The following is a 56,767-nucleotide window of genomic DNA, read 5'->3' on the forward strand; positions in this document are numbered from 1 at the left end:
TGCTGTATCATGCCTTGATTGGATCTTTTAACCATGCATAATTTTGTAACATCATGCATTGGTCATTTGGAAAGTGTTGATTCACTGAGCTATGCAGATCTTTCAAATGTTGACACATTTCATTATTATTATTTTAAAAACTACATTCCTTAATATCACCATCAGTTTCAACAGGAAAGTCTTTTAAATTTCAAATTTTGGGACGCTTTGAAGCACATGGTGGCAAATAACGTGTTTTACAAAATTCAAATTTTCACTGTTTGCCAATGATACGAAGCTCAAGTTGAATCATTCGCAACAAACACTGTCAGAGTTTTTTCTGAAGTGACATACTCATTTTGTTCCTTTTTGAGAGAAAGTCTGACAGATACCCAGGTCTGATAACCAGTTTGTTGGTCATGCTTTCTAGTAAACGTGGTGTACCATGAAAGAGCAGCTAGTTCAGCTCACGACTCAAAGAATGGCTTAATTTCTTTCCTCAAGAAAACCATCATACTTTGGTATGCAGCAGAAGTGCTTTATGCATACTTCCCAGTTTATCAGACAAGTACTGGAAAGACAATTTACTCATGGATTAAGATTTAATAGAATTAGTAAGTTTTTACTACTTCATCAAGGACATTCTTAATGTAACTTTGGCATTTATTTCTTAAATTGCTAACGCATGGCAGTGAAGAATATAATGACTATTTGTACAGTTTGGGGCCACTGCCTTGACTTGTGCTAAGGCAGTTTTATCCTCTAATATTTTTGTGCTGTTAGTACAAATGTTGACATTGTGAAAAAAGAAAATAATGTCTTGGTATTATTATGAAAATAATTTTGGGCCAGGCACGGTGGCTCACGCCTGTAATCCTAGAACTCTGGGAGGCCGAGGTGGGAAGATCGCTTGAGCTCAGGAGTTCAAGTCCAGTTTGAGCAAGAGCGAGACACTCTACCAAAAAATAATAATAACTTTGACCTATGGACCCCTGAAAGGGTCTTGGGGATCCCTAGGGGTCTGAGGACTATATTTGAAGAAGTTGGTCTAATGGGTGTTAGAGCCTGTCCCCAGAAGGCTCCCAAAGCATCACTAGTGAGAGGTACGTGATTGGTCACAGTTCCTGAGGACATGACAGGGAAATGGTAGCAGGACTGAGCAGCTGTCCTGGACTCCTACTTGGAGGAGTTCAGAGTCTGGACTACCACTTATCAGGGAGGTTGTAGAAGGGATCCAAAGTCCTCAACTCACGATGCTGTGACATTGAATCTGGGATTAGGGGGCCACAGCAGCATGTACTGGAGTTGCCAGTCTCTGCGTCAGAGAAGTGATAATACATCTTGATTTTCCAGTGCTTAGCACAGGCATGGCTTAGTAAATTTGAATGAATGCATCACAGGTGACAGGAGTGATGGTAGGAAGTTGGCACTATCCCCAGTCGGCTGTCCTGGGGAGGACAAAGTAATTCCGTCAACTTTAAACTTACTCTAATGGGGAGGAGTAGGTGTTAGGTGCCCAGAGTAAGTAGCAGATGGGTAATATTTGTGTTCTTGTTGGAGGGAGAAGTATTGAGCAGCAGGGCTGGCTAAAGAATCATGCATGAAAATAGTGGCCAACCTAAGAGGATGCCAGAGAATCCATGCAGTGTGGGCAGAGGGGGGTGAATGTGGAAGGAAGTGGAATCACACAGCACTCACCTCCCTGGCAGCCTCCCTCCACTGACCCTCCAGATTAGCTGGGCTGCTGGAATGGGACGACTAGCACCTGCCTGGCCACTAGGGGAGTTCTGCCCTCTAATATAAAGCCTCACAGCTGGGTCAAGCTTTTCTTATTCCTTTCCTCCCAGTGCTGTCCTATACAGGAGGCAGCCTCAGGTTGGATTTTTTGCTTGCTAAAGGCTTCAACCAATTCTGTGGCCATGGTTCTCTTAGGTTCAGACACGTATTTTACGGGCTTATTATTTTTAGTAAAGCTGCTTTTGAAAATTTGAATTTGGCCAGGGACTGGATTTGTTCACCTACTCTCAGTAGTTATGAAGAACAGAGTGTCCTGGTAGCCACAAAGAGTTGTGGCAGCTGCTGTCCCAGCAGCAGAAAATGACACTTGGTGAGGCTTAGGTGCTGGCCAGAGAGGTGGGGGACACCAGGAATACAACTTCTCAGGCACAGCTTCCCAACTAGGGTGACTTTAGGGATCTGGGTACAAGGAGAAGGAAGGGACCTCAGGGGGCAGACTGCTAGTCTCCCCCTCTCCCATTTCAAGCCAGATTAAGCTGGGTGACAGGACTCAATCCCACTCTCTCCCCCACTGCCCTGGGAGGATTCTCCCATCTTCTCATGAAGCCAGGCAGAGGTTGTAGGCAGAATCACCTTTATTGGAGGATGACCTGTTTGGGGCTTACAACCCTGCAGCCCCCATAAGTAGCTGGGGATGGGGGTAAATAGTATCAAAAAAGGATGCATAGAGCTGTTGAGGCTGTGGGGACTGGCTGGAAGCTGCTGGCAGGGTGGAGTGGGCTGGGCCCTGGCAGGTTCAGATTGAGGTACAGCAGCGTTAATAATACTCTTGGAGCGTTAATACTCTGGGGATGGGCAGGCACTTAGGGGGCCCTAGGGCATGAAGGCACTTGGAGGGAGCTGGGGAGCGGATGGGGGATGTGCAGTGGGACTGGGCAGGGCCAGGCCCGGGGTTTGGCAGGCACTTTGGGGAGTGCTGGGGTTGGGCAGGTTGGGCTCTGACAGCCCAGAAGGCTTTGGTAGTGGCAGGCACAGTCTCTGGGTTGGGTCTGTGTTAAACAGAAGCGGTTTCCCTAGTGCTCATCTCGCAGCTCTGAAGGCAGGAACTTGTACTGTTGCTGCCGGATCTGGGCCAGCTTCTTCCGTGCCTCTTCCAGCTCTCGCTCCTTCCGAAGCATCTCCTCCTGTGCTGCGATGATCTGAGGGACGCAGATCAGGGACTCAGTTCAGTATGTTCATTAGGGGCAGAGGGTGGTTGGGGCCAGCACAGGCGAGACAGCCCTCCTGACAGTGTCCCTCAGAGTGTGTGGGCAGAAGCTCACCTGGGCAATGCCCCCGACCATCTTCTCCTTCACCACCACCGTCTCATTCTCCTGGTCTTCAAAGGCTGCTGCCTTCTGTGCCGCTTTCACCAGGTTATCTGAGGCTCGCTTCACTGCATTGCCAGCAGCCTGGGCGAGAAAAAGCAGCGTGAGTTGAGAACTCAGGTGGGATCCCAGTGGAGGGGGAGAGTCCCTCCACTCCTTCATAGAAACGTTTTATTTTGGGGGTGACAGTTTAAAGCAGTGCAGCCCAAAGGACAATGGGATGGGTCAGGGTTCCTCACCTGAAGCCGTTTCATTGCCTCAGAGTCCTGGTCAGCCTTGACCTTGCAGGCCACAAGGAGCTGGGCTGTGGAGGCGGCTACCTGCTTGGCTGATGAGATGAGCTTCTCCTGGCTGGCATGGCCTTGTACAGCTGCATTGGCTGCCTCACACAGATTGTTGGTGGCTGCAGCCACCATCCGGGCCTGAAACAAGGAGAGTTAGATTAAAATATACCTCCTGCCCTGGTCTATCCCCGCTCTAGCCTTCTCAGGTCTCTCAAACTCAGAGAGACCTATTGGGTCTTGTACACTCACAGCAGAAATGAGGCCCTGGGACCACTGCCCGTCGTCCAGTGCATTGGCTGGAATGGCGCCCACCTGTGGAGGAAGGCGGAGAGCCTGCTGAGATCTGTGCTCTCCTCACTTCAAAGCCTCTCAGGCCACCAATGTGGGCATGCACAACAAAGCTGCCACCCTGTCCCCATTCTTTTAGGTATTTAAGTACTTACCTTCCCTTGGGCCACCAGTTCTCTCTGGGCAGCTGATGCAGCCTTTACCAGCGCACTGGTGGCCGCTGCAATGGACTTGGCAGCTTCCAGTATCTGCTCCTCAAAGTTCAAGGACTCATCTGCCTCCTGTAATAAAGAAACAAATGCAGCAGAGAGAGATGCAAAGTCAGAGAGGGGGCTGAAGGCAGAGACATCCTGCCATTATGAGGGTGGAGGAAGGGAGCGGGCAGGACTGACCTTGGGCTTGGCCCGGGGCTTCAGCTGCTCTAGCTTTTTGGCTGCAGCCTCAATGGCAGCTGCAGCTCCCAGGAGCTCATTCTCAGCAATGACTGTGGGGTCCTCCGGGTCCACCCATTCTGTTCCTGATGGGTTGAAGGGGGAAGAAAGAGGCTAAGGCAGAGCAAGGAGGTACTGTCACCAGGCCTCAGTACCTGTGGGGGACTACGGGCAGAGGCTAGCTCAGAGCTGTCCAACAGGAAGCAGAGATCGTACCATGACAGGGGTTTTCCTGCCCTCCCTGCCCCTGGTCACTCCTCACCCTTCATGGCCTCAGCGGCCTGGATGAGCTCAGTGACTGAACCAGCCACACGCTTTGAGTGTCCTGTCAATTGCTGCTTCAGTTCTGGGCTTGGCTTCTGCAGGGTCTGGGGAAGAGGGGGTCAGGGGACAAAGAGCATCACATCTTAGGGTCTACCCTGATCTATAAACAGGGCAAACCATGGCCCCCCGCCCCCCATCCCTGGAGCATTCCACACTACAGCCCGCAAACACCACGCTGCCTATCCAAATACACTCCATGCATCACACTGCACACACGAAGATGGTGGGGCTGCATCACTCACCGGCTGACAAGGAGCAAGGAGGATGATGAAATGAGAAGAAAGAAGAGATGACAAAGGCAGAGAAGGGGGTGGTCAGGTGGGAAGAGAGGAGAAGAGAAAAAGAGGAAGAAGAGTAGTTGAGTGGGAGTACCAAAGACAGTAAGAATGGTGGGGCCCCAGAGAAAGGGAGACTTGGAAGCAAGAACAGATTTGGGCAATAGATGGTGGGTAGGGAGGATATTGGAGCAAAAAATGAGAGAGCAGGGTCTGAGGCTTGTGGGAAGAGGCCCGTGTATTCAGGGAGGCTGGTATGAGGAGCTGGCAACTCCCTCCCTTACCAGCAGCACATGGTCCAGAAGTTCCAGGTAGCCATTGGCACATTCCCGGCCATAGTGCAGGGCTCGAAGCCGCACCTCAGGGGCCACTTCCGGGTGGTAAGCTGCTTCCTGTCCCCCAGAGTAATATGTTAGCTTTAGGATCCCAAAGAGCTCCAGGACCTCCAAATCCCTACAGTTTCTCCCATACCAGGTTCTTCCCCAAAGCTGCTTCACTACCAGGATTTCTACCTTGCAAGCTCGAAGCATATCTGCGATAGCACGACGGCTCAGATTGGCTGTGGCAATGACATCTTCCTGGCGACAGGAATTGCCAGCAGCAACAGCCTTGGCTGTTGCCATGGTGATACCCTTGGTCATTCGGATGAAATCTTCTGGGGTAGAGGTCTTGGCAGGTGGCTCTGGGGAACAGAAGACCTGTGGGGGCAGGACAAGAAGAAAGATTCGACAGTGACTGAGACTGTAAGGCAGTGTAGTACCCTGCACCTGTGTGGTCTGGTTCATTCGTCCACATGTTCATTCAACGAGCATTCCCGGAGTACTTATTGTAGGTCAAGTCCTTGCAGAGGTTCATGCCTCACAGCTAATATAACAAAAGGCAGCTGGTCATCATTTCTGACTAAAATGATTGGGGAGAGTTTGTTTGTTTGAAATTAAAGAAGTAGCTTTTGGCTGGGTTTTCATTCCTGAAATAGAAGACTTGCAGGGGTGAGTGGCAAAGGTGGGTCTCAAGAGATGTAGAAAACAGGAGGGCATTTTTAGGTAAATGGCAGGACATGAATAACCAAGATGTCAGTGGGAGAATATCAAGGAATGTTCCAGAATATAAGAATGGTGGAGAAAAGGTTGTTGGGGCTGTGACTATCAAACTGAGGAACTTGGAATTTTACGTAATATATAGAAGTCATAAAAATATTTTGATGTATGTGTTTAATCCACACATGGTCATTAAAGATCAGCTAGGTGGTGGATTCTGTGCGAGGTGCTAGGGATGCGAAGGGGAACACGGTAGGTAACGTTCTTGTTCTCATGGAGCTTACATTCTAATTTTGGAAACAGGCGATAAATCAGTAAACAAGTAGCAAAGCTAACGACTATGTTTTGTGTTACAGGGAAATAAAGAAAGTGCTGTGATGAGGAATAAAGGAGTGCCTATTTCAGATAGCTGGTCAGGGAAGGCCTCTCTGAGGAGGTGACAATTTAAGCTGAAGCCTGGAGAACTAGAGGAAGGAGCAAGATGTTCAAAAAGCTGGAGAAAAGCAAGTGGAAGCGCCTGCAGCAGGCAAGAGCTTGGCATGTCCTCAGCACTGGCAGAGTCCAGTGGGACGGGGCACAGCAAGAAGAGTGGGATAAGATGAGACTGGAGGAGTTGGCAGGGGCCATCACTGACAGGCTTTAAGCAGTGAAGTAACATAATCTAATTCATATTTTCAAAAGATAATTCTGGCTTACTGTGTAGAAAGGATGGATTAGAGGGGGCAAGTGTTGAAGCACAGAGATCAGAGAGAGACTGTTGCATAAATCCACATAAGGACTGGTGACGCATTGGACAAGGCAGTGGTGACGGGAGAAGGGGAGGAGAGAATGAAATCTAGTTGAAGGGAGCGCTAACAAGACTTGCTGATGGGCTTAGATGTGGGGAGTAAGAGAAAGAGAGAAGTCTAAGACAGTGAAGCTGGGTTTCTGGCTTTAGGACCTGAGTTACTAAAGGTGCCATTTACTGAGCTGAGGAAGACCAGGAAGGACCAGGTTTGGGAGGCAGAAAGTCAAACTGGAGAGTTTCAGTTTGGACATCTCCAAGTAGAGGTGAAAACAGAACATCAGAAATATGAATTTAGAAATTAGAAAGATGAGTAGGAGAGAGGAGAGCAGTATAGACTGAAAGCAGTGACACCCGTCAGGAAACTGGTACAGGGGCCAGAGTGTGGGAGAGCCCCTGGGAGTGTGACCCAGAGTGCTGACGGTGGGACTGCGGAGGGAGCAGGAGAGGAAGAGAGGAGGGGGAAGGGGAGCTGAAAGGACTTGGCAGCAGCCTGGACATGGTGAAGAAGACAGCGAAGTCAGAGATGACTGAGGGGGGCTCTTCGTGACCGGCAGGTTGTTACCCCCATTAACAGGAAGTACCATGTCACCTGCATCTAGGTGGTGATGTCAACCAGGCAGTTGAAAAGAACTAACCTCGGAACTGGAAGTCAACTTTTGGAGAATAATAATGAAAGTGGTTAAACTTGCCAGAGAAGAGAACAGTTTAGAAAGGCGGCTGCCTGTACGATTCTGGGAAGGCCTCTACGTTTCCTAGGCTGAAGGTGATTCAGTGATGACTGCTGAAGAGACGTTCCAGAAGCAAGAGAAAAGCCAGTGTCAAAGCCAAAGGAATGCAATTTGGACTCCTGTGGTGAAAGAAAAAGTAAAGCCAAAGGAAGAAAGGATTTCAAAGACAGGCTTGCTAACAGAGTCAAATGCTTTAGAAATTCTGAAGAGGATGAAGGCCAAGAAGAGGCCACTGAATGTGGGAACTAAGAGGCCACTGGTGACTACAGAGAGTGGGAGGAAGCTGGTGAAAGCAGACAGGTGTCCAATGCTAAGGAGTAAACAGGTGAGGGAGGGAAAGACAAGGGTGTGGCTCACTTAAGAAGTCGGGCCGTGAGACAGAAGAGTGTGTAACTGTTTATGTTTCTGTGAACATACGTGAGGCACAGGTTCAGGTTCACAGTCTACCACCATCCCTCTCTCTGACTCTAGTCCCTGATGCCCTAGACTTGCGCTCACCGCCAGTTCCTGCCGTATGTGTTCTGTGGTTGCCTCCAGGGCCCGCGTGCCTTTGGTGGCCTCATCTTCTACAGCCTTCACTGTCTTGAGCAATGATGTCACGTTGGTCACCATCACCTGGGGGCATCAGGGGAGTGGGGAGGGGATCATTTTAAGGAACAAGAGGAAGCACATTAATGTGCCTCCCTCCTCATGGTGTTCTCATTCCCTCCAACCTTGGCGGAGTTCTTGAGCTGCCACACAGCAGGGTCATCCCCAACTTTGCCAGCTGCAGCCTTCGTGGCACTGATGAGGTCTCCCAGGGCCTTCGCTACATCTTTCACTGCATTGATCAGCACCACCTGCGGGGGGAGAGGTGGCACTGGTCTGTGGGAGGAGGAAGGGGAACAGGAAGTGGTTCTGGCCAGAATTAGGGATGTCAGGTAGATACCTGGGTCTCAGGGTCCTCGGATCCCAGGCTGGCTGCACCCAGCTTGACCACATCAGCAAGGCGGGTGATGGTGGCCACAGAGGACTGGGCAGCCTGCGCCAACTTCTCCTGGCTGCCAGCTGCATTCTGTACCAGGACCTTGGTGTCCTCCACCAGCACCTTTGCAGTCTTCAGAATGCCTTCCCTGAGGGAGGGCCCAGCCTAGTCAGCTCTCCTCAAATCCCCCCAGTCCCTCCAGGCTGTCCAAGGCTCCTAATCCAGTCTTCTCCAAACGAGCTAATGATATCCTGCCTCTTCTGCCCCATGCACCAACCTGCCTGCTGCCATCAGGCCCGGTTCCTGCCTTACCGGTGGTCAGCAAACGTTTCAGCGCCCTCGCGATTGAGCGTGCCAGCAGTAGCAAACATGATGGTGGTGTCGAGGTCAGCAATGATACCAGACACAGCACTGGCTGCCGTGATGCAGGCCTGGGTGCCACGATTCCCAGCCTGGAGCGCAGCCAGGACATGGGAGACCTGGGGTAGGGAAAGTCACATGGTGCCATGTGGAAGGGAAAGGTCACCTATGCCTTGGAGGAGGAACAAGAGGAGAGGGCTGGAGGAGGAGGGCAAAGATTGCAGGTTGGGGAGCTAGTCCCACAGTCTGCAGGGATGAGAGAGTCACCTTCTCAGAGACTCTCCGGGCACACTCTATGAGCTCCTTCTTGGTGTAGGCATCACTGGGGCTGCACTGCAGGGCTCCTGCCTTGGTGACCAGAGCAGAACAGCCGTGGCCCAGCTCCTGTACCCGGTGCTTGATATGGGCACCTATCTGTAAGCAGAGGGAAAGAGAGATGGATTTTACAAGTGGCACTCAGGGCACCTCCATTGTGTTTGGAGAAGTCACTAAGGGTGTAGAAAAAACATGCATAACAGACTAAAAGTTGTGAAAGTTCCCAGCATATAGACTTTTCCAGTTTCATATCCTTTAGGCAGGAGGTCACCTCCTACACATGGTAAATAATAGCATGTAGGCACCAACTGGTGAGGACTGTGAAAAGCACAGTGAGGAGGAGGGAGAGAAGCACTTTATGCTTGGGTATTTGAATCAGAAGACCATGGATTACAATTTGGCCCATATGGGGTTGTGGAGAGTTTTGGGTTTGGGGATTAGCTGTGTCCAGCTAAGATCCAATTACCTGCTTTCTTGAAAAGCCAGGAGCTTAGGGAAAGAAGAGCTTCATGGGTTTGCAACAAGAAAGAACAAGGGAATACAGACTTGCAGCATAGCAGAGAAGGAGCCAAAGCCCTGGATGAGGGTCAGCAGAGGCCAGAGAGGCAGAACTGGGAATTCTTGAGATTCTGAGCTGTCCCCTTTATCCCTGTGACTGAAGGCTTTGATCCTGTATCCCCACGGAGCACCCTGATTACTCTTTAGTGGAGTGGTCCTGAGGCTGTGTTCCCCTTTCTGTGAAAGACTAGAGGGTAAAGGTGGGACAGCCCCCGAGGCTGACATGAGAGAACAGGGGGCATACCACTGGGATTTCCTGGGAGGGCAGGGGCGGGTCAGAGCTGCCGCCATGTTTACCTCTTCATTTTCAGCTGCCACAGCTGCAGGCTTGGCCTGTGAGGCCAGGCGGCCATAGTCACTGGTCAGCTGGTTAGCGAGAGGGCCCAGCTCCTCAGGGCTGGTGTTTGACTTGGTTACCTGATGATAATAGAAGAAGTGAAGTTATGTTCCATCTCAGCTCTCCAAGGGCAGTCCTCTGAAAATCTCCCAAACTCACCATCTCCTGAACGGTGACTGCAATGGCCTTGGCTGTCCGCACCATAGTTGTTTGGTAATCCACGAAGGAACCTTCTGGTTCACCCATTGGTCCTTCATCTAGCTGAGGGGGAGGATAGGGAAGAGGCAAGACTGTTAGGATCTCTGCCTATGTGCTTGGGCTCCTGGCCCAGGGCAGCCTCAGTGACTACAGGTACCCCAAGACTCTAACCTGGTTGATGGCCTGGGTGATGGAGTCCACCATGCCACCAACGACCCCAGCAGCACTGGCTGCCTCGTTGAGGGTTGTTGTCAGGTCCTCTACAGCCTCTGTCATCATCTGCACAGCCTCCTCCAGGGCTTCTTGGGTGTGAGCTGCTTGCTGTGGGGCAGAGTGAGTGAATGGAGCTGTTGTTCCTGCTTATCCAGCCTCTTACTAGTAGCGGCCCCTCACTCCCAACCCTCAGTACCTTTGGGTTACCACCAGCCTCCTTGGCAGTGTACAGCAACTGCAGGGCAGACTCGGCCAATGTTTTAGTCTGGTCCAGGAGTGCCATCTGCTGCGGGTGGCTCAGGGTCTTAGAGGCAGCACCCACTGCAGCCAGGGTGAGCGGCTCAAAGTACTGGGCCATCTGGGACACCTGAGGCAAGGGGTTGAAATGGGGGTCAGGTCCCCTCTCTCACCCTGCCCCCTGGGACTCCCCATGTGTCTCCCTCCCTTAGGTACCTTGTGTCCTAGCTGGGAGGCTTCAGCCCGGGCAGCACTGGCGAGCGGCTCAATGAGATGGGAGATCTCCTGTACTGCGGTGAGCATCTGAGTGTGCAAGGCCTGGGAAGGAAGTGGACATTGGGATCTGATTGTGACCTGCAATAGGACCCTCTGGTTGAACAGATCCCACTCTTCCTTCCAAACTGAACTCCCTAACTCTCCTTGGCACGTCCCAGCCCTCTGATGTGCCTATGAAGCCCATCCCCTGACCCCCACCTTCCTTGAGTCTGACATCTCTCTTCCCAGATACAACCTTTCATATAACCCTCTTTCCCTCACCTCTTTGGAGATTCCCTCACGGGGAGCAAGCTGCTGGCTGACTGCAGCAAGGGAAGCCTGGTCTAGGTCCCGCAGACAGCTGTTCAGAGCTGCAATGGCCGTCTCGCACTCTAGCTGCCCTGGAGCCTTGTCCCTGCAGACACATCACAGGCTCCAACACCAGGCTCCAACACCAGGCTCCAAACACATACACATATAGGCAACATCCCTTTAAGACAAGGCTAGTCTATCTCTCCCTTATATCCCCCAACACTGTCCCATCTGACTGCACCTAAGCGCCCACCCCTCCATTCTGCTACCACGCGTGGCCCCGGGCATACCAGGTCTCCACCCCTTAATACCTCATGCTTGTGATAAGCTTCTTGATGGAGTCTGAGACAGTACGGGAGTGGCCAGCCAGCACTGACCAGCGCGGGGGGTCCCGGGGATTGACTGCTAGGGCCCGGGCTGTCTGGATTAGTCCCCCAGCACTCTCCAACATTGTCTTGGCAGAGATCACAATTGGCTCCATGGCAGCCCGGCCCTGGGGAGAGGTGAGGAAGGGAGGTAGGTCTCACGACTCCACAGAGGATGAGGTGATAAGCTGGCCCATCAGTTCTCCCTTCACGTTGCCTCACCTCAGGGCTGATCTGGGCAGGAATGCTGGAGAACTCAGGATTGGATGCAAAGGCACTCAGATTGTCCACAGCCTCCAGTAGAGGGGCTGTCGCTGCTCGGCACTGGGCACGGTTCTCCTCTGTGAAGGCCCCGTCTAGCGCCTGGAAGTGACAGAAAGGCCCTCAGGACTCAGACTGCAGGTGTGGGAGGCACAGGAGGTGAAGCCCAGCTCTCTCTCCCAGGACTTGAAGGATGTGGGAGAGGCTGGTGATGATCAGTCTGGAGAGGAAAGGGCTTGGGCTCAGGAGGATGGGATTTGGCAGAAGTCCTCAGGGAGTAACTGAGGGACTGGGGGAGGGAAGATTGGACAGGTCAGGGAGATGCTGGGAATTCAAATGGTGGGAACCTTGATGGTCTTGACGAGATTGGCTGTGCTGTTGGCCACCTCCTTGGCTGATTGTACAAACTGGCGCTTGGCAGTAGGATTGGCGGTACGGGCAGAAGCCAGGCGGCAGCTGTTACACAGTGCAGAGGTATGTTTGGCCACAATAGTGGCTGCAGAGAGCACCTGAGGAGACATGGAAGAGCCATGATGAAGGTAGTGTACGCACCCAAGGAGGAGCCATTTTAGGGTTGGGGGATGGAGAGCAATACTCTTCGAAGTATAAATAGGAAAGACAAAGTCACCTGAAAAGTCAAGATTTAGGACACAGAGATACTCAAAGATGAACTCAGTGTGGGGGAAGGGGAGATGAAAGACAGACACACTAATGGAGCGTGGGCCACTGGCAGAGTAAGCTCAGACATCCATCATAGAGAAGTTATGACTGCAGTAACTGAAAGGATGATGAGACACACAGCAGGGGAAGATAGTTACCCAAAGAGAAGCTGCATGTGGAAGGTTAGAGATGGGTTCCTGCCCTCTTCCCACATGTCTCATCTCCCTCTTTCCCCATGTAGTCGATCCTCCCCGTTCCCTTGAGTTACCTGGGCTTGGGTACAGCCAGGCTCCCCCAAACTCTGACAGGCCATCTGAATTGCCTGGTTTGCTCGGGCAAACTGTGTGGGCTCCACCAGCCCTTGCTGTCCAGCTTGGCTATTGGGGTCAGAGACGCCAACCAGATATGCGGCCTGGGGAGAGAAAAGGGGGTGAGGAATAAAGATTGCAGGTGGAAAACGAATGGTGATAGCAGGGACAAAAGGGAGCGGGGTGAGTTTAGAGAACAGGGTTTATTTTCCAGAGTTGTACATGAGTGGAGGTATATTAACAAACTATATTTACACTAAAAATGGAAAAACAAAAAAATTCCCATTTTGTCAAATATTCAAGCATTTCAGGAGATTTAAAAAATAAAAACAAAGGAGTCATACAATAAGGGTTTGACCGGATTTCTATTTAGATGTGTGTGTGTACTGGGTCTCAGGGTGAAAGTGTGGCTTACTGTAGGTCTGAAAGCCATATACAAACACACACATACACATATGAGCAAAGCCTCTTTCAAAGACACAGTTCTAACACTATGAAGGTTGTTAGGCTAATTAACATTTACAGCACCTCCAAGCGTCAGAGATTTGGAAAGGATGGGTATAATTGTTACCAAAAAACCATTTTTGTGACTGAAAGACTATCATAATGTTTGATTCATACTTCAATTAAGACATGGTGGCTTTGCTTTTTCCTCTTTATCCTTTTCCAGAAATAAGTGAAAACAAGCAAACGAACAAACAACAGAGAGGTTTTAAAAAGTCATGCCATATAGAGAAGGGTACCCGATGTAACAAGGAACAAGGAGATTGAGCGAGTAGGATGGTAGGCTTTCAGGGAGAAACAGTTTGAGACTAATTCTCAAGCTAGCTTAACGATTCATATACCAAAGCAAAAGACTCTCAGAGCTAATAGGTTGTTTTATACTTCATAACGTAGAAAAGGGCAAAGATAAGTGATGACTCAAGTAATTGGAAATTTTGTCACTGATACTATTTTAACAAAGTAATAATTATGCAGAAAAAATGATTTGTATATGTTATTTAGTATATATCGAGATAGCCAGGGCTAAGAAGGCCTCATGGTTGGACAGTGTAATCATAACCAAACCCTGGGGTTCAGGGATTACAGAGATCAGAATTGTTGGAGCTCAATAATCGCTGACAAATATCTCCACTTCAGAAGGGGAGAAGAACCCAGTTGCCATAGAGTTGGCTTTGTAAACATAAACTTCTCGATTTATCTACATGCTAAGAGGGGATGGGGTAGGGAAAGCAGGGCTGTTTCAGGAACCCATCTCAGGAAAATAACCTGTGCAGCTGCCTCGGTGAAGCCACAGAGTGCCTTTGAGGCTGTGGCAATGGCCTCCCCAAACTCCGGCAGGTTTCCATTCTTGGCGTTCTGGGAGATGCCAGTCATGGCCTCCCCCAGCACCTAAAGAACAGAGGATAGCAGGAGAGTCAGAGCGTATCCTCAGAGTAGCATCTTGTTAGTTCCATCTTCCTGCCCTCTTCCCTCCTGGGTTCCTGGCTACACTTGCCTTTGAGTTCTCCATCACACTGTCCAGGCAGCCAAAGTAGGACATGTCATTGATGGGCTGGACTGGGTTCTCCAGGAGTTCCCGGACCGTCTGTGTACACAGAGGGTGACGTTGAGAGCCACAACACCTCCCTCAGCCCAAACCAGAACCCTTTCCTCAACCTTTACCCCACCAGCCGACCAAGTGCCTACCTCCAATTCCCGCAGGGCATTGTCACACTCTTTCTGGCCAGGTGCCTGCTGGGTGCACATGGTGATGAGCTGATTGATGCTGTCAGTCACCGCCCTGGGAGGGACAGAGACTTGGGTGAATAGGTCCTGAGTCCTTTGTACATGGGAAGTCTCCAGCTATTTACCTTTTGCCTATAACCGCTCCTAAGCCAGGACCTCTCATGAAATGCCTCTTCCCCAGTATCTCTCACACATTCTAGGGCTGGGCTTCCTAGCTCCACTCACCTGGCAGCTGCAGCCAGTTGACTCTTGAGGTTGGGGGCAGCAGGGTCTGTGGATAGGGCCTTGGCGGCCAGGAGAAGTTTGCTTGAAGACATGGAGATGCCCTTCAAGTTGGACACCACCTGGGCTCGGTCCTCTGGGCTCTGTTGAAGGTGAGAAGGTCAACACACTGTCCTGTCTTTTCTTATCTGTCTCTAAAAGGAATCTTCTTTCCCAGACACTCAAGTACTGCTATAGACTGGGGAGGGCAAGGAGCCAGGAGCAGGTTAGGACTCTGTGGTCACCCAGGCACCTCCTATCTAACCCTCAATGGGGTCCATGCAACCAGACCCTCTGCCTCTTCATACCGGAGCCTGTCCTGCCATCTCCACGCCAGCTTCCAGGAAGGTGCTGAAGTCCTGTCCAAATCGACCTGAGGCTCGAGCCAGGTCCTGTGGGGTTCCCCGAGAGGCCTGCACCAGTTCTGTGGCTGCCTGATTCAGCCCGGCAGCAGCTTCATTCAACCGGCTCTGAGCTTCTTGAAATGTCCCAGTGCTGGGAGGAAGCTGCACAGTCAGAGAGGAGGTCAGATGGAAGAATGGGGAATGACGAAAGGAAGATTTGGCAAAAGAGATCTGGGAGGGTGGGCAGATGGCCTGGGAGTAGTGAAAGGAGACAAATCTGGGAAGTGAGGCTCAAACGAGCAGACTACAGGTGAGAAGGATAGGCTTGGAGTTCTTTGACTCCTGTGTCCCTTCCAGCCCCCCAGTCTTCCTACCGAGTCACTCAGGAGTCGCTTGCTGGCATCTCCGACTGCTCTCAGGGCATTATCCACATCTCGCTGGCCAGGCAGGCAACTGACACAGCGGTTCAGTGCCTGGGTCACTGCTTTAGCTACCTGAGGTGGGAATGGAGATAGGGTTGCCAAAGGGAACAATTTAGGAGGTCCCCTCCACGCATGGGACATGGGAAGTAACTAGATCTACTGCCTCTGAAAGTGAAAGAGAAAAGGGAGTGTTTTGGGTGAACAGGCTGAGGGGTTAGGGTATCAAGTGACAGTGATTAAACTTCCCCAAGCTTGCTGTTTAGCTAGGCCCATGCCAGAGTCCAACTGAGACCTTCTACCAAGACTGAGGGAACCAGGGGTGGAATCCAGAGAGGTGCTCCCGAGAGCATATCTGAGAAGACGTCCCTCTGTTAGTGTGCATGAGAACCTGGGCCTTAGGAAGGGACCTGAGGGAGAGAAAGGGAGTGACCCCTTCCCAATGGCTGACCTGGGCAAGCCGCTGCTGGCTCTCAGGGTCCCCCGGATGGCCAGCTGCCTTTTTCGCCTCCTCGATGAGGCTGCTGGCCTTGTCCAGCACATCACTGGCTGTGTCGAGCACAATGGCCTGCACCGCAGGATCTGATGTCAGCGCAGCTACGCCCCTAGCGGCCTGAGCCAGTGACCGCAGCCCACCTGCCACTTCCCGAGCTGCGATACCTGGGGAGACAAGGAAGGGGAGGAGGGAAGGGAAAAGGTGCTTTCATTGCCAGGCCCTGATCCCAGTGGTTTCTTCTGTCAGCTGCATTTCCCCTCCTGGATGTCCCTCATTCATCCCCCCCTCCCCACCTCCCTCACCATACCCCCATTGCTGGCCCTCTGCCCACGTACCTGCATAATTCTCATTGCCCTGGGCAACCTCTCCCAGCAGCTGGGCGATGGCAGAGCTCACTGCTTTGGTGCTGTTGCCCAGGTCCTGGGCACACTTCTCCATCTAAGGATGAAGGGGGAAGACTTGGGCTCAGGGGAAGGAGATGATGAGGGGGAACTTGAGAAGGTACCTGGGGACAGCTGGCAGTTTAAAGGAAGGTTTGGGCAGGTCTAGAGCACAACTGGGAAGGAAGACTTTTGGATTTGAGTAAGAATGAGATCTTAAGAATACTTACTGTCTCCCCAGGCAAGGGTTTGAGCTTGCCCTCCCGGGCCGCTGCCTTCACTTCCTGCAGGTCTTTCTCCAGATTCTGTACCACGCTCAGTGCCGAATCCATCTCCAAAGGCCCACATGCTTCCTGGGCCTACGATAAGGGAAGCAGGGTGTAGAAGGTCCTGCTGTGTCTTACCAATGCCTCCACTTACACAATCATCCCTGTTTGCGGTGATTCTGCACAGATTCCCCACCATCCCGGGACTCCACCCTCATCTTCCAAAGCCAGAGCCGCATACCTTCTGGGCGGCAGTACGGAGTTCAGCCAGTGCGGTGCCGAGGTTCTTGGCACACTGACTCAGCTGCATGGCCGAAGCCTGGTCCTGAATTGTTGGCACTGAGGCCTTAGCAGCTGCCACCATCTTCCCACCTGGCTGTTGGGGAATAGGCAGGCAGATGAAGTGTGCCACCCTCCCTTTGGGCTCAGATACAGGGAGGGACAATGGTCAGGACATGGTGGGCATTGGGGCTTGGCACTGGGACAGAGACTATTGCAAGAGATTCAAAATGTGGGAGATGGAGAGGTCTTAGAAAGGGGAAGGATCTGCTCTGAGAGGTGGGGAGAGGGTGCCTTGCCTGCAGGAAGCTCTGGCTGGCAGCAATGAGGGCTAGCTGAGCGCTGGGGCTGTCAGGCTGGGCTTGGCTCCCTCGGACGCCCTGCACCAGCAGTGGAATTTGCTCTGCCACAGCCTGTAGGTAAAAATGTCATGAGAGCCACCTCCCCAGACTGGGGGAAAGGCTCCCTCTTTCCACCCCTACATACTTCGTGGAGTCTCACCTTGCAGCTCTGTACCAGTAGGGGCTGGGGGCCGGCAGAGGCTTTGGGGGTGGAGGCTGCATGTTGGGCTGCAGCGATGGTCTGTGTGGCCGAGGCTGCAGCCTGCTTGGCTGCGTGCTGTGAGGACAGAGCAGTCAGGACAAGCCCCAGGCACTCCCATGCCCAGTCCCTGCCTACCTTGCCCTTGCCACCCCTCAAGGAAATATTAACTGACTTTCCGCAGGTCCCACACAGTTCATCACTCCACAGCCCCCACGCTCTTGCTTGCTGCTGGTTAATTTTCCAGCCTCACCTCCAGGCGCTGCACCAGCTTCTTCTTGATGGCATTCTGTGCAGCCGCGTTGGTGGCCATGCGCAGCCCCTCAGCCGCTTCCCGTAGCCTCTGCTGCTGCTCCTCACTGTCAGGGTGGGCAGCCGCTCCCTGAGAGAGAGGTGGAAAGAGTCATCACCCAGCTTCCCCGCGGATCCTAAAGAAGCTCTTCTCTGACCCCTCTAGACTCAGTTTAAAATTCACTTGTTTTCCTGAAGTCATCTCTAAGCAGCCCCACGGAGAGGTAATCACCGTGAGAGGAGCTGCCTGAGGAAGGCCAGGGTAAGCCTCTGGGAGCCCAGGATTCCTTCTGGGATGCTGAAGTCCCTCCTTGAGATGGAATTGTTTCTTCCTCCCCTCCTTGGTGAAGGGGTCTTGTTTCTTTCCCCACTTCCTACAGGATACCACAGGTGAGTGGGGGTGAGGCAGGCTCTCCGGGAAAAGGACTCAGTTTAGAGCAGGCATCTCAAGAAATCCAAAGCAGGGGACCTGCTTACTCCTACAAACTGACGAGCCCCAGAGCCCAGGGGGCCGAGGAATCGTTTGGGCTTCCTTCTGGTGGTCCTCTGCACCCTCGTGTCTCGGTGTCCCGCTGTCTTGTCTTTCCCTGTACTGCTAGCAGTAGAGACCCCAGAGACTGAATACCTATGTGTATTCACAGGAGAGACCAGGAAGGAGGGGAATCTCAGGCAGGTGGTAGCAGCAAAATAGGGAAAAACAGGATAGTGGACGTTGGACTTAAAGGAAGAAAAAAGATATGGTTGCCTGCCACAGTCAGAGAGTACTCTGGGAGTCACACTGGTGGAAGCCTGGGCCACTACCTGCCTGCAGCTGTGGGCCTCATTTACTTCCTGACTATCCCTATATTCATTCTTTTGTATTTGCTGCTTTTCCTGGGCCTCTCCCATCAGATGAGGGTGACCATCTGGACCTCTCTACTTCCCTTCGGGGCCTGATCTGGGGTATGCAAAGCAGCTTTGTACCTTGGCAGCCTCCACCATCTTGGCTGTGGCATCAGCCAGGATCTTGGCAGCGCTTAAGAGCTTGCGTGAGTTCTCCAGATCACTCTCCCCCTCAGCATCGGCCTTGATGGCATTCACCAGGTCAGAGGTGGCTTGGGCCAGGATGCGGGCCTGTCGCACCATCTCCCCTGAGAGCGCGGGGCACAATCAGGTGAGGGAGCCAGAGACACTGACAGGGTATTGAGGCAGGGACAAGGGTGGGGGAAGGTGGTGTAGACAAGGTAGATGGGGGCTCTTAGGGACAATAGAGAGACTGGAAAAAGCTCTCTAGTGATTTCTTTGGGGCTATTTTTTTGAGGTTTAGGATCTTGGAGAACAGATTCCCCAATGGGTACTTATGGTAGGGAGGACAGTCTCCAATGGGTATTTTGAGCAAATAGTCTTGAGAAGATGAGACACTCTTTGCGAAGGCTTAGAGGGTGAGGGGATGGAGTAAGGAAGGCTATCTCTTAATCACACCACTTCCCATATATTTTTGTGTATGCTCTGGAATATTCTTTAAACTCTCCAAGGAAGGCAAATTGGGGCTTCAACTCCTACCATGCAGATGGGGAAGCAGAGGTTTCAGAGGGATTAAACAATGAGCCTCTGGCTGTGTGGCTGGTAAGGCCACACTGTGCAGAGTCCTTAGGTGTGAGGTGGTTGGGTTTGCAAGGCAATGTCCAACGGGCTTGGGAAACCTCTTTGCGGTTCTCTGTTTTCCTGGGGGTGGTTGTCCTTACCAGCATCACCCATGGAGCTAAAGATGTTCTCAGTGACAGTAAGGATGGTGTCAGTGGCCTGGTCATAACGGCCAGCAGGCCCAGCCCCTGTGGCGTGGGCCTTCACGTGCTGCAGCAGCTCATTCAGGGCCTGAGTGACAGCTGTGGCTGCTGCTCCTACCCCTCGCAACAGCTGCCCATCCTCTGTAGCTGCCTGGGAGGCAGACACGCAGCCCTCCACAGCTTTGGCCACCAGTCGTCCGGCCTCCACCAGCTGCTCTTGGCAGACAGGTGAGCTGATTGTAGGTGCCACCACCTGTGGGCAAACTGAGTCTCAGAGATTTGGGCAAGGGAAAGGAGTCACAAGGTGGAGTGTTTGTAGTGCCCACAACAGCCATCAGGATGGGTGATGAGGCCTTCGGAGAGAGGTCTCAAAGAATAAACAAAGAATAACATGAGAGGTGCACATGTGTATGACACTATCACCCCTTGGCACAGGCTAGAGCAACCTCTGGGGCTCACCTTGGTACAGGCCACCAGTTGGGAAGTGGACAGAGCACACTGTGTTGCTGCAGCAATAACTTGGGTCTGAAGCCCGGCGTCCTCTGTCCGCTGGGCCACACTCTTAGCCTTAAGGACCAGAGCAGCTGCGGCACTTGCCACTGCCTTGGCAAGTTGCATTAGCATGTCCTGTGAGAAAACAGCAGTTAGCATGACCTGAGATAAGGCTTGGGATTCATAGACACTTCTCAGAGGCATAAGCTGCTTCATTATTCCCATTGACTCCAATCAGAGGACAGTGTTTGCAGAAGCAACCAAAACCAACCCCAACCCCTGCCCTGAGTGCCCAGCAGGATGGAACCCACACCAAGGAATAAACCCACACCAAGAGAAAGAGAGCCTACACCAAATGGAGAAATGTGTGAGGCGGATACACTCGGATGATGATGGGGAGGAAGGGTTAGTGCTGTTACAATGGGACGGGGAGAGGAGGTACCTTTTGGGATCCCTCCCACCACCAGCTTCTTCTCTCCATTTCGTCTCAATCTTGGTTTAGAAGTGGTCATCCTGGCATCTTGGGAGCAAGTCCCTATAGTACCCTACCTGATCCCATTTCCCAGACCCTTCCTTTGCCAGGCCTCCCCATCTCCCATCAAGTTCTGCTCCCCCAGGAGGCCGGGGGAAAGGTACAGAAGCGAGTGTATGCGGCTCAGAGAGGACGAAGCTGGGAAGGCCCAGGCCAGAGGCCGTTACCGTAGGGGAATCGGGGGGAGATCGAACTCCAGCCCCTCTGGGAGCACATATCTGCATGGGAAATCCAGGACGAAAAGTCAGCTGAGGAAACTGGCGTGGGGTAGGGAAGGGGGAAAGCTAGAGGAACGCTGTCCTCAGGGTGGCATGGTCTCAAGCACTGGGGTGTCCAAATGTCTTGAAGTCAGGGCAAGGGCTATGTACAGGGAAGACAGGGAAGAGATGACAAGAGGCTAAAGAATATCATCAGTGGCCGGGCGCGGTGGCTCACGCCTGTAATCCTAGCACTCTGGGAGGCCGAGGCGGGTGGATCGCTCGAGGTCAGGAGTTCGAGACCAGCCTGAGCAAGAGCGAGACCCCGTCTCTACTAAAAATAGAAAGAAACTATATGGACAACTAAAATATATATATACAAAAAATTAGCCGGGCATGGTGGCACATGTCTGTAGTCCCAGCCACTCGGGAGGCTGAGGCAGGAGGATCGCTTAAGCCCAGGAGTTTGAGGTTGCTGTGAGCTAGGCTGATGCCACGGCACTCACTCTAGCCCGGGCAACAGAGTGAGACTCTGTCTCAAAAAAAAAAAAAAAAAAAAAAAAAAAAAGAATATCATCAGTGAGGGCCAAGAGTACACTGATAGGTTAAGTTTGGACAAGGATTCTGAATTCTCACCCCTAAAAAAGAGATTGCAAGTTCCCAGTGTCATCCCCTGGAAACAGAGGTTCAGGTTGGTTTTGAGGGGTCAATTCCCAGAAGCAGGGACAAGGAGCTGGATTCAGGATCAGAGGTTACTTCCTAGAAGCTGGGGTTCTGGGGGTTGGGTAAGTCACCAACCTGGAACTGGGGGTCAGTATCACTTTCCCCAATTTGCTGCAACAGCTCCCCACTGGCCTGGCCCACGTTCCCAGCTGCTTGTAGCAGGTTCTGACGGGGCTGTGGAGAATGAACACCGGTCAGAAGCTGCCCAGCCCCTATGGGTCTCATAGGCCCACAGGCCCCACACTTCCATCCTGCAACTCGGACTGCCCCTTCTCCATGGGCTTGAACCCTGCCTCCACCCTCACCCCAACCCCGTGACCCCTGACCTCAGCACTAGCTGGCTGGGCACTGCGCAGCAGTTCTGACACTGCCCCCGCAAGGCCCTTTGCTGCCTGCAGCAGGGGCCGGCCACTGCCGCCTTCATCCTCCAGCAGGGCGGCCAGCAGCTTCACCCCCCGGGACATCTCCGTCAGGTTGGAGGAGATTGTGGTGACTGCACAGCCCACTGCGGTATAGTCTGTCTCTGCTGGGTCCCCTGGGGGAAAAGGGAGAAGAGGAGCATGAGAGATAGAGCAGGCTTGATGATGGGCTGGGGAAGGAACACTGTCATACCCATTAGTCACACTCATGTCCTGAGAGAGAGATGTACACACCAGTCCCTTCCATAATGAGTCAAGGTACAGTCACATGGAGCCAGTCACATGCATGCTTGCGCACGCTCGCACTCCCCCTCTGCACGACACACACACAGGATGGCATCCAGCCTACCTGCCGTCAGATTCACCACGGAGGCAGTTCCAGCTGTGATGGCATCTACCTGGGAGTGGATCTCATGCTTTGATTCATCCATCTTGTTCTTACGCCAGGCCTTAGAGGCCTGAGAGAAAGAGAAAAAACCTCAGGATCTGCTCCGGTTTGGTTAACCCCATCCTTACCCCTTGGAGTCCCAGCTTCAGTAGCAGTAGGCTCTTCTCCATCCCATACTCACAGCATCCTGGCCGAGAGGAGGCAGAGTGTCAAAGTCATCCAGGGTGGCCTGGGCAGCCTGCACAGCCTGCATGCTGGAGTTGATGGTGCCAGTGAGTGCCTGCTGGGCTGAGGTCTAAAACACAAGGGGGAAGAAACATTTAGAGTAAAGAGAAAGTAAAACCAGAACCAGAGGCCAGGGAGAGGAATACAAATAGGGACATGGCAAAAGACTGCCTAACTCCTGGCTAGGCCCAGCTGAGGGTGGGAGAAGGGCACTGTGGTAGAAGTAGGGGCACTCTCACCAAAGGAGGCATGTGTCCTCGGTGCATCTGGCCACTGGTAATCTGCTGCTGGGCAGGGGGCATGCTGCCCACCTGGAAATTCTCAGGACCAGAGGCTCCAGAGCGCATGATGGCAGGCAGGGCCACAGAGCCATGCTCCACTTTCCCCACCCGGTTATACTGCTGCTGAAGGACGGTCGACCTAGAGAGGGGGCAGACTGTGGAGCACTCAGAGTACTCCTCGTCTCTGCCCCTCCCACCCAGTCACGACCCCTCCCACCCAGTCACGCTACCTTTGCAGGTGTGTGAGGTCTCATTACAGCCTGCAACCAGCTCAAGAACCATCCTGAGGATTTCCCACCCCCCGGCAGTCCTTGGAGTCCAGCTTTGCCTTCTCTACCCCTGAGGGATGGGGCCAGCCCAACTCCCTTCATACTTTTTGGGGGACACAGAGTCCTCCAGCATAGTAGACTCCTCGTCTCCCTCCAGCCCAAAGTGATCCTTGCTTTTTTTCTGTAGGAAGAAAAAAAGAATGAGAGTTGGGGCAGTTGAAGAAGAGGGAAGTGGGAAGAGATGGCCTCTTCTTTCCACAATCAGCCATTTTCCAGAACCTGAGTGCCCATTTCTAAAGGCTTGGCTTGGGGAGAGGGTAAGGGAAGATGGAGAAGGCTCACCTTCTTAAGGATGATATCGATGTAGCCAGCAATGAGCTGTGCAATCTGTTCCCCTTCAGTTGTCTGTACAGAATAGTAGCCATCTTGGTAATCCCCGAAATCCTAGGGTGACAGGTGGGGACTCAGCAGGAAAGCCTGAATCTACTCAGGATGGAAATGGGTAGGATGGGAGGCCCAAGGTCAAGCTGATGAGGGTGCCTTCCCATGCCAGCCCTTAGGAAGACGCCCACCTTTCTTCAACCTCCTATTTCTTTATTTTCTTCCTTGTAGGGAAATGTTTTATTTCTGAGGAATGGCCTTTATGCTATAGCTTCAAATGCATGCCATTTGGGAAATCTTTTACTTTTACCCCAATGATAAAATTGGGAGGACGTAACATTTGTCATTAAATGATCATACTTGAAGGTTGGCACCAATACACAAAATGGAAAAATGGCATTTACTCTAATTTCTATTTCTATCATTGGGGAATTTCAACAAGTTGGTATAAGTTTCCAATTCATAACCCCAAAATATAAAGCCAGAAGGAAAAAACTACTATTTATGGTTACTGTTAAAAGAGGGGAGGTGTGTCTTTCCATCACCTTTCTCTTTTTTCTCCCCAAGAATGCCTGTGAAATGGAAAAATTAGCCGGGCATCGTGGTGCGTGCCTGTAGTCCCAGCTACTTGGGAGGCTGAGGCAGGAAGATTGTGCAAGCCCAGGAGTTTGAGGCTACAGTGAGCTAGGATTATGCCACTGCACTCTATTCCTATGATCTCAGGTTGCTGGTCACATTTTTGTGCTGTTAACTTTAAAGACTAAGTCCATCACCTGGTTCATTTAAGCATCATTACTCTCTAAGAGGAAGTTTTTCCATCTACTCTAACCTCCACCTTTCTGTAGCAGCTCCAAAGTTCTTTTTTCTGGAGTCATGCTCAGTGCACTTTCCCCAAGGGATGGGAGAAAGACCTCTGCAGCTGCCCCTTCTCTGAAAATCCCAAAGCACTTTCTGATTGGCAGCCAGACTCACCAGGGTGAAGCTCTTGGGAGAGGCAGCCCAGCGTTTGATGTTGGTGAGGTTCCATTCCTGGATCACTTCCTTGGTCTTCTCATCTACTCGCATCACACACTCCTTAGTGATGCCCAGAAGCCTGGGAACTAGCTTGTTCTTCCCTTTCATTTTTTCCTGTGAGGCAGAGGTTGGTGCTGGTGTTACAGGTCAAAGGTCGAACAAGAGGCTAATGATCAGATCAGCACTTGACCACACAGAGATGCTGAGGAGGCCAGAGGGCTAAAGTAGAGTGTCCATGGATGGGCCCAGGACAAGGGAAATCACAGGGTAGGAAGGGAGGTGGTGGCAGGTTTGCACGAGGTCAGAGCAGAGTAGAGAATGGGACTCTTAGGGAATGGTGGAAATGTGACTAAAGGCAGGGTCAGAGACTTCCAGAGAGACAGGAAGAGCAAGAGCGGGAAATAAGGAGGGCAGTGAGAAAGGTTGGTAACCCACCTTCACCAGGAAGAAGGAGACGCCATAAGTCTTGAGGGAACGGGCCAGCTTCACGTAGCGGACCTTGGCCTCAATCTCACTCATCTGCCCACAATTCTTGTGTGCCTTAGAGCATGAAATAGGGAAGAATTTAGCAAAATATGGGGATAACATCACAGCTAAGGAGTAAGATGGGATGTTAACTGCAATGAGTATTATGGGGACATAGGAAAGAATAGGTTCGGGAGTGCAAGATATGAGAAATGAGAGGGCGATGGGGTGGGGGCTGATCAGGGAGATGCAGAAGCGATGATTCAAGGGCTACAGTTAAGGAACTTGCAGACATCCTGGGGATGTGAATGGATAGTTCAGAAGTAGAAGGTCAGTGACAAGGTCTTTTGGGCTGAGTATTCAAAGAGTGGGGATAAGACCTTATATCTGGACAGAAACTATACTCTATACTGGTAATTTCAGGTTCACTACCTCATTTGATTCTCCTATCAATCCTATACAGGATTTACCCACATTACAGGTAAAGGAAAGAAAACAAGAATATTGAATTGAATTCCACAGTAAAAGCAGTGATGGAGCTGAGACTAAAAGCCCAAGTCTTCTGCTTTCTTGGCAGAGGAGAGGTAGGAGAACAGTTTGGCGGGGGGAAGCAGGGTTGGGGGAAATAGGGAGGAGGCGGGGGTCCATTCAGTCAGTAGGATTAAGCAGCAAAGCTCACGGGTCATCCCAAACACTCTCCCCTGCCCCCATTCACCTGGAAGATCTTACGCTCTCCCTTCTGCTTCACATACTCCTTGGGCAGGAAGTCCTTCAGGCTACACCAGAAAAGGGAGGGTCAGCATGTAGTGGACAGCACTGGGGACATGTGGGCCATGAACTGTGGGCCTAGGGGTGTGAGGAAATGTCTGGGACTGTGTTATCCTTGGGGAGAAGAGAGATTCTGAGGGAACAGAGTCTGGACTGTCTTCTGAAGTAGAGGTGACTTAGCATCAGCTCTTCAATGTGACCTATGTCACTCACTGCAGGGAAGGGTACTGAGGAAACTTAAGTTGGAGGCTTAGCCCCTGAGGCAAAGAAGGTCTAGAGCATCATTTTCAGGGAACCAAGAGGAGAAAGAGCTCTCTAGGATGGCCCTGCACTGAGGAAGCTGAGAAAGCCACACCAAACTCTACACATTCTGAGAAACACCAGTGAATGAGACTTGTGAGACTTTTTAACCTAATGTTCCCTTCAAGGACAATTTTGCCATTTCCCTCTGGCTACTACAGCAAAATTCCTCAGAGAATCTCAAAAATAAGTTACATGCTTGCTTCAGGGGTGGGGATGTGGCAGAGATACTGAACTACATTCACATTCCACATGGGGCCAGTGGGGAGACAAATGGATGATGGCAGCTAAACGGGTACCTACATGGGTCAAACCCAGGAACCTTGGAAGAGGAAACAGGGGGAGAAGGCCTGGGACGGAGATAGGCCAGTTGGGGTTGCAATGGCAGGGAGTCCTGGGCCCTGACCGGGTATAGGATGTGGGTCACTCACTCGAGGAAGCCAGCCTTGTGCTTCTGCTCATTGTGGGGCCCAAACTGGATCTGGCACTGGAAGCCAGCAAACTCACAGGCCTTGTCGAAGGAGACAGGGTGGGAGCCATTCAGGATGTCGTCTCGTGCCTGGAGAGCACAGGGAAAGGAGGTGGATGCTAGGTGTGGGTGCAGGGATATCCCCTACTTTTCTGTTGTCCCCTCTCCCTACCTGCCCCCAGCCAAGTCCCCTCCATACCTGTACATAAAGCAGGTTCAGCTGTACGGGGTCCCGGGAATCCACATTCTGGTCTGAGTAGAAGAACTTCCTCCGCAGCAGTAATGTCTCATGCTCCTCCACTCCCTGCTCCCTCAGCGTCCGGCCATGGTCCAGCCAGTTCACTGGGATATACAGAGTCCCCTCAATGCCAAACCCCCATGGCCCTTGTACTGTCTGGTTTCCGAGTTTTTATTTCTTCATTTCCTACCCCCTCTCACTAAAATGTAAGTTCTCTGAGTACAGGACTTTATTACTGAGGTAACAGAGTATAAAACACTGCCTAAATAAATAATCAACAAATAGCTGCCCTTTCCACCATGCCCGTTTCCAAAGCCCTCTTTTTTTCCAGTTCTGCTTACACTCGTCATCCGTGTGCAGTTTCTGCTTTAGTTTCTCCATCTTCTTTTCATCTCTAAGCAGTGTTTTGTCCTTTCGTAAGGTCCCTGTCACCTCCTCCTTTTTCTCTTCCATCAGCTCTCGAACCAGTGAATATTCATCATGGTTGGTGATGCCTGGACGGGGGAGGGGGGTGGTTTGCTAGCTTCTCAGGCACTGCATCCATGGCTTCTGGCCAAGTGGAAGCCTCTGGCCCAGGCCCTTAGCCCTCCCAACACCCCTTACCAATGCGGGCACAGATGGTCATGAGCATGTCAGTGACGGTCTTGGAGTCATCCACCATGACAGTCTTCACAGTGCCATCTAGCATACGGATCTTCAGGGGTCTCTGTTTCTTCCTGTACTCCATGGTGTCCTGTTGGGACAGGAAAAGCAGATAGGGGCCTACTTTAAGGTAGGGGTATTATTTCCTTTTTACATGACCAGAGGGGAGGAAAGTGGATTACTGAAAGGAGCACTATGGTGGTTCAGTCAAAGACAGGGGCAAGACTCTGTCTCAAAAAAAAAAAAAAAAAAAAGACAGGGTATCATGACTGCCTGTAATGGAAAGAAAGCATGGGGAGGGGTAAGAGGCAACAGACGTAGGTGCTGAAAATATTAATAGGAGGTGGAGCAGAGGAAGCTAATGGAAGACAATGCTGGTGGTCTTTGATGAAGGGATACTCACCCCATTTCGGAGCATGTAGTAATCCAAAGCTTTCCCAGCCTCCAACCATATACCCTTTTTGGGATCATCGTCTGACAGAAACAGCCCAAAGTCGCTGGCTAAAAGAAGATGGATCACCTTAGACTTATGAAGACTCCAATGTGGCTAAACAGCTATACCACTGTCCCTTACTATTTCTCCCATGACCTTGGGCCTAAAGGGAAGGAGGGAACCATGGAGCCCAAACCTGAGAGGTACGTAGCCTTAGGAGACAATGCATCATCCCTCAAGGCTGATAACCTGGGGAGGAGAAGAGACTGCAGCCTCCCACCCTAGCCACCTGGGTAGTCAGACTCACGAGGGCCAGCCAGGGCCTCTGGGATCCGCTCGCGAATGATTCGGCAGGCGTCGTACACCATGGTAGACGGCTCAAACTGCATCGTCTTCACCACGTTCCCAATGCTGATCTTTAGCGAAAGCGCAACCATGGTGGCAGCTTCTCCTCTCCAGCCTGGCTATACCTGGCCTGTGGCATCAGGGCATTAGAATATAGAATACATTCTCATTGGCAGAGAAGAGGCCCCCCAGATGGTGGAGCCCCAGGGAGGGGTACTTTAAAAAGGCTCAAAGCAGATAGTAATACGGTTGTTTTTGTCTTATTTAAGAATTTTAAAGAGTGAAAGATTATTTATATCAAAATGACTGGTTCTGACCATTTAAGACATCTGAGGGAGAGGCAAGTCTACAAGGTATAATAGCAGGTTTGAAATGTTACCTGAGGATGCTGCCTGGCCCCCACCACTGGAATTTGTACCTCCTTTCTTTCTTCCAAAAGTCTCTCTTGCTTCTTGTCCCTGGTCACCTCCTTTCCTAGCCCTGCCCCTGCATTGTTTTCTTCTTTGCCTGGTTCAGTCTTTTCTCTCTTTGTTTCCTACTGTGTCCTGCTGGTTCTTCCCTGTCTGGGATTTTCAGAGCTCTGCCCTGACTCACCACGTGACCTTCCCTGTCATAGCTTCAGCCTCTTTCTCTGCAAAATGAAGACATTATTAGATAATTCCCAAGGGCTCTTGAAGTCTGCAAACAGACTCTAGCTAGCCTGGCAGGGAGACCAAATACTGGCTGTTCAAGACATCTAGGTCCACTCCTGCCCTAGCTTTCCTCTAACCTGAGATGTCGGGAGCCTCCCCAAGGAGCCTAGCCTCATATTTGGCTTCCCTGGCAGTCAAGCTAGAATTGACTCTTTAGCCCTCAGCGATCTCAGAAGTTATCTAGTTAATGCTTCAATTTTGCAGAAGGGGAAACAGGCTCTGGGAGGAGAAAAAGTTTCAAGACAGATCAGAGAAAGAGCCCAGTCCTTCTAACTCATCCTTGCTCCTTCTAAGTCACCAAGTCACTACTCAGTCCTCACTACAACTCCTCCTATGCTCCCACCTTTTCAGCAAGTCTGTCTCAAACTCTGCTCTCCATCTCAGCTGCTTTCCCTGACAGCATTTTCAGTGCAGCTCAGTATACCAGCCCGCCCCCGCCTTCTTGCACCCTCCTGGCACCACCTCTCTGTGGGCTGGGGGAGCCAGTGGAGGCAGCAGGTGGCGCACAGGCTGCAAGAGGACAAGTCTGCCCGGCAGCTGATGATGTGCCCCAGTGTGGTCCAGGGACTGGGTCTCTCATAACTAAGAGAATGAGGAAACCCAGCCTGCCCGTTTTCCTGGCAAACTGCAAGCCCCAAGGAGGGAAGAGCAGGACTAGGGAAAGGCTGGGTAACAGAGGCGGAGGTGTTAGGATACAAAAGGCATTTGAGAACCAAGGAAGTTGAGAAGGGGTGGAGGGTGAAGAGGTTAGGAGAGATGGGGTGGGGGGAACTGAAAATCTAGGTAGAAACAGGAGAGAAGGCAGATGTGAGAAAGGTCTAGATCAGGAGCCTGATACCCAGAGGCTGATAGACCATTTCTGACCTTAGAAACAGTGTTGAGTCTCAAAAGAGAAGAACCACAGCTTGTTCTCTATCTTTAGAGAACCCTCCCAAACAAGTCTCCTAGTCTCATCATCGTTCCAGCTCTCTGCCCCCTCCCCATTGCTGGGGCACCTCTCCCAACAGCTGGACAGACCTGGCCGTGGGGTGGCTGACCACGAAAGAATGATGGCTGGAGGGTCAGAGAAGCTGGAAGAGTCCAAGGAGCTAAGAGCAGGACTGAAAGGACCCTTCACCTTAAGCTAAAATTTCATGTCTCCCCCCATTTCCTCCGGACATATGGACACCCCCTTCTTCCTCAAGCACGGAAGTCTCTGGTGAGACCCCGATAAGGGAGTTGAGTCATGCCTACCCTTACTCCCAGGCTGGTTCTGAGAGAATGTCCCTCAGCTACGAGAGGGTGAGGGGAGGTGAGGAATTGATCAGTGAATTGGGGGTAGTGGTAGCAAAGAACAATGCCCTGGAAATATGAGTAGAAGCTATCCAGTTCCTGCGTTGGCCTCAGAACTTTGCTCCCCTTTCCATCATGTTTTATGGAACAGCAACACTCCCCCCCCATGTCCCCCTCCCAGGGAACTCCTCCTCCCTCAATACATTCCTGAGATGCATTCCAGAGGAGTTGGGCAATTGAGGGGGGGAATGGAGGACAGGAGGTCAAATCCCAGCAAGGAATGGAATGTAAGTGTATTGGGGCTAAGGAATTTGGGGTACCTGGAGAATATACTCAGAGCAGATACACACAAAGGGAACTGCAGAAGGACTGGGAGTTACAGAGAGGAACAAAAAGAGAGAGAAAGCTGAAGGCAGTCAGAATGTAAGAGGGTTGGGGGAGTAACACTCAGTCTGTTACCAAATTTGGCCTCTGAGTCCACAACCGCGGGGAGGTGGAGGGGGGGGTTTGTGGGTGAGACTGACATATCCGGCCTCAGGCTGCTGGAGGCTCATTTTAGGGCTGGACTGGGCAGCTGAAGAGCTGGACCTGACTTCTTCCAACACAGCCCCTCTACACATATATGCATGCTCATTCTCCCCAACTGCACCCCAGCCTATACACAGAGCTCTTTCCCACAGAACTACCTACACTGTCTCCACAAACATGTTATCTCAGTCACACAGCCAATACACAGATCCTGTCAGGACTGCATTATCTTCTTGCAGGGACTCCATCCCATGAACAAGGCTTCCCCACAAATACACCTCTATGACAAACACAGCACCCCGTGCTTCAATGCCCCACCCCTAATGTTTCTCCTCCCATTACGTAGACATTGTCCCTCCATTCACCCAGCCAGCTTTCCTTGAGGACCTGTTGTGGGCAAGGCCCTGGGCCAAACTTTTAGGGGCTGGGAACCCAGATCAGTAAGACCTAGCCTTTGCCTTCAAAGGGCTCCCAGTCCTCCAGATGAGTGGATAAGCTAAATGCGGAATTACAATAGAGGGCAGGCTGTGATAAGGGCCAAACAGTGTGTAATCAGAGGAGAGGTCTCTTTAGGTTAGGGAAGGGGGACCAAAAAGTCTCCATGAGAGCTATCATTTCAGGTTAGAATTAACAAAAAATAAAGATAATAAGAAATAATAGTGATCTGCCATTTATTGACTCTCTGTCAATTGCATTGTATACATACTTTCATTTAATCCTTACAACAACCCTGCAAGGTAGGTGTCATCATTTCCATTTTTACAGATTAGAAAACTGAGGCTCAAAGAAGTTAAAAAGTACTTGTCCAAATAATAAGTTGTGAAGCCAGGATCCGAACTCAGGTCTCTCTGACTCCAAAGCCCAAGCTCTCTCCACTACACCAGCCAGCCGGAGATGAGTCAGGGGTAGCATTCATTCCAGGCAGACAGAATAGCATAAGCAAAGGTGGAGAAGCAGGAAATCGTGGAGGAGCATTCAGGGAAGTAAGCAGGCAGGCTGGCAGAAGCACAGGGTACCTGCAAGGGAGCAGTGGTGGGGAAGTCAGGGTTAGGATGGAAAGGCAAGGGAAGACTAGAGGAGTATGAGGAATTTTACTTACTGGAGGGCAATAGGAGGCCAAGGGAGTCTTTGAACAGAATAGAGACATAATTAGAACTGGCTTTCAGGAAAATAACTCTGGCAGTTACCTTGGAGATTAGTTAGAAGGACACCGTATTAGCACAAATCAGAGGCAACGAAGCCAGAGTTAGAATGATGGAGAGGAACATGTCACTCAGAGGATGTTTTAAGAGGTAGAACTGACAAGACCTGACGACAATCTGTTCTGTCAACCTTCAGAGACCAGAGCCTAAAGTCAGGCTACGGTCCCATAGCTTCTTATCGTCAGTAGCCACTTAATGGCAGGGGCAGCTTGAGTTTAGGTAAGGAATTGGGAAGGGAGGAAAGGATCCCGTTGGGCTGAGAACGTGAGGATGAGGCTGTGGTTAGGGGATGTGGTGAGGCTGTGGGAAAAAGGGGATGGGTATATGATTAGTAGCCACACAGTGGCAGATGGGGTGGGGTTAGTGACTGTATCAGGCTGGGAATGGAGAAGATGGGGTATAGAAAAAGGCTGGGGACAATGGCACTGATGAAGATGGTAAAAAATACATACATGATCAGTCACTGGATCAGGCTGGGGGAAGGAGAGGAGTCATTTATATGGATAGTGACTAAGGGAATGATAGAGTGAGGTCACAAGCCAGGTCAGACTACAGGGAGTTGAGAAGAAATGGTCAGTGGCTAAATTGGGCTAGAGTAGGAGTGGGGAAATAAAGGGACATTGGCAGTGTCTAAGTAAAGCTGAAGTTGGGGTGGGGTGGAGGCAAGGGGAATGAATGGCTGGGTCAGGCTGAGTAGAGGATAGTGCTGTGGTCAGTGGCAGGGTCAGGCTGGGAGTGAAATGGGGGTGTGGTCAGTGGCCTGGCTGAGCGTGGGATCAGCAAGACCCAGTTTCCTCTTTGGGTCTCATTTCCTCTTTTCTTTGGGGAGTGGGGGAAGGGGATCTATGACTGGATCAAGAAATTAAAAGAGGTTTAGAACTAGGGGATGGCACATAGCAGGGGCTGGGAGTATGGTCCTCAGCAGATGACCAGATGGTGGGATGCAGGTGTGTGAGCGGGTGAAAATGGTAGGAGTGTGCTTTAAAATGTGGGAAAGCTCAGATTTGGGGGAGGGTAAATTAAGGTAGGATGTGTGACTTAAGGGATGGGTAGGGAGGCAAAACTGAGGATGGGAACAGATTATATGAAGATGAACAACATGGAACAGTTAAAGGCCAGGAAAGTATTCTGTAAGGGGGCAGGCAGGAAGGGTGTGAAATGCAGAGTCAGGGATGACAGTTGGAAAGGAGGGCTTAACATCTAGAGAATGAGGGAAATGGGAGGCAGTGGGGCTAAACTTTCAGGGGATTCAGTCATCCCCTTCTCCCATGTTAACAGTGTTTCCTTGGTCGACTTCCCCCTTATTCACCAGTCCCCTCTTCCCTAGGCAGTTCCCCACTTATGACTAGGCCTTGTACATCTCCTGGGTCCCTGTGCATTTCCCACCTCCCATTTTATAAACAACATAGTCTAGAATCCCTGCCTCCTAACTGTAGAGGCCATAGCAAAAGCCTCGGGCTTAGAGAGTGAAATGAAAAAGCTGGAATCCCGGATGCCTGCAATTCTAGCTGAAGTCCAGCACCCTAGCCTGAAATTAGTCATCTGACTACATAGGAATAAGGGCCCTCCCAACAAAACAAGGGCATTTATCTACTGCCAACCTCTTGAATTTTACCTGCTCAAGGTCAACTATGCTGGCCTCAACCACAACTCCTAAAGCTGCCCCCAATTCCTAACATTTACCCTGACTCTCATTTGCTTCCCTATTCCCAGTACCAGCTTTGACACTCATCCCTTTCCTAGCAGAGACCCATCCAATCCTTTATCCCTAATACTGATCTAGTTGTACCTTTACCACCAAATTCCCTGACTTTAACCCTAAATGTTGAACCCTACACCTACAGCTCATTTGTAACTTGATTCCTAACTCACCCTTTCACTGTTTATCTTGAATACTGACCATGCCAACATTCTTTAATCCCCAAAACAGACTTTTAACCTAATTCCTGTTGTTGTCCCTTAACCTGACCCTGAACTCTAATTTTGATTTGTCCTGGCCATCCCAGAAAACAAAATAATGACCTTAATCTAAATCTTACCTACACAAGAGGAACCTGACACACTAATAACTCTTAAATTTTAACCCCGGCTTTGTAACTCCTAAAGCGACCCCTGAGTCCTAACCCAAACCCACCTAATCCCAAATGCACCCAAAGCTTTCCTACCCACATGCCCGCTATCAGCTAACACCAAAGCCCATCCCCGCCCTGCGCCTCTCGGCCACCCAACTCCTCACCCTCCCCAAAACCTATGTCAGGCAAAGGACTGCTCCCAGGAAGGGCCTGTCTCCCGCGAGACGGCCTACTTCACTCCGAGTCCAAGCCGAGGTACACTGGACGCTGACCTCTCCAAGAGGACCGCAGCAGGACACGCAGGAGAGTCGCGGACCCCGCCCGCCCGCCGCCCGCCACCCGCCGCCCGCCGCTCGGGCCGGGCCCCGCTGCCCCACCCTGAGGCTCCGGCTCGGCCCGGTCCGGCCTACCTTCGCTGCCCGGCTCTGTGCCCCGCCCGCCGGCCCGCTAACCCTCTCTCTCTCCGGGTCGCTGTCGGGCTCCGGCCTCGCCCTCCCTTCGACACTCTCTCGACCACTTCCGTCCCCGGAACGTCCCCCACCGCGGGCGGCGCCGTAGGCCCGCACTCTATGGTTGCGGGAACCGCAGGAAGCTACTCTGGCCCCTGCTCTCGATGCTCGGGAGCCCGCCGAAGACCGGCAGCCCCTCCCCGGCAGGAAGCAAGGGTGCGGCGCAATCCGGAGACGACGTCCGAACGCCGAACGACGCCCGAGTTCCCTTTTAGACTCTAATTCTTCCTTTTTCTAGCTTGGGGCGAAGGCGGAGCCGCATCTCCAGAATCCCCGCCCTCAGGGTGTGAGGAAGCAGCAGGGACCTCCCCTCTATTTGCATAGTCCCCAGGACGTGGCGCGGCCTAGAGGCCACTTCCGAGTTGGAGGGAACTGCAAGTCCCAAAATGCGGTGGGGCCGGGTGCGTCACTTTTGTTGCGTTGGAGGATGAGAACTGAGTCTGGGAGACAAGATCGGCTTGAGAGCTACCGCCATCCCCTAGCGGGCAAGCCCGGCGAAAGAGGGCCAGTGAGTGATAGGTAGGGGAGACCGACAGTCGGACTGGGGGTCGTGCCAGGACCTCAGGGCTTGGAGCCGGGCGGAGGGGTGAAACCCTGTGCTTCTGCCCATCCTTTCCGTAGATGTCCCAGATGGAGCTGGCATTGGACCCCGATGACCAGGACCTGCTGGACTTCCTGCTAGAGGAAAGTGGAGACTTGTGGACAGCGCCTGACAAGGCCGTGGTGGCTCCACTGGACTGGGAGCTGCCGCTTTCTGAGGTGGGTGGCGGTTCTGACTGGGGGAGGCCTGGGACGTCCGAGATCGGAAGATGATGATAAGTCAAGGCCTGTTAATTCGAACTCTGTGCAGGGACCGAGCAACGGGGAGGTAGAGGATTTGCTGAGCTCCCTGCTGTGTTCCCCAGCATCATTGAACGTCCTCAGCTTCTCCAACCCCTGTCCTGTCCTCCATGATCACACCTACTCTCTCCCACAGAAATATGTCTCCATGGATCTAGGTGGGTCTGAAATAAGTGAAGTTTGCGGAGAGGAGAGGGTTTATGGGCCTGGCTAGTTATATTTTTCCTTTTGCAGAGAACGGGAACTATCGTAAGGAGGGGGCCCAGATGGCTTCACTGCATGGGGAGGAGCCGGCAGAGCAGGTACTTGACTTGATTTTCAGGAAGATTATTCTCACATTGCACTGATGGGGGCAGGATTCCCCATTCTTCTCTGACATCCCCATGCCACTGTGCCGCCTCATAACCCTAGGACACTGCTAGGCTGGTACTGACAGATGAGGAGAAGAGGCTATTGGAGAAGGAGGGGCTTACTCTACCTGGGACACGTCCTCTCACTAAGGTAAGGCTCCCACTGGTGGAGCAAAGGCAGAAAGGGATTGTGAGTCCCAAGTAGGCCAATTCTGTTAATTTTATATCAGTAATTTGGAAAAGGACAGAGGTGAGAAATTTAGCAGATTCGTTGCTAAAAGGACGTCGGGACAGTAAGTTAATATGCTAGATGCAAGGGCGGATCTTGGTTTTGTGGGGCTTCTATAAATTTTGGTGTTCTGTTCAAGGAAAATGAATTCAAAATTACCAGTGCCATATTAGTATAAGCCCTTGGAAAGGACTGTGCAAATGAAGGGCCCCGACACATCATTGGCTTCATGGTAATCCACCTCTGGCTGAATGGTAGAATTGTTTTAGAAAATTCAACAGGGCTGGACCAAACAGTATAACAAAAATAAATACAAAATCCTCAGATTTAAGTTTCAAGCAATGAGTGGCAACTCCACAAACAGAGTATTGTGATACTATGATGAAATCAGAAAGGTTACAGAATTTTAATTTCTTAAAAGTCCAACATGAGTCAGCAGTGTGACATAGCTACAAGGAAAGTGGATGGGACTTGGAAGCTGTAGCAATAGAGGTGTTGCCTCTAGAAGTCAGTGACTATCTTGTTCCCCTTTATACTGGCCAGAGCACATCTTAGTGTCCAGTTTTGAGCCCATATCATTAACAGATAGTAAGAGGATACAGTTTATCCTGAGGAGAAAAGATGATGAGTTAAAAATTTTGTCCAGATTTTTTTCTGTTTTAAACTCTTGACTAAATGTCAAATGCCTTAAAATACCTAAACAGAGTTTGTTCTATTTGGCCCCAGAGATACAAGGTAAGTCCAATGGATAGAAAGTATGAGGCAGCAGATTTCAGTTCAAGATAAGTAAGATTTTTCTTTTTTAATTAATAAAATTGTTAAAAATGGTCATGTTTGTGAGGGTGTTAACACCTGGTCCTTGGAGGCATTCAGACAGAAGCTGAATGTCTATTGGTCAAGAAAGCTGTCAAAGGAAGTCTTGCATTGGGAAGAAGATTGAGCTCGATTGCCTTTTAGCTCCTTGGCCTAAGATTCCTCTGATGATATTATCCACTTTCCTGTCTTCTCTGAGATGGAGGAACAACTTTTGAAACGAGTGAGGAGGAAGATTCGGAACAAAAAGTCTGCTCAAGAGAGCCGCAGGAAGAAGGAGGTGTATGTTGGAGGTTTAGAGAGCAGGTATAAAAGGGAGGACTCGGGTGGGGGCAACAGAAATAGTTGGAAGTGTTAGGGTTTTTAGGGGAGGATAGAGGGCATATCCCCATATCCTTGTTATTTCCTCCAGGGTCTTGAGATGCACAGCCCAGAATCTGGAGCTTCAGAACAAAATACAACTCCTGGAGGAACAGAATTCGTAAGCAACCCTCCAAGCCATTCCTTTCCTATCCCCCCATCTAATGCTTTCTCTTTCCCCTGCTCTACGCTTGATTTCTAATGCAGCTTCCAAATTCAAGGTTTGGTGCTTGGTCTCTGATTGCAAGAATCTTACAGGAATGCGGAATAAGTAACTAAGGAGGAGCACCAAGAAAGAGAAAGAGAGAATAAAAAAGATCTCATGGGGCAGCTAGTATTTGACAGTAGTTAGGATTCCAGGGGATGAGGTTGAGTGGGGAAAGCATTCTGGGCAGAGAGAACACAACAGTCTTGTTTGGCTGGATCCCTAATACAGGGGAGTTGGGCCAGAAGGTAGACAATATGGAGAATGCCTGGTGAGGGTCATGTGCACGGCTGATCAGGCAGTGGAGAACTATTGAAGGTATTTGCCAAGGATTGTTTAAGTCACGGCAGAGAAACCTTCTGTTTTGTTTTGTTTTGTTTGCTTTTTTGTTTTAATGAGGAACTTCAGGCATTTTGTCCAGAGAGGAAGGAGTCATTTGCAAAAATAGGATGACAAGTAAGAGAGGATCCAGTGCAGAGATGGTGGAGGTGGCCTTAACAGGAGAGTTTCATTGTGTCTCAGGGTGCCAGGCCAGGGGGTGCTCACCACTGTCCCCTCTCTTCCTCTAGGTCCCTTCTAGGTCAGCTGAGGAAACTACAGGCCATGGTGATTGAGATGTCAAACAAAACCACCAGCAGCAGCACCTGTGTCTTGGTGAGGATGGTGATGGGAGGAGACATCCTCTTCTTGGTCAGTGGGGGCAGAAATGTAATCAAGAGCCCTTCTTCATCTCCTTTTTCTTGTGCTTTAGGTCCTACTCTTCTCCTTCTGCCTCCTCCTCATACCTGCTATGTACTCCTCTGACACAAGGGGGAGCCTGCCAGCTGAGCACAGAGGTAAGAGGCTTAAGGCTATCTCTTAAGGTATGGGCTAGGGGAGGCACCTGGGCTGGCCTCTGAAGATTCTTTGTCTCCTCAGTGTTGTCCCGCCAGCTTCGTGCCCTCCCCAGTGAGGACGCTCACCAGCTGGAGCTGCCTGCCCTGCAGTCAGAGGTGCCAAAGGACAGCAAAAACCAGTTGCTGGACAGCTCAGACCATGTACTCCAGGCTCCTGGCAACTCTTCTTGCCTGCTATACTGCATGCCTCTGGCTCCTAATACAGAGCCTCCCCTGAAGTGGCCATTGCTTGACCTCTTCTCAGGGCCCCCTCAGCCAGGTCCCATCCTTCCTTTGCAGGCAAATCTCACAAGAAAGGAGGGGTGGTTCCCTACCCCTAGCCTCACATCTGTGATCCTGCAGGGCAGATACTCAAGCTAGATGTGAGGATATGGCAGGGTTGCAACAAGAGCCTTTTTCTATGTTGAAAAAAAGGAGAGAGGGCTAGCCTCAGCTCCTATGCCCTGTTAGGAAGCCTGAGGGCTCAAACACACCACAGTTACTGGCTTTTTGGGTCTTTTATTTGTACCCATGTGTCTATTACCCCAAGAATGGATCTGGGGAAATCAATTGACCTCTCTGAACATTTCATGCAGTGAGGAATGAAATAAATAAGTGATTCTGATACCTGGGTCACCCTCAACCCCTCCCCCCCCTTTACTGGTACAGTTGGGCGGGGAGAAAGGAAGGGGTATGATTGTCCTGATGGCTCAGGGCTGCAGGAGGTTCGGGGGAAGGAGGAAAGGACAGGCTAGAGGCTGGGCTATTAGCGCCTCCATCCCACAGTTCAGAGGGCTCACTCTGGGCTCAGGTTTGCCATGGCTTCCTTTGGTCCAAATGTAGGCCCTGTGCTTAGTCCTGTGCCTTGTTTGACTATTGGCCTGGAGGTCTGTTTGTGCTGCCGCTGTTGCAGGGCCAGCTGCATGGCCCAGATGCTCAGTGGCCGCATGTAGGCTAGTGAGCGGAACACCCGCTGCTGGCAGTACGCCTCTGGGGTCTGGAAGGCCAGGCCTAGGCGCTCCCATACAGTACGGTAGCAGCCTTCAGCTGTCCGGAAGCCCTCCCAAGTCAGGCCCTGTGGGGAGAGATGGCAGTCATACATACAACTTGGCACCCCCTGAAAAGCCACTGCAGCTGGACAGCTGGAGAGAGTAGTCTCTACCTTCAGGGAGCTCCCCCACTAGCTGAAGAAGACTGAAGGCAGGAGCTGGAATGCATAACAGGGAAAGGGGGAGGCTTTTGTGCACAGATAAGATGGCACTGATTATGCCTTAAGGAAGTTTGGTGGTTGAAGAAGTTTTCTGGGCCAAAGTACAGGTGGGGAAGGGAGTACATTACCTCTTGGATCATGGTGGCTGCTAGCCCATAGACCACACCCACCCAGACTTCGTCAGACTGTACACTGGATCTGTCAGGGACACCATGGGGCTGCATTCCATTCACAGCCCCCATGGCTCCTCCTGCAAAGGCCTGGACATTGAGCTCGAAGATAGTTTGGAGGGCACGGACCACATGCTGGGTAGGAAACACCTGGAGGGGCAAGGGCATAAACATGGTCTCAAACTTGCTTCCCACATCCAGGGAAAACCTACCTTTCTCTCTGGCTCCTCCTTCTAGTCTCTCTTACCTCAGTGTCTCCTTCCCCTAGGCCACAGGCCTTCAGGAACCACTGTCCAGCACACTGGTCAGACATGACGCTACGAGAATAAGGCTGAGAGCTGCTATCGTAGTTGTAGTAGCGGCCTGGAATAGAGGAAGGGCAAAGTAAGGCTCCTGGTGTCCCCACGGCTGCCCTCAGACTCCTTAGATTCTCCCAACTCACCATTCCATAGCAGTCTCTCATAGGCTTCTCTGCCCCGGCTGAGGATGGAAGAATACTTATCCTGCATGTTCTGTGCCCCACACAGAGCAGCCATCTGAACCATCACAGCCACAGCTGCCAGCCACAGCCCTCCACAGTAAGCACTGGTCAGGGACATGGGTTGGGTATCAGACTGGTAGTCCCAGCCACTCCCATGCAATTTAACAGACAATGAGTCATTCTTTCTTGAGCCCTGCAATCCCTTGGTGCCCAGTTCCCCACCTCAGGCCTCCTTGAAACCCCTACCCTCCAACCTGGGGCCTGTGGTGACCCATCCATCATAGGTCTGGTCTGCATAGCCTCCATTCTCAATGAGCCCATCACGGTCCCTGTCAAACTTCATTTCAGACTCCATCACAGCCTAGAGAGGAACCAAGACACTGCTGAAGACCTTGGTACCAAGGAAAGACAATATCCAGCTGGGCTCTCCCCAAATACCAGCCATGCCCTGGCCACTCCATATGCATCCTTACTAGACACACAGGCCACATGTCCTTTAGGAAGCCTTGGTCACCCGTCAGGTAATAGTCCCGATAAACCTGCAGCACAAACTTCAGGTTCAGGTCCTTCCAGTCAGCAGTATCATGGATCAAATATGCATTGACCCGGAGCCACGGCTCGTCATCTGTGGGAGGGTAGGGGACCTGGTTCATTTGCATTGGTAGGATAGGGTAGAGGGTGCAGAATTTGAAGAAGGGAAGCTACCTTGGGGTAGACTTTTACCTGGGTCCCCAATGTCATGAGGGATGACGTTCCTCCTTTTTACAGGTGCTGCCACCCCGCTCATTAGGTACCGTCGCCGCGTCAGGTCCTCCCTGAGAGTGGCTAGAGCTAAGGGAGCAGACACACAAGAGAGGCAGGGAATGGGCAGGCTTGGGGTGAGGCACAGAGCAGTGTGTGTGACCTCAGAGGGGAACTCATAAGCAGGATGCAGATATGTTTGAGGGGAAAGGAAGGAAGAGACAATCTGAGGGACCACAAAGGTTCAAGGCTATGGGGAGCTAAAAGGCAGACACAGCATGAAAGGAAATCTCACCAATGTCATACTGTAGGCTGAGCTCGAGTTTGGGCCAGAGCATGATGAGGGCAAAGGAAGCATAAAAGTGGACGTCATATGTGTTGTACATGCGATACTCCTGGCCTGGAGGAATGAGGGAGACACACTGTTGCCAGAATTCCTGCTTTTCTTTCACAGCCCCTCCTTAGCTTGTCCTGCAGAGTTGGAGGTAGGGCACTGTCTCTAGTCCACATCCACCACTAATGCCCTCAACCCCAACCAATACCCTGGGCTAGGCAAAATCCATCACCCTGCCTTGTAGTAGGCATTAAGTGACCTCAGGGGTATGGCCTGCCATGCCTCAGCCCACCAGCAGCCCGTACCCTCAAGGTAGGCAAATCGACCATAGTCCCGTAGGATAGGGCAGAGATGATGCATGCTCCTTCCCAGCTCCTCTGGTAGGGAGTCCTCACAAACTTCCAGCCATACTGTGCCTCCATCAGCCAGGAAGTATAGTTCATTGAACAGTGCGGATTTGTACCAGGCAGGCAAGGATCTGGGGAGTCAGGAGGGTGTAATGAGTGTGGACCTCCCAGGATAGAAAGGATCCTGGGGTCCAGTAGAGTAGGAGTGCCAAGCGAATCCCAGTGCAACTCTCCTGACTTTGGTGGGTGGAGAGTGAATTAAGGAGTCCCATTTGGAGTGTGAGTGCCTGGGAGAAAGGCAAGAGATGGGCCCCATTGGCACCTGTCGTCCAATACCGGGCTCTGCCAAGCCGAGATCCTTTCTTCCCAGTCTGCATATCGGCACAGTGCATAGTGGCTAAGGGCAGGTGCTGCATCACCATCCTGGCCAAAGAACCTTGTGTACCGCCTGGGGTGGAAAGAAAGGGGAAGAAGGATGAGAACATAAGCTCCAGGTTAGAGCCCCAGTGCCTTGGAGCCCTCTACTTTCTTGGTCCCCCTCACCTATAATAGGCTTGGCCCTTAGCTCCAAACATGATCCTGGGCATGTCCCAAGCCAGTGAAAACTCCAGGCGGCACCGGCCTCGAGGTGGCAGCTTGGCGGAAACACATACAGCCCCAGCAACGCCTACTCCTTTCTGCGAGGGGGTGCTCTGGCCTGAGAGAAGTACAAGAGGAATCAGCATAGGCGCCTTTCAGCCCCAGGGTCAGGGATCCCTAACATGGAACAAAGCCTATTCATTACCAGACCTCCCTTCCCTGGTCCCAAGACAGGGACAATCTTCCCACCGCCTCCCTGGCAGACCACTCATCACCAGTGGGGGAGTCCAGCTGTCCATCCTGAAGTAGATCCTGCCACACCTGTTGCCCAGTGCTGTCAGGGTCAAAGGCTGTGACGTGGGTTACTGTGGTATCTGCCTGTTAAGAAACCAAAGACTCTGTGAGGGCAAGCTCCACAAGTATGCTGGATTCTTACTAGCTCTCCAGCTCCTCTTCCATACTCTCACCTCTAAGTTCCAGAGGCTTAAGGGCTGTGATGAGGGTGGGAGTTAGGAGTTGAAGAAATGAAGAGACCATGGTGGGGTGGAGGTGGATTCAGGGGCCAGGCTGAGGATAGGGGTTAGGTGCTAAAGTCTAGGGCAGGCTCTTCCATTACCGTGAGTCGTGCAGCCACAGCCATTGTGTAGGGATTTGGAAGGGTTGGATGATGCAGCAGCAGTCCCTGTACAGTCTCCCCATCACGCTCCAGACAGAAGGGCTCATTCCACAAACCCCCTGCAGCATCATCTCCACCCCCCAGTCCATTCCGCATGGAGAACATGATGGACACATCCAGAGCTTCATCCCCTTCATTTTCCACATCCCACACAAAGACTCCTACAGGCAGGCTGCTGTCCTGGGGGCAGAAAATGGGACTTAGATGGTTTCAGTATAGCCTCTCCTGGCCCTACTCCCTAGGATCAGTCCTGGGCACAGAGGACCTGACTCAAATACTCCCCAATATACTCTCTTCTGTCTTCTACTAGTATCTCCCTACATTCCCAGGAAAGCTGCCTAGCAGGGATCACAGAAGTTGGAACCAATTTGGTGGTGGTGCTGGGAAGCCAGTGTTATGTTTATGCCTCTAAATTCCTCCTTTTCCTAGGTCATGCAATTTCCACCAGAGGCAGAGAGGGCAAAGGAGGAAACAGAAAGGGGCCTCACCTGGTAGTCGTGGGGCAAGATTGGTGTGATCTGGCGGCAGGTGAGGGTGACATTCTGGCCAGGAAGCTGATAGACAGTCCAGGCTCGGGGATAGAGGGCATGGTAGAAAGCAAAGTACCCACATAGGCCCCAGTTCCAGCTGCGCAGGACACTCGGGTGCTCCAGGGACAGGACTTGCTGGTAAACAGTCTGCCCTTCCCGACGTAGGCACACTGTGAACTTAATTAAGAGGACATACAGGCTGGAATGCGGTAACCCACAGGCACCACAAACTAAGTCTCCACCAGCTCAGAGCGGCTTCTACCCTTCCAGAGCCTGCAATTGTTACCACCACACCACCAGCCTCAAGTCATCTCTGAGGCCTTGCCCCAGGCTCAGTGTCACCACCAAGTCCTGCTGCCTCCCCACCATATGTCTCCCAGGCTTCCTCTCCCTTCTCCACTACAGTGGCCTTAGTGCCCTAACCTAGGCCCAAACCATCTCTGCTTTTCTCTGCCTCTTTTCATCTGGGTAGCAGAATGCTCTTTCTTACAGACAAATCAAGATGTGTCAGTCACTGCTTATAATGTTTCGGAGACTCCCTGTGGCCTTCAGACTAAAAGTCTAAACTCTTAACTGGCTTTCAAGGCCCTTCTTATCTGGCCTCTTCTGCCCATCAGATTCATTACCTGGTCAAGCACCTATATTCTGCTCATATAAAATACTCATTGTTCATTGAGCACACTACAGTCTCTCCTCCATGCCTTTGCTCATGCTCATTCTCCATCTGATGAAACCCCTGCATCCTTCAAGGCCTAGGTCAAATACCATCTCCTCCTCTTCTTCCTCCAGCAATGAGTCATTCTATGTATCTCCTTACCCCTCTATTCTAGCATTTGGTGCATCATGTTATAATGTATTTATTTACCCTTCTGTTTCCCTGATTGCCCTATGGATTCTTTTGAGGGTAGAGACCCTTTCTAGTTCATTAATGTACCCCTCTCCAGAGTTGGCATGTGTGGAGGGAATGAGCAAAGTCTGCAACACCGTCCCATTTTTCTCAGTACACTAGCCATCCCTCTCATTTTGGCATTGATGTGGTCTCACAGTCTCCATTTTCTTTAAGTCTTTTTCCCCCAAAATTTAAGCTCCTGGAGGGTAGGAGCTATAAGGGATTAATACTTCTTCCCTTGGTTCCAACTATGCCGAAATTTTTACTGTATACAGTCAGCCCTCTGTATCTGTGGGGTCTGCATCCATGGATTCAACCACCTGCAGATTGAGAATATTCAGAGAAAAAAACTGTGTCTGTACTGAACATGCACAGACTTTTTATTCTGGTATAGCATAACAACTATTTATGTCACATTTACATTATATTAGGTATTATAAGTAATCTAGAGATGACTTGAAGTATATGAGAGGATGTGTGTAGGTTATTTGCAAATACTATGCCATTTTTTTTCTTTCTTTCTTTTTTTTTTGAGACAGAGTCTTGCTCTGTTGCCCGGGCTAGAGTGCCATGGCGTCAGCCTAGCTCACAGCAACCTCAAACTCCTGGGCTCAAGCAATCCTCCTGCCTCAGCTTCTGGAGTAGCTGGGACTACAGGCATGCGCCACCATGCCCGGCTAATTTTTCTATATATATTTTTAGCTGTCCATATAATTTCTTTCTATTTTTAGTAGAAACGGGGTCTCACTCTTACTCAGGCTGGTCTCGAACTCCTGAGCTCAAACAATCCACCCGTCTCAGCCTCCCAGAGTGCTAGGATTACAGGTGTGAGCCACCACGCCCGGCACACTATGCCATTTTATATCAGGGACTGAGCATCCTTGAATTTTGGAATCTGGGGGAGGTCCTGGAACCAATCCCCCACAGATACTGAGGGACAACCATATAAAACAATTTTTCATTTTTTCAAAATAGATCATAATGGTTAAGACCACAGGCTCTTCATCACAGAGAGAACTGGTTCTCAATCCCAGCCTTTCCATCTGCCAACCATGTGACCTTGGGCATGTTACTAAACCTCTTGGATCTTAGTTTCCTCATCTGTAAAATGAGCATAATGATGGTACTTACTTACCTTGTAGGATTGTTTTTTTAATATTAAATATTGGCCGGGCGCGGTGGCTCACGCCTGTAATCCTAGCACTCTGGGAGGCCGAGGCGGGTGGATTGCTCAAGGTCAGGAGTTCGAGACCAGCCTGAGCGAGACCCCGTCTCTACTAAAAATAGAAAGACATTATATGGACAACTAAAAATCTATATAGAAAAAATTAGCCGGGCATAGTGGCGCATGCCTGTAGTCCCAGCTACTCGGGAGGCTGAGGCAGTAGGATCGCTTAAGTCGAGGAGTCTGAGGTTGCTGTGAGCTAAGCTGACGCCACGGCACTCACTCTAGCCTGGGCAACAAAGTGAGACTCTGTCTCAACAACAACAAAAAAAAAAAAAAAAAAAAAAAAAAAATATTAAATATTATACAAAAAGCCTAGCACAGTGCCTAACACATGTTAAGCATGCAATTACTTTAATTGTAGAGTCAGGATTCTGGACCATTCCCCTCGGGATACCTAAGGGATGAGGCAGAGAGGGATCTTGGGGCATTGGGCAGGGCTGATAAACCTGAACTGGGAAGGGCATTGTCATTAATTGGTCTTAAGATCTGCTAGTCATTTCTCCTTTGAAGATGAGCTGAAAGGGGAGGCATCCTTCAGGCAGGAAAGAGGAACTTGGTAGACAACTCAAAAAGGGAGGTCACCAGAGAGATATAATGAAAGGCAGGCCACAGACTTCTGGCAATTTGAGGCCCAGATGTGATATAGGAACAAAAGGAGAAAAAGTAAAGCTTCAGAAATGGGAAGAAGGCTAAGATCTAAGAGGATCTAAGCCTGGAAGAAGAGGGGCTTTTTTGGCTCTGAGGCAGAGAGACCTCCAGAGGAGTGATCAGCAGAGCATCTGACCTTTGGCTGAGGGTTCCCAAGTCAGGGTGAGGAGTGTACAAAAAAAAGTGTACATCTTTTTTCCCCATGAGTTTGAAGACTTTTGGTTTTATTTTCCTTTCTAGTCCTACCAAATGTTCTTTTAGCCAGGGTAAGTGATCTGGGAATTCTCTGTACTCTCTATGGCTGGGGACTGGCTCAGCTAGTAGAGTTGGGGCAGTGAGGTAGGAAGGAGGCATTTACTGGAGAAATGCCAAGGCTGATTACTCTTTCAAGGAACGTGTGCTCTGTGTGTGTCTTATTCCTATAGGACCTCCTAGCACAAGGCTGGGCACACAGAATCCATCCTGAGAGTCCTTACTGGATTGAATCAAATACACACCTAACTGCCACATCCTACACTAGCCAAGGGGCCCTTCTTGGCCTGGGGTGGAAGACGATGTTGTCCTGGGACTCTCAATCTCCTGGCTCTTACTTGGTCAGCGATGACTGTCCGGTGCTGATACATTCCAGGGTTAAGCTGCCAACGACAGAACTGGCCTCTCCAGCCACGGGTGATAGTGCCTCCCCCAATGCCGCCCAAAGGACAACCTAGAGAGAGAATCAGGATGGTTAGTGAGGTATAGGGAGAGGAAACCAAGCCTAGTTCTCTCTTTCTAGACTATAAAGATTGGTTCCTCTAAAAACCTAGGGGATACAGGAGTGCAGTTTGCATAAGCTGGAAGCCTCTGCCTAACTCTGTGGTAGACTTGGAGGTGAGGCCCTCCCTGAGCAGGGAAGAATTGGGGTGAGCCTCACCATAGATCTGTCTCAGGGGTACACAGTTGATCATGTCAATGAAAGGGGTCTTCTTTTCCACCTGGGTCTTCCGGTACCACCACTGCAAGTACCTGAGGAGCAAGAGGCAGTATGAATGGAAGGGGGGTGGGTGGGCAGTTCCTCACAAGCTGCAGTCACCTCCCTCTCTCTGGACACCCAGCCGTGACCTCCCATTAAGTGTTTCAAGGACCCATCACCTTTGCTTCCAAACCTCTCCTCTTGATTTCTCTATAGTTTGAGGTCTCTACATCTTCCTACTTGCCCCAGCATAAGGGTAGGACCGCCTTTGTTTCTCTTCTTTATTCCCCTCAGAAGGGGCTTTGTGATCTTTCCTTACCCCTCTAACTCCACTACCATTGCTTGGTTCAAACCTCAGGAGCTTTTGTCTGAAGCGCTGAAAGGGTCATTTATGGTTTCCTGGCCTACATTCTCCACTCTCACCTCCCACTCCCCAAATGGGCACAGCCTGCTGGGGATAACTGTCTTCTTTTTAAAATGATTATTTATTTCTTCCCGATTATGAAAGGTGAAAAGCTGGAGAATATACCAGGTAGAAGGGGGAAAAAAAATCATCCCACCCATAGACAACCTGTGTTTACATTTCAGGGCATCTCTTCTTAAGTCTTTTTTTTTTTTTTCCCTCTCTCTCTTTAGTTCAGCATTTAAACTGTAAGCTTTCTGACTTTGTTCTCTCCTAATATCCCAGTGAAGGCTTCTAAAAATCCCAGCATTTTCATGGTCTTGCCACAGCCTTGCATCCAACAGGCGAATAATTCTGTTTTCAAGGTTGTGACATGTGTCCCAGCCTATCTTATTTCCCTACAAATTCTCATTCAGCATGGGTCCTCACTAAGCAATATCTGCCCTGCCAAACTCTTTCCCACTTCTCTACTATCTTCCCTATTCAACCACTTTATGCCCATTGTTCAATCACGAGCTTCTAACCTGGTAATTGGGTAAGTAAGCCCTCGAGCCTCAGTTTCCTTATCTACAAAATGGGGGTACTTCCTGCCCTAGCTATCCTCATGGAATGGTTGAAAGAGCAGATGACATAACAGATAAGGAAGCCATAAAGTGGAATATGTGTGTTAGATACGATTATTACTTGTACATATACTATCTCAATTACTAATCAGACACTGCCGTGTTATTTTAATGTTCCTCATCTGAGGCTGACATATTTTTAAGTTCCTTGGGGAAAGGGACAGTGACAAAGACTAATTGAATATTACCCTTTGCTCCAAGCACAGGGCACAGCACATAGTCTTCAGTCAATAAATTTTGCTGTATTTACATATGAATGAATGGACAAACAATAGGGTATAAGAGAGATGGAAGACAGACTGAAGCAAGGGAAGACGAATGTGATTAAAGAATAGGGACTTTACGTTCTGGGAGAAGGAGGAGAAGGAGGGAAGACAAAGGATGATGGGAAGGCAGAGAATCCCTTCCCAGTTTAAAGAAAACTGGACTTTGAAACTAGAAGCTAGAATAAGGACTGGTGGAGGGAGGGAGGGAGCAGCCAGGATTAGGGCACCAAGGAATAAATGCAAGATAGGAAGACAGGCAGAACAAAGGATTATCTGACATGGAGCAAGTACTCCCTAAATACTTATTGAATGAAAGGACTCTGGCTGGAAGAGAGAGCAATCAAAATTTAACTTTTTACCAAGCCGATGCCCAGATAACTCTGTCTTGCTGGAGCTCTCTCATTCCTTTAATTTAGCAGCTGGCCATTCCTGACCTACTTGACATTCTCTATAATTTCAACCCAAACTCATGAATTTTTAGAATTCTTCCTCGTCTCACCCCGCTTCCTCCTCAGTGCAGGAGGACCTCACCCATGCCAAAAGCCCTGTGTCAGTAACCCCCACCCTATCCTGGTATGGGGAGCCACGGTCCAGGGGGCTGAGCACAGCTTCAGGCCTCTATGACTCAGTTCATATTTAGGGACCATGAGGCTAGGATGCCCACCTGTACTTGACTTCGTTGTGCCCACCACATGCAACCCACTGTGCTTCTGTCTGTATTCTAGATCCAATTTTGACCCAGAGGCTTCTGGGGTCAAAGTTGGACTGGGCCAATTTCAGTCAGAAGCAGCCTGGAGGATGATTATTCTCTGGTACAGGCCACCCACAGGCACTAGCAAAGGAGCCAGATGTGCAGGCAGCACCAGGCCCTTCCCACTGCCCAGGGCTGGGTTAGTAAATGACCTCCCCACCACAGCCGCACAGCACTGACTGGCGAAGTAAAGGGTTCCCTACTTTAGAAGCTGTCCTGGCTGAGTTTCCCAACCTTTATACCTCCCTCCCTAGCTCTATGTTTATTTTACTGTGTGGCCTGACTCAAGATGACCTCAGGGTGATGCTTTACGTCCTTACATCCACCTGTTCTTGTTAAGGTCAGACTTCCTGATGAGGTCTGGCTCCTCATCAGTAGTCGTTGAACTCAGTGGAGATCTAGAAAGCCCAGGATAAGCTCAGGGGGTGTCTGTAAATTTTGGGGTAGGCTCTGGAAGGCTATTACCAAGAGCCCTGGGGACATCTATGGCAGTGCCTCTCTGGTCAGAGGTGTTCTTTGCTTTGTATATTAGGAGCTGTGTATCCCAGAACAGAGTGAACAGCTCCCTCTCCTTGGGGTTGAGGGAAAGCAGGCTCTCATCTACTCCCTGGAGCTAAAAGCTTGAAAGAAACAGATGGGTGTTGGGACTGTAACATAGTGTTTCTAAATGAGGTACACAGAATGCCTCAGATGCTCAGGGAAACCTGGGGTTAAGAACCTCCTACTCCCAAATAAAACAACATTGTGTCAGTGCCACAGCAGCCAGACTATCCTTTCCTACCTTGCCACAAAGTACAGCTAATCCCAAAGGAAAGTCTTTAGAAACAGTATGTGAGAAGGAGCCTTAATGGGAAATGCTGAGTGCAGGACCAAACGTGCCTATCTTCCTGCTGAAAAGACAAGATACTGGGAGGAAAAGGGTTGCAAAGAGATGTGACCTGGTCTTACCTTCCAAAGCCACGGACCTAAAATATGCTGGGGATAGGGTCCCCTTGACTGCGACAAGGAGCCCACCTGCTTTCTCACCCTTTCCCACTTCTGCTGGAAGTCTTGAGCTGGAACAAAGTGAAGCCAAAGGCATTACAGGCAATGGGATCTACTCACCTCAAACCCATGCCTATGTGCTTTATCATGTTGCTTAGGGAGATGTTGTTAGCTTGAAAGGGTTTCCTCTTCTCTGTAAACTCATGAGCCAGGCAGATGCGCCAGCCAAAGGGAGGCACCTGGTAGCCCTTAGCTTTACCCTCGTAAGAGGCCATCAGATGCCCAGAGTCCTCCAGATTGTTGTAGCCAGGCTCATTTTGACGTCGGTTGTCCACGGGGCTCTCGCAGTCTGTAATATGAACAGCCGCAGTGCCTCCAGTATCTTCAGGGCAATAAACCTGTGGACGCCCTTTGGCACACCTGATCTGCTCCGAGGCTGGGACGCCGGTTCCCATGTTCCTTGGGTCCTGGGTCTCCAGGACCTCGATCGCCCCAGGTCCCGAGCCCTCGGATACTTAGTATCTCGCCAGCCTTAATCCAGATGCGGGCGGCGGTTGTTAGGTGCCGTTCGCGAGGCCAGGCGTTGGGGAAAGCTGGGGCGAGCTGGTGTACTTGTGGAGCCGAGGAGCTCTCGCTTCAGCGGCGGCGGCGACAGCAATGAAGCCGCCTTGGGCTCCCCTTCGGTTGTCTCTGTAGGTCCTGGGCGGGAAGGGACAGGCCTCGACGTCATTGGGTCGCGGTGATTAGCTCACCTGGCCAAAGCGCTACTGGGCCCGCAGAGAGGGGAGGAGCCGCGGGGGCAGCCCGCAAGGCAGCACCGCCCCCGGGACCTGCCCGCAAGGCACCGCCCCGGGGACCTCGCGGCGGCCTTGTCCGGGTCCCCGGGCCGCGGCACCAGGAGGCCCCCCAGGGTTGGGCGCCGGATCCCGCCGGTTGGTGTACAGGGCAGTCCCCACGCCCAGGTGCCAGCCCGTGGGAAGGTGACCCAAGACGCCGGGATGACCCGAGCCCCTTCCGGTTCGGCCAGCCGGGCGCTTCCTGCCGGAAGGGGCTCTGTAGAGAGGTGGGGGGACTGAAGGGAAGTCCCGCCTTCGCCGCGCCGCCGACGCCGCGGACGCTGCCACGCACCTGGCCTGGTCCTGGAGGGGCCGGCAGGTGAGGGCCTTGGTGTGCCGATACCCCGGTTTCGACCATGCGAGGTGACGGGTGGCCGTGGTCTTGGGGTGGGACCTGGAACCTTGGAGAAGCGGGTGGGGGGGGGCAGAGGCCAGCCTGGGATCTCCGGAGAACAGGGGGATAACCCGGGGCTGGGGCCCAGAGCGACGGCCTCCGCTTAGGCGGTGCTGAATCAGCTGCGCCGGGTTCCTCCCACCCACCTGCCCTCCCTGTATCCAGCCGCTTCCCTCTGGCACCATGGTGCTGACCGCCCCTCTTGTCGGTCCTCACCCCTAGTAGCTCCCCTCAGACACCACTCACTGCCATGGTGCTGACCTCCGACCCCTCTTGTTTCCTTATAGATCTGGAGCTGCCATGATTGAAGTAGTAGCAGAGCTGAGCCGGGGTCCTGTATTTCTGGCAGGGGAGGCGCTGGAATGTGTGGTGACTGTCACCAACCCGCTGCCCCCCACGGCCACTTCTGCATCCAGGTGGGGATGCTGGTACTGAAGGCGGTGGCCCTTCTGGGAGGAAGCCTGGTCTCCCTGGTACTAAGACACAGCCCAAGTTGTTCTGTAGCTACACCACCACCTTCTCAGAAGGTGTGGATGACATAGCTGTCCACTCTCCTCCCCCTGCCCCCATTCCCCTTTTTACCCACAGTATGCTTCTCTGCTTAATGGTTTCTCTTTGGGGTTCTGGATTTCCTGATCACTAGGACAACCACCTACCCTTGTTGATCTCATCAGACAGTGAGGTAGGGAGTTTGGGAAAGCATTTGTGAGGTCAGAAACTACCCTCTGATGCCTCCTTTTCCTCTTCCCACAGTGAGGCTCTGGCCTGGGCCAGTGCCCAGATCCATTGCCAGTTTCATGCCAGTGAGAGTCGGGTAGCACTGCCTCCCCCTGACTCTAGTCAGCCAGATGTCCAGCCTGACAGCCAGACTGTCTTTCTGCCACACCGAGGTTAGAGGTGGGGCATTTGCTTTGGGAGGAGGGTGGAGTCATTGTCACCCACGGGTGAAATTTTTAAATTGTTCTTGTGTATCTTTATAGTCCCTGTCACACTGGGGATGTGGGGGAAGGTGCCTATTGCTTTGGTGTTATAAGGCTGTGTTCCCATTTTACAACAGGAAAAGGAGGGTTGGCAGTTTTTCACTGCCCCCACCGGCTGTGCTGGACAACAGGCCATTAAACTGCAGTCTTTCTTACCTATTTTAGGTGAGAGGGGTCAGTGTATCCTTTCTACTCCACCAAAAATTCTATTCTGTGACCTGAGGCTAGACCCTGGAGAGTCCAAATCATGTGAGTGACTGTCCCCATCCCTGAATTGCCTTCTAAGTCTCCCGGAGGGAGGACTCCTCTGGCTGCTTCTGGCTGCCCTGACTACTACTTCCCAACCAGACTCCTACAGTGAAGTGCTGCCCATAGAGGGACCACCCTCCTTTCGGGGTCAGTCAGTCAAGTATGTCTACAAACTGACCATTGGCTGCCAGCGTGTCAACTCACCCATCACTTTACTCAGGGTCCCTTTGAGGGTTCTTGTGCTGACTGGTAAGTAAGGGTTTCTGGAGGGAAGGGCTGGGAAAGAGACTTGCCAAAGCAGAAGTAGCCTTAGCAGGCTCGCAAGAGGGGCTACAGGGAAGCTTCCTGATCTCAGTGAAGGTGCTAGGGAGTTGGTAGGAGAGGGGGGATTCTGGAGAATAGGTTGAAATGTATACCTCAGCATGGCTCCCTTTACCTTTAGCCCTCTGAGGTTGGAATCCAAAACTCTAACCTCTGCTCTCATCTCTGTTTCCTCCTAGCATTACCTCTCCACTCATTCTCTCTCTAGGCCTTCAGGATGTCCGCTTTCCCCAGGATGAGGCTGTGGCCCCATCCAGTCCATTCTTAGAGGAAGATGAAGGTGGGAAGAAGGATTCATGGCTAGCTGAGCTGGCTGGGGAGCGCCTCATGGCTGCCACATCCTGCCGCAGCCTACGTGAGAACCCTTTCAGAGTTGTCCCCCTCAATGCTCCCCTCAGAGTATTCCTGTCTCGGAGACAGAGTCTCCTAACCACCACATACTTCTGGCAATCCACTGATACCTCACCCCTGATTATAAAGAAAAGCCCCACCTCTTGGCCTCTGGTGCCCAGTCATAGACATTCCTTGATATAGACTCCAGGTTTATGGTGTTCCATTCTCCCCAGATCTATACAATATCAGTGATGGCCAAGGGAAAGTTGGGACATTTGGCATCTTCAAATCTGTGTACAGACTCGGCGAGGACGTGGTGGGGACCTTAAACTTAGGGGAAGGAACCGTAGCTTGTTTGCAGGTGAGAAGGGAGCAGAGCTTCTGGGGCGCTGGGTCTGAAGGAGTAGGGTGGAAGGAGAAGGGCCTGTGTAAAGGAGGGTGGTATATAGACTTGGTTAGAGGGATCACAGCCTTCCTCCCGTATCCTTTGGTAAAACAGCTTGAGGTTGGGCTACCCTCTCACCTACACTCAGCACTTCCAAATGCCTGTTAGCATGCACCTCTCTTCTTATTCCCAGTTTTCAGTAAGCTTACAGACTGAGGAGCGTGTACAGCCTGAGTACCAGCGGCGCCGTGGGACAGGGGGTGTCTCCTCTGTGTCCCATGTGACTCATGCCCGGCACCAGGAGTCCTGCCTACATACAACCAGAACCAGCTTCTCCCTCCCTATCCCTCTCAGCTCCACCCCAGGCTTTTGCACAGCCATTGGTGAGGCCCTGATGGTTATTGGAGAAGGAAGAGGGGGGGCAGTAAAATGCTGTGCTTGGGTAGCGTGTAACAGATCCTGGTTCCTAACTCACTCCAAGACATACCCATATCTAGCCTCTGACCTGTAACACTTTCTCAGACTTTGAACTTCTCCCTCTATTTCTTAGATGCACTGACCCCTAAACCCTTAACAGCTTTGCAGAACTCCTTCCCCACTGCTCCCTGCTGGGACCGTGTGATGTATTGATCTCTGATTCCGTAGCACATTTATTTCAAGCTACCTAGTCTTGACTGTCCCACTCTTGGGTTATTAGGTACTTGATACTGCTATCCTCAACTTACATCTTTGGTTAACATAACCAATTTCTTCAGAAAAACTTGATTGTAGCTATGTCTCCTGTGTCTTTTCCCTGTCTTCCTGAATATAATTTTTTTTCTCATTCACTAGCACTATCTTGTCTTTGGCTTTTACTCCTGTTGGCTTCTAATTCCTCTACTTTTATCTTTTTCTTCCACAGTGTCCCTGAAGTGGCGATTGCATTTTGAATTTGTAACATCCCGAGAACCAGGATTGGTACTCCTACCCCCTGTGGAACAGCCCGAACCTACCACCTGGACAGGTCCTGAGCAAGTGCCTGTGGACACCTTCAGCTGGGACCTCCCCATCAAGGTCCTGCCCACAAGCCCCACCCTGGCCTCATATGCTGCCCCAGGCCCCAGCACCAGCACCATAACCATCTGAAACTGACCTGCTTGCCCACCCTGGCACTAGTTTCTTCACCATACCGAGAACTCAGCACCTGAACTCTAGTAGCACTTTTTCCATCTTGGGCCCAGTGGCATGCACAACGAGAGGCAGGCTTTCAGCTGTAGCATTAATTTATTTATTCAGAATAAATTGGCAGCCGCTAGTGGTTTCCCTGGAAGTGGCAGCAGCAGTGAGCAGTCAGCAGACGGGTGATCAGTTGAGTTTAGCTGGAGTGGGGAGCAGGAGCCCCAGGAACAGGGGTGTTGGCTGAGCCCCACTCCGGGTCAGGCCCTCCCCCTTTGCAGGGCAGCCGAGGGTCAGATTTTTGCACCAGGGAGAACTGGCAGGTTCCTGCCTCCTGACGTACCTCACACCCAGCGGGGAAGTCAATGGGGTGCTGGGACCTGGGGAACCAAGGATGGGGAAGAAGTCAGCACAGTGAAAAGCCATCTTTATCCCTGCCCCACATTTCCTCTTTCACAGCCTCTCGTATCCTCCTTTAGTGTCCCCTTGGTCCCCCTAACTAAGCTCTAACCTACCATACAGGACTTTTTGCTTTATAACAGGAGTATTTTCCCTCCAGATCCCCCCACCCTCCCTTGCTTTGTAGCATGAAGCCTTATCTTTCACACTCTTGTTGGTACCTTCAGCTTGGCCAGTCTCATACTGCTCCTCTGTTCATTCTCACATCACAGCAATCTAGTAAGTCCCTGGTCATCCCTCAGTCATTCACATCTGAGTCATTCCCTCTGTCCATCCTTGGTCACTCACGTGTCACAGCAGCCCACACCAACAGGATGCAGACAGGTGCAATGGAAACAGTCCTTACGGAGCCAAGACTCACCCAGGGTAAAGTATTTCCCCTCATAGTGACAGGGGGCTAGGGAAGAATGGAAAATGTTAGTGGGTGTGGGAGTGGTGGTGGCAGGCAGAATCTCGTCTGGGCTGGGAGGGAGCAAGTGCACACTGCCCCCATATTTAGTCTTCCTTGTTTCACGGCTGGAGGCAATCTGGGTATTCTGACACGGGATCATCTCTAAGCGCACCCCCCTCCTCATCCTTTCCTAATGTCTCACCCCACTTTACCTTGAGCTTGGAAGTAGCACTTGCTGTGGACTCCTGGGTGCTGGAGGAGTAGAGACATCACCAAGCAGATGATTCCCCAGCCACCTAGGATCCCCTTGGCCTGTCCAGTCCAGAGTATCGGTAGGGCCATTTCTGCTGCACAGCCTTCTCGAACCCTTCTTGGCTTCTGTTCAGACTACTCTGGTCTAGTCTCCTTGACTTTACTTCGGTTTGCTTCTTGAGTCTTAATTTCTCTCTTTCTCCCCTGGGCTCCTGTCTCACACTATCTCTGTGCCCTCTGCTCTCACAGGCTGGGGATGTTTATAAAGTGAGGACCCTGGCCCCCTGCTGAGCAGAGCTGGAAAAGCTGTAACTCTGTTTCCTGAGGTGAGGGCATGAAAACAAGAGGTCTAGCTTTAACAAGCTGTGAGAGCTGATTCATGCCCCGGCACAGCTCGAGGGAGGGACGTGCCGGTGGAAGGGGCACTGGACTGGGCACTTCCCCAGCACGGAGGTGGGAGGGGTGAGGGCCCCCAGGTGGTCCCCAGATCTCTTCCCTGACCTGGAGAGAAGGAAACATTCCACCTTCCCCCTCTCTCCCCCCACTGCCACCACCAGGGGTGTGTGTGCTGGGATCCCTGCCTGGACCGGAGGGAGGCATTTCCTGGGGATGGCTAATCCTGTGCCCCAGCCAAACCCAGAATCTGCAGTAGGGTGCAACGGCCAGAGGCTCCAGGAGAGCGAGCAGGCACCTGGGGTGGAGAGTGTTTCTCTCAGACCTTGGGGCAGGGTTTCCCTGATTTATCGTAGAAATAGGACTCCCCCTCAGAGATTGGGGGTGGGGGTTCTCTTTTTCTCTTTTCTTCAGGTATCCCAGAGATGAACTATCCAGCGTTTATCACCCTCAAACATAGCAGATGCAGGATTGCCCCTAACCCAGGGATGATTCTTTCCCCCTTTCAAAGAGGAGCATCTCCTAAATGCCCTAATGGGATGAATCACTCCAGTTTCCCATAGGTGCCCCCTCTTTCCTCCCATAATAGGATGAGGTTTTAGGATTTATCCTTTGGCATCCTTCTTTGGGTTTCCTGCAGGTTCTGGAGGACCCCAGCATGGGTGATGAAGAGCATAGGCTGTAGAGACGAACTACATGCATTCAGATCCTGACTCCACTTACTAGCTGTGTGATGTTAGGCAGATTACTTCACCTCTCTAAGCCTGTTTCCTCATCTATAATTTGGGGATAGTAATGCCAACTCATAGGGTTGTGATGAGGCTTAAATGAGATAAGGCATGTAATGCTCTTAGTACCATCTCTGGCACATAGCCCTCAGAAAATATTAGCTACTGTGATTGGTGCTAAAGCTCAGAGGCAAAATGGGT

At 51.3% G+C, this 56,767-nt stretch overlaps 5 protein-coding genes across 8 annotated transcripts; 2 read left to right on the plus strand and 3 right to left on the minus strand.

Moving 5' to 3' along the window:
* Positions 1-1,816: 1,816 nt before the first annotated feature.
* Positions 1,817-34,229, minus strand: TLN1 (talin 1). Of its 3 annotated transcripts, XM_069476565.1 has the most exons (58): positions 34,108-34,172; positions 27,894-28,061; positions 27,557-27,654; positions 27,115-27,244; positions 26,853-27,005; positions 26,473-26,615; positions 26,236-26,363; positions 25,452-25,512; positions 24,707-24,811; positions 24,230-24,385; positions 23,219-23,320; positions 22,981-23,057; positions 22,566-22,746; positions 22,283-22,396; positions 22,063-22,171; positions 21,621-21,829; positions 21,370-21,468; positions 20,542-20,592; positions 19,810-19,977; positions 19,309-19,603; positions 18,548-18,714; positions 17,547-17,675; positions 17,255-17,371; positions 17,053-17,166; positions 16,716-16,850; positions 16,439-16,567; positions 16,164-16,266; positions 15,784-15,992; positions 15,288-15,407; positions 14,878-15,075; positions 14,534-14,673; positions 14,270-14,363; positions 14,079-14,168; positions 13,850-13,972; positions 12,541-12,684; positions 11,960-12,121; positions 11,574-11,714; positions 11,298-11,479; positions 10,957-11,089; positions 10,636-10,737; positions 10,379-10,549; positions 10,141-10,290; positions 9,931-10,032; positions 9,732-9,851; positions 8,829-8,975; positions 8,514-8,680; positions 8,166-8,349; positions 7,951-8,076; positions 7,736-7,852; positions 5,198-5,383; positions 4,970-5,077; positions 4,349-4,454; positions 4,048-4,172; positions 3,811-3,936; positions 3,617-3,679; positions 3,323-3,505; positions 3,039-3,167; positions 2,276-2,915 (listed from the first exon to the last, which is right to left on the minus strand). In XM_069476565.1, exons 2-58 carry the CDS (start codon positions 28,021-28,023, stop codon positions 2,790-2,792), a joined length of 7,677 nt encoding a protein of 2,558 aa, XP_069332666.1. In that variant the 5' UTR covers positions 28,024-28,061; positions 34,108-34,172; the 3' UTR covers positions 2,276-2,789. The 3 variants fall into 3 exon arrangements, with proteins under 3 accessions (XP_069332668.1, XP_069332666.1, XP_069332667.1); XM_069476567.1 differs by lacking the exon at positions 20,542-20,592 and having other exon boundaries at positions 1,817-2,915; positions 27,894-28,056; positions 34,108-34,229; XM_069476566.1 differs by lacking the exon at positions 20,542-20,592.
* Positions 34,230-34,653: 424 nt separating this feature from the next.
* CREB3 (cAMP responsive element binding protein 3) lies at positions 34,654-38,499 on the plus strand. The gene is made up of 10 exons (XM_069476579.1): positions 34,654-34,718; positions 34,825-34,965; positions 35,057-35,204; positions 35,281-35,348; positions 35,458-35,547; positions 36,638-36,744; positions 36,851-36,919; positions 37,573-37,657; positions 37,755-37,839; positions 37,922-38,499. The coding sequence occupies exons 2-10, from the start codon at positions 34,828-34,830 to the stop codon at positions 38,257-38,259; spliced, it is 1,128 nt and encodes a 375-aa protein (XP_069332680.1). The 5' UTR covers positions 34,654-34,718; positions 34,825-34,827; the 3' UTR covers positions 38,260-38,499.
* A 98-nt stretch (positions 38,500-38,597) lies between these two features.
* Positions 38,598-50,145, minus strand: GBA2 (glucosylceramidase beta 2). Its single transcript, XM_069476576.1, has 17 exons — positions 49,811-50,145; positions 46,625-46,716; positions 46,302-46,417; positions 42,905-43,123; positions 42,357-42,596; positions 42,016-42,118; positions 41,705-41,858; positions 41,484-41,609; positions 41,120-41,292; positions 40,776-40,880; positions 40,463-40,570; positions 40,213-40,364; positions 39,994-40,100; positions 39,701-39,843; positions 39,506-39,621; positions 39,217-39,408; positions 38,598-38,953 (listed from the first exon to the last, which is right to left on the minus strand). Exons 1-17 carry the CDS (start codon positions 50,143-50,145, stop codon positions 38,675-38,677), a joined length of 2,760 nt encoding a protein of 919 aa, XP_069332677.1. The 3' UTR covers positions 38,598-38,674.
* Positions 50,146-50,785: 640 nt separating this feature from the next.
* On the plus strand, positions 50,786-55,547 carry RGP1 (RGP1 homolog, RAB6A GEF complex partner 1). Of its 2 annotated transcripts, none has more exons than XM_069476578.1 (9): positions 50,786-50,845; positions 51,208-51,336; positions 51,674-51,810; positions 52,066-52,149; positions 52,249-52,398; positions 52,679-52,825; positions 53,037-53,164; positions 53,382-53,571; positions 54,090-54,528. In XM_069476578.1, the coding sequence occupies exons 2-9, from the start codon at positions 51,221-51,223 to the stop codon at positions 54,311-54,313; spliced, it is 1,176 nt and encodes a 391-aa protein (XP_069332679.1). In that variant the 5' UTR covers positions 50,786-50,845; positions 51,208-51,220; the 3' UTR covers positions 54,314-54,528. The 2 variants fall into 2 exon arrangements, with proteins under 2 accessions (XP_069332679.1, XP_069332678.1); XM_069476577.1 differs by having other exon boundaries at positions 50,830-50,889; positions 54,090-55,547.
* MSMP (microseminoprotein, prostate associated) lies at positions 54,433-55,683 on the minus strand. The gene is made up of 3 exons (XM_069476580.1): positions 55,406-55,683; positions 55,091-55,199; positions 54,433-54,723 (listed from the first exon to the last, which is right to left on the minus strand). Exons 1-3 carry the CDS (start codon positions 55,533-55,535, stop codon positions 54,543-54,545), a joined length of 420 nt encoding a protein of 139 aa, XP_069332681.1. The 5' UTR covers positions 55,536-55,683; the 3' UTR covers positions 54,433-54,542.
* Between the last annotated feature and the right edge of the window lie 1,084 nt (positions 55,684-56,767).

The sequence above is a fragment of the Eulemur rufifrons genome, chromosome 7 (assembly GCF_041146395.1).
Source record: "Eulemur rufifrons isolate Redbay chromosome 7, OSU_ERuf_1, whole genome shotgun sequence".
NCBI lineage: Eukaryota > Metazoa > Chordata > Mammalia > Primates > Lemuridae > Eulemur > Eulemur rufifrons.

Bases quoted from the DNA above. Each gene is read 5' to 3' on its own strand.
- TLN1 (XM_069476565.1), bottom strand. From the start codon at position 28,023: ATGGTTGCGCTTTCGCTAAAGATCAGCATTGGGAACGTGGTGAAGACG. The intron at 22,172-22,282 runs GTGAGTATGGGA...TCTTTCTCTCAG, and splicing joins CTCCTCTCGGCCAGGATGCT to GCCTCTAAGGCCTGGCGTAA. The intron at 4,455-4,969 runs GTAAGGGAGGGA...CCTCTTCCCCAG, and splicing joins TTCTGGACCATGTGCTGCTG to ACCCTGCAGAAGCCAAGCCC.
- CREB3 (XM_069476579.1), top strand. From the start codon at position 34,828: ATGTCCCAGATGGAGCTGGCATTGGACCCCGATGACCAGGACCTGCTG. The intron at 35,205-35,280 runs GTGGGTCTGAAA...TTCCTTTTGCAG, and splicing joins ATATGTCTCCATGGATCTAG to AGAACGGGAACTATCGTAAG. The intron at 37,840-37,921 runs GTAAGAGGCTTA...TTGTCTCCTCAG, and splicing joins CCTGCCAGCTGAGCACAGAG to TGTTGTCCCGCCAGCTTCGT.
- GBA2 (XM_069476576.1), bottom strand. From the start codon at position 50,145: ATGGGAACCGGCGTCCCAGCCTCGGAGCAGATCAGGTGTGCCAAAGGG. The intron at 43,124-46,301 runs GTAAGAGCCAGG...CTCTTAATTAAG, and splicing joins GGACAGTCATCGCTGACCAA to TTCACAGTGTGCCTACGTCG. The intron at 40,571-40,775 runs GTGAGATTTCCT...CTGCTCCCTTAG, and splicing joins CAGCCTACAGTATGACATTG to CTCTAGCCACTCTCAGGGAG.
- RGP1 (XM_069476578.1), top strand. From the start codon at position 51,221: ATGATTGAAGTAGTAGCAGAGCTGAGCCGGGGTCCTGTATTTCTGGCA. The intron at 52,399-52,678 runs GTAAGTAAGGGT...TTCTCTCTCTAG, and splicing joins GAGGGTTCTTGTGCTGACTG to GCCTTCAGGATGTCCGCTTT. The intron at 52,826-53,036 runs GTGAGAACCCTT...CATTCTCCCCAG, and splicing joins CACATCCTGCCGCAGCCTAC to ATCTATACAATATCAGTGAT.
- MSMP (XM_069476580.1), bottom strand. From the start codon at position 55,535: ATGGCCCTACCGATACTCTGGACTGGACAGGCCAAGGGGATCCTAGGT. The intron at 55,200-55,405 runs GTAAAGTGGGGT...ATTCTTCCCTAG, and splicing joins GTGCTACTTCCAAGCTCAAG to CCCCCTGTCACTATGAGGGG. The intron at 54,724-55,090 runs GTGAGTGACCAA...TTGGTTCCCCAG, and splicing joins GGTGTGGGCTGCTGTGACAC to GTCCCAGCACCCCATTGACT.